General features: G+C 43.7%; 2 protein-coding genes and 1 long non-coding RNA gene across 6 annotated transcripts in view; 2 read left to right on the top strand and 1 right to left on the bottom strand.

Annotated features, from left to right (window-relative positions):
* The first annotated feature begins 1,149 nt into the window (after nt 1–1,149).
* Nucleotides 1,150–31,735, top strand: SCN3B (sodium voltage-gated channel beta subunit 3). The gene is made up of 6 exons (XM_030221325.1): nt 1,150–1,452; nt 13,496–13,659; nt 19,360–19,585; nt 28,317–28,455; nt 30,676–30,782; nt 31,381–31,735. Exons 1-5 carry the CDS (start codon nt 1,398–1,400, stop codon nt 30,737–30,739), a joined length of 648 nt encoding a protein of 215 aa, XP_030077185.1. The 5' UTR covers nt 1,150–1,397; the 3' UTR covers nt 30,740–30,782; nt 31,381–31,735.
* An 8,483-nt stretch (nt 31,736–40,218) lies between these two features.
* LOC115481967 lies at nt 40,219–58,264 on the top strand. The gene is made up of 4 exons (XR_003944016.1): nt 40,219–41,958; nt 55,557–55,561; nt 56,037–56,045; nt 58,254–58,264. It is a non-coding gene; the product is annotated as an uncharacterized LOC115481967 (long non-coding RNA).
* GRAMD1B (GRAM domain containing 1B) overlaps nt 50,401–72,089 on the bottom strand; it is a 348,426-nt gene continuing 326,737 nt past the window's right edge. For all 4 annotated transcript variants that reach the window (XM_030221469.1, XM_030221470.1, XM_030221471.1 and 1 more), the window contains 12 exons: nt 68,923–69,038; nt 66,501–66,657; nt 60,438–60,615; nt 58,651–58,794; nt 58,294–58,412; nt 57,941–58,083; nt 56,393–56,496; nt 54,211–54,414; nt 53,473–53,563; nt 51,880–51,987; nt 51,564–51,681; nt 50,401–50,537 (listed from right to left, as the gene is read on the bottom strand). In XM_030221469.1, coding sequence (XP_030077329.1) covers nt 50,448–50,537; nt 51,564–51,681; nt 51,880–51,987; nt 53,473–53,563; nt 54,211–54,414; nt 56,393–56,496; nt 57,941–58,083; nt 58,294–58,412; nt 58,651–58,794; nt 60,438–60,615; nt 66,501–66,657; nt 68,923–69,038 — 1,572 coding nt within the window. In that variant the 3' untranslated portion in view covers nt 50,401–50,447. The remainder of the gene's footprint in view (nt 50,538–51,563; nt 51,682–51,879; nt 51,988–53,472; nt 53,564–54,210; nt 54,415–56,392; nt 56,497–57,940; nt 58,084–58,293; nt 58,413–58,650; nt 58,795–60,437; nt 60,616–66,500; nt 66,658–68,922; nt 69,039–72,089) is intronic.

The raw sequence follows: 72,089 nt of genomic DNA on the forward strand, positions 1-72,089 counted from the left end.
GAGCTTCCAAGTTTCCCAGTTCCAAGAGAGATGTTAGGCCAATCCTGGATTTCTAATGACCTCATCCTGTTGCATTAGGGGACCTGTGGCATTGAATTCCAATGGGTTGGTAGAGTCAAGGATTATAGTACCATACTGCATTGGGACATAAGTATAAAATTAGGACTGGCCAAAAAGTCTCTCTCCTAGAACTAGGAAACCTGGCAGTTCTATAACAACTTGACTTTCCGTGAGATAAATATGCATTTGCAGGCACCGTCCGGAGAATCATTTATTGCAAATGTATTTCATTCAGAGTCATGTTGGATATACTGAAAAACTTACTAGCTGTGGGGAAAGGAAGGAGGAGGAGGAACCATGGAAATCCTGCACTAATCTAAACAAAAAGGTACCACACTATGATATTTGATCTTACTTTTGGGAAATAAAAAATAAAGTAAATAAATGAACATTAGATGCTCACAAATAAGCTAGGTCCCCCTGTACTGAAAGGCAAGGATGCGCAGTGACTTTTATCAGCAACTTTCTCTCATTCTCTCCCTCTTCCCTCCCCTCACCCTTTGAGGTGACAAAATAGCTTCCTATCGTGAACAGTAGCAAGAGCCAGCCCTGGTTTTACCTGCAGTCCTATTATAGGAGTCTTGTAGTAGTATGGGCGTTTTGCTTGAGAGGAACTGGATCTTCTAACGGGAGAAATCAGGACTGGCTTTATGTCTCGCCTTGGCATGGCGCTGCCTGGCTACCTTATGTTCTATACATAGGCAGCACTGTTGTAATAATCGTCTGGGATTTATTTTGCAAGTTGGCACAAATAGCGGCCCTAGTGGCACAGCCGGTGTGTGTGTGTGTGTGTGGGGGGGGGGGGGGGGGGGGCACTTTTTCTTCTTGTCATGTGTGCTTCCTTTTCTTATTGTGGCTCCCTCTTCTACTCCGATGTCTTTCTTCACCATCCTACAATCAGCCCTTGCCTTCCTCAGTCCCAGAGAGGGGCGCGGAAAATAGATCAGGTACTAGCTGAACAACAGACACAGTCAACAAAACAGCACACGTTCGTTTCTTCAGAGTGATGGCAGCAAAATGTCAACATAGAATGACAGCAATGTAAGCTGGAAGCTGCAGTGGCTATTTTATTTTTGTGGGAAGGCTGCTGTTTTGATTTCGACTCTGATCTTTTTTCTAAGGGATGCCGCTTTAAATAAAAGCTCAGGGCTAGCTGTTCCCACCCCTTACCGAATTAACACCCAAAAAGCTAGAGAGGTGGGGGAAGGGAGATCTTCTTCGCCCTCTGGCTGGCCCGTCTCGAGACTCCCTGAGCAGCAGGCAGGGCTCTGCCGACCGTGTTCCAGGAGAAATCCGGGCTGCTCGCGTGCGTCTTTGCTGAGCCTGGGAGAGGGATAATGGCTGCTTTGAGGAAAATCTCCTATGTAGCTTCACTGGTGCTGCTCCTCATGGGTAGGTGGTGGTACTCTCTTATCCTGGATCTAAGCACTTCCGCACAAAGGGGGCTCAGATCTTTATTATCGTAGCTTTTCTAATGAATTAGAAAGAGGAATCTGCTAGAGATTTATTTTACGCCTGCATAACCCGTGGTTCAGTTTAAGAGATGAGCAACGGTTTTTTCCCGTTGACTTTATTCAGAATCAGCGTACTGATGTTTTGCGATGCGTTTTAAAAGTAGAATTGGATTATTTTAATTATTGCATGTGAGTGTGTTTCCTGATGTTTTTCTTTCGATGAGTATCATAACCACTTGCAGCAGGAGAGAGCAGAACTGGAAACAGCACGATGGAAAAGTGTTCTGTGATTTCCTTATTGATCAGAGGAAATAAAATACCACCATTCCCTATCAGACAAGGAGCTATGTGGCAGTGTAAACATTATCTCCAAATGGAGACGTCCAGCGTGAACAATAAGGCTCCTGCTGCTTGCAGTAAATGCATTGCTTGTACTAAGATAGTTTATATGGCTGTGCATTTCACCAATTTAAAATACATCTGGGGACTGATTTACTAAGGGCCATTAACAGCAAGCATGGATGCTGAATAGGACTTCCAGACTAGCTGTCTGCTCTGTGGGTACACTAGATGGTTTCAGCACTCCCAGTACTGAGCAAACTTCTTCGCCGTGTCCAAGAAGAAGGAGCAATCCCAGATGGATAGAACTGGCTGTTCCAGTCCTGGTTTTGTTCCCTATATGCATGGCGTTGTAGTTCTGATGATCCCTTTGAGATTTCTCTTAAATAATAGGAACTTCAATTCTATGCATGCCATGAGGGAAACCCAGGAGTGGATCAACCCGTTTGATTCATCTGGCAACCTTAGGAACCAACTGGATCAATCAGCCTGTTCAATCCACCTGGGGTGGTTTAGCAACCCTAATGCTAAAAACCCTTTAGGAAATAATTCAGTAATGGACTTTTCACTACCAGTGTTACCTGTTATAAATTTACCCTCTGAGGCAGCTTCTTAGCTGCTATAAATGTATGTGGCCACATTTTAACCAAAATTTTGTCTATGTGCTGATATTTCATAGGGGCCTATGACTCTTTAAAAAAACAGAGGTAAACTAGGCACCTCTTCGGTTTCCCCTCTTAGGCAACCTGTTATAAAACCATCCCTTTAACTGCACAAATAATGACACTAGTATCGGTGGTTCTGGATGGATATGGGAGTATCCGTAGGCCTAACACTGATAGAGGAGAGGGTTGTGCAAAGATTACAAGTTACCCAGTTCCAGGCTGGAGATTTGGGGACAGTTCTGGATTTCTGACCACCCCATCCTGGTGCATTATGGACCTTGAAGCACTGATGTCAATGGACAAAATCAGGCACTACAAATCCCACACTGCATTGGGATGAAAGTTCAAAATGGTGGGGGGAGGCGGGGCTGGAGGTTGGGAGGTGGGGCTAGTGCTGGGCAAGACTTCTACGGTCTGTGCCCTGAAAATGGCAGATACAAATCAAGATAAGGTATACACAAAAAGTAACACATGAGTTTATCTTGTTGGGCAGACTGGATGGACCGTGCAGGTCTTTTTTCTGCCGTCATCTACTATGTTACTATGTTTTACTATGGTCAAAAATCTCCAGCCTAGAACTGGGTAACGTGGCATTTCTGGATGTGAGGAAAGAAAAAAGGGAGCCTGAAGGCTTGCCATTGATGCCTCAAGGAGGGAGGGAAAACTGGGTAGCCTTTCCTGATATTGAGGAAGTGGGTGAGGTTAGGTCTTTCCATGCTCACCAGTTCTTGCACTTTGGGCTGGTGAGCAGGGGGGATCTGCAGACCCTGAGCACGCACCTGCTAAAAAATGTACTCTCCCTTTTCAGCGTGCATTTAAACATGCACTTGCCACTTGATGTACCCGCCTGTCACAAAACAGTACCTGGATGCTTTACAATGTATAAAGAGAAAATACAGGAAAATGTGGAAGGCTTCTTGTTAGCATCATGACTAGGTCACTAATGCCAATTTTGTCCTCTGTGCTAAAAATATTTTTGCATACCCTTCAGTGACATGTAACCAGACACACAGATATACTGAGCAGGCCAGAGCAGAGACACAGCACTCATGTGGTGAACAATTGATCATTGTTATCACATTTAAAAGAAAAACCCCTCAGTAGTCAGCTAGATATTTCTGAAATTTGTAATGCAGTGTAAACCCCGGATTCTATAAAGGGCACCTAAATTTGGGTGCTGATCCCAGGGCTCAAATGATTTAATTATTGGTCTTAACAAGCACTTAATCGGAACTGATTATGATTTGGGTGCTGAGTCTGGCTGGTGCGCTATTCTGTAACAATGGGCACCTAAATTGGATCACACGCACTCAAAAGGGGTGTGGCTACGAGAGAGGCATGGGTGGGTCAGGTGCATTCACAAAAGATGTGTGCAGAAAAGGTGCAGAAATGGGCGATGAAAATGATAAAGGGGATGGGATGACTTCCGTATGAGGAAAGGCTGAAGTGGCTAGGGCTCTTCAGCTTGGAGAGAAGATGGCTGACAGGAGATATGATAGAGGATTATAAAATAATGAGTGGAGTGGAAAGGGGTAGACGTGAAGCATCTGCTTACTCTTTCCAAAAGTACTAGGACTAGGGGGCATTCAATGAAACTGCAAAGTAGTAAATTAAAAAAACTAATTCTTCTTCACTCAACGTGTAAACTCTGGAATTGGTTGCCAGAGAATGTGGTAAAGGCGGTTAGCTTAGTGGGGTTTAAAAAAGGTTTTGACGGCTTCCTAAAGGAAAAGTCCATAGACCATTATTAAAAATGGACTTGGGGGAAACCCACTGCTTATTTCTGGGATTAGCAGCATAAAATGTTTTGAACTTTTTTGGGATCTTGCCAGGTATTTTTGACCTGAATTGGCCGCTGTTGGAAACAGGATACTGGGCTTGATGGACCTTTGATCTGTCCCAGTATGGCAAAACCTATGTACTTATATTACAGAATAGTGGGGAATCTGTGCCTAACTTGCGTGCCAGGATTTACAGCAGGTTTCAGTTGGCAAGTCCACGCACCCACCCAAAGTTGGCTGCCGAATTTAGTGCAGAGTGCTATTCTGTAAAGATGGCTCCTCCCAGAGTGCCCTTTGTAGAATAATGTTGAGTGCCAGTTTTTTATCAGCACCTAATGTTTGGTACCGTTTATAGGATTTCCCCTTAAATTCTCTAAACTCAGCCAGCTGTGATTGCAAGAGGAGAGAAGATTAAGAGGAGAGAGAAGTAGCAGCAGTGGACAGAGACACAGTTTTGCTACAGCTTTCTCTTAGGAGACCCTTGAATGTGATCCAGAGTTCATAGCTGATGGGGGGGGGGGGGTGTACAATCATCTACTATTAGGGTTAATAGTGTTTATTTTGGGTTTGATTTCTCAAAGCAATTTAACTAGGCAGGAGAGGTTCCTGCCTAGTTAAATCACTTGTACGGGGCTATCCACTGATATTCAGCCACACTTGAGGGCCCTTATACTAAGTCATGCTAAAAATGGCCACATTTGGGGGTTTTTTTTGTAGCGGCCAGATGCTAATTTCCCCATTAGCGTGTGGCCATTACTGCCAGGAGCCATTACCACCTATTTAGGAGGCGTTAAGGGCTCCCACACTAATGGCCCTGTTTACTAAGGTGTGTTATCATTTTTAACAGGCCTACAATTAGCACATGCACTAACCGTGTAGGCACCATAGAGATATTGTAGGCACATGCACGATTAACGCGCGCACATGCTTAACGCATGTTAAAGACGCTAACATGCCTATGATGCAGCTTAGTAATCAGGGCCCTAATCTTGCACAAATCGGGTAGCGTGTGATAATGTGCCTGCACTACCCAATTAACACAGGCATGCCTACTCTCCTCCCCCAGACATGCCTCCCGTGGCAAAAAATTAAAAACAGTTTTTTAACACGGGAGTAGCGCGTGCTGTCGGCCAGAGTACTATGGGCCGCCTCAGTGCATCCTGTGGTAGTTCCCTTAAAATACAAGGTAGGCCCGGATTAGGCCTCCCACGACTTAGTAAAAGAGCCCCTTAACCAGTTAGTGATGCTGAGTATCAGCAGTAACTGGTAAAGTCGTAGCCAGCTATTTTGCGGGCAGTCCGGGCATGGAGTCAGCACTTGTTTGGTTTAGTGCTGATATTCAGGACTTAACCAGCTAAGGGACCCGTTTGCGAAGGTGCAGTAGGCTCTATTCGTGTGTAGCACATGCCAAAATAAGACTACCACCAGACTAGCTCACCTCCTGGCAGTAACTTTGGATTTGGCGCACACCCGTACCGCCGGGACACATTTAAAAAAATTTCCTACCATACGTGGTGTTTCCGGCATTATTCGGCAGTTGGCGCACGCCAACCCGTCTCCTCACGTGTAGCTTGTAAGCTCTTATGGCTAGATCTATGGGTGGCACTAAGGGGTTCAGGCCGTAAATAGGTGCACGCAGGTTTCAGTTTTACTGCGGGCCCTTTTCCCAGCCCATTGGGAAAAAAAAAAGCCTTTTTTCCCCAGACACAGTAAAAACTGGCCCGGCACGCACCAAAAATACATGCCTACACTTCCACAGGCCACTTTTTGCTGTGGCTTAGTAAAAGGACCCCTAAGTTAACCAGGCAAATTGAATGGCATAAAACACGGTCCTGTCTTTGCCCTTTTTCACTTAGGCGGTTAAGTACTGAATATTGCACTTGACCAATTAAAAGATAGCCGGCTGCGCAAATACAGATATTCAATGCCGGTGCTGGGATATAGCTTAGCATCGACTATCCTGACATAAGGCCAACGGTGGCCAAAAACACGCTGACTGCCACTAACTGAATATTTCCCCCTTGATTTACGAAGGCTTGATACCACCAGCTATGTGAACACATGGAGGGCCATTTACAATACTACTACTACTATTTAACATTTCTAGAGCGCTACAAAGTGTACGCAGCGCTGTACAAACACAGAAGAAAGACAGTCCCTGCTCAAAGAGCTTACAATCTAATAGATTGTAATAAGAGCTTACAATAAAGCATAACCCAAGGGAAAATGAAGAAGAAAAGCATAGGAAAGAGGGAGGAAAGGAAAACGGAGGCATCAATGTTCATGTCAAACAGGCAGCAAATAAAGAAAAGCAAACAGAACAAAAGCAAGCAAAGATGCTTAAAAAAAAAATCCTAAATGGATAACAAAACAATAAAAGAACTAATTAAAAGCTTGTTGAAATAGCCACATTTTCACAGATATTTTACATTTTTTTTTTTTTTTTTTATAAACCTTCAATTTGAAGGTCTAGTGGCAAAGAATTCTCTAGAGTAATCTCCTGGGCTGGGATCCAGCACTGGTGAAGGAAAGAGTGCATAAGTACATAAGTAATGCCACACTGGGAAAAGACCAAGGGTCCATCGAGCCCAGCATCCTGTCCATGACAGCGGCCAATCCAGGCCAAGGGCACCTGGCAAGCTTCCCAAACGTACAAATATTCTATACATGTTATTCCTGGAATTGTGGATTTTTCCCAAGTCCACTTAGTAGCGGTTTATGGACTTGGCCTTTAGGAAACCGTCTAACCCCTTTTTAAACTCTGCTAAGCTAACCGCCTTCACCACGTTATCCGGCAACGAATTTCAGAGTTTAATTATGCGTTGGGTGAAGAAAGATTTTCTCCAATTTGTTTTAAATTTACTACACTAGTTTCATCGCATGCCCCCTAGTCCTAGTATTTTTGGAAAGCGTGAACAGACGCTTCACATCCACCTGTTCTATTCCACTCATTACACTTCAGAGTTTTAGGAAAGGTATTTGAGAATTTAGGAGAGCTCACTGCCTTCATGACAACAGGCTGGAGGTCAGGGCTTGCCTTGGATTGGGATCCAGCTAATAAACAACCCACAAGAACCCAGGGCAGCTCTATTACTAGTGGCTAAAGCGTTATGGAAAGCAGATCTGCTCGGTGCTACCATTAAATAGGGTTCAAGGGATCTCGGGGGTGAGGTATAGAGGTAGACTAACCATCAGGTAGATTTTGCAGTCACCCAGGGAGGCAGCTCTGTGGGTGCTTGAGCACTCCCAATATTAAGCAAACTCCTTCCCTGTGTCTAGTGAGGGACAATTAGTTTTCAATTTAACACCCACTTATCGATATGAAAAGTTGGCTCCTGTGGTTTCAGGGAGCCTCAAGAACTGCGCAAATCTCAAAGCAAAGCAGTAGATCCTGAGAGTCACACTAAGGAGCCCTTTTACTAAGCTGCGTAGCCGCGTATGTGCGTCCTACGTGCGTCAGTTTTGAACTATCGGCCGGCTACCGTGTGGCCAAGGCAGTAATTTCATTTTGTATGTGCGTCCACTAGGCGTGCTGGAAAATATTTTATTTTCTGGCATGCGGTGCTAACCAGGCAGTAATCGGCATTCTACGCACATAGACCATTACCGCCCGGTTAACGCGTGAGACCTTACCACTAGGTCAGTGGGTGGCGGTAAAGGTCTCAGGCCCAAAATGGACACGCGCCAATTTTCATTTTGCCGCACGTCCATTTTCTGCCAAAGAAAAGGCATTTTCTTTGCAGGAGCGCAGAAAAATGGACCTGCGCACATCGAATACACGCAGCTACACCAGCGCAGGCCATTTTTCAGCGCAGCTTAGTAAAAGGACCCCGAACTGGAAGAGCCATTGGTGAGTACGTTCGTGTACTGCTTTTAAACAGACCTTTCACCAAGATTCACGGCTGTGTGCAAAAGTTTTGATACCTCGGTCAAATTGTATGTTTCAATAAATCTAGGTGAACAGAAGCCAATTCATCTTCTACATGGTACAAAGTTTGTCTTTCTGCAAATTTTAATGAAAATGATTATTTCAGGTTATTAGATACAGATGTTTGTTCACCCTTCCATTTAGTACTTTGTAATCCATCCTTTGGCAAAAATATGCTTACAAACATCCGCTGTAGCTAATAAATCGGACTAGTTACTAAGTTGCAGTAAAGTGTGGAATTTGGATTTAACTCATGGCTTTTTTAGTTGTAGCTCAAGACAAGTTACATTCAAGTACGGCAGCTAGTTTCCTATTCCCAGGGCTCACAATCAGTTTGTAGCTGAGGCATTGGTGGGTTAAGTGACATGCCCAAGATTACAAGCAGTGCCAGTTGAACCCTAGCTTCTCTGGTTCTTAGCCTGCTGCTCTAACCATTAGGCTATTTTACTGCAGCCCAGATTGCTACGTGAGTCGTTAACCTGTGGTCCCTCTGTGCTGCAAGTTTGTGACTTGCATGGTAAACTGAAGCTTACTGTAGCCATGAACATAACATGTTCTTGGCCATGACAACAAAAAGATGGTGCCCAAAGTCAAGCTGGCTGTCTTTTAAAGGGGCAGGTAGTATATGAAGCAACTCGCCCCATCTCCCCCCTCCCCAATGTCCAACAAGAACACCCTGCATCAACACTCTTACTCTGCAATCCCCTCTGCATTTACTGAGGGCTTTCTTGGTAGCTACTGAAGGGGAGGAAAGGCATGATTTCCTGTCACACCTGTTGTGTTAGCAGCTGGGTACAAAATGGCACCCAGGTCCCCCTAGTGGTAGTCTTTCTGTATTATCATGAGGAACCAAGTTGCCAAAGTACAGGAAGCCAGGTGGCCTTGTTTTTGTGGGTGATCCTGTTTATAGAGAGATACAATAATATGATTGCTATATTAGTCCATTTGAAAGGTAATAAATATAAATAAAACAAACTAAAAAAAAAGATAGGTTGATACCTTTTTTATTGGACTAAACATATTTTTTTGCTTAGTTTTTGAAGGCAATACTTCTTCAGCTCATTTCTGATCTGAAGAAAAAGGCAGTGCCTTTGAAAGCTATTAAAAATGTATTGTTAGTCCAATAAAAAAAGGAATCATCTTATTTTTTAAATTTTGTTTTACTATGTTTATGAAGCGGGATTAAAGTTGTACTTAAAATAGAATATTTCATTATGAGGGGTCCATATTTCTTCTTTGAAATTACTAATAGATTGATTTTTGTCCAAGCTTAAACACTTTATTGTAATTCTCATTCTCCAAATCAGAAACGCAATGAAGCCAGATAATATAACCAATTAATATACACTAAACATTGAACATTAAAGCAATTAATAAGTAGAAATAAAAATATAAAAAGAAAAGAAAGAAGTGTTGGAATGTTATGAAAATCAATAAAGCTCTAAATTCCTACTATAGTTGTAAAATAAAGTTTTCTAGTGGTTGCCATGACTTTCGTTTTATGAAGTTTGTTTGTCTTGTCATTTCAGAGGATTATATTCATAAATAAATGAAACGTATGGTATGCCACCAAAATGTGTAATTTAGAACACCAGCATTCTTCCAAGATCCCAAAATAGTTTGTGAAGTGAGAGAAATCAGAATGTCAAATAAACGTAACTTATCCTGTGACAAATCAGGGTTCGAATGAAAATAATCACCATTGTCAAGTGGAGTTTTCCACCAAGTATATCTTGAATGGAAATCCAAACTTCTTTCCAATACTCTTGAATCAGTGGACATCGGTAAAACATATGCACAATAGTTCCCTCAGAATCATTATAGTACTAAAGCTTATCGGCAGTGGAGATGCTAGATCGCCATATTTTTAAAGAGGGTTCAAATAGCTCTATGCATTATATTTATTTATTACATTTGTACCCCGTGCTTTCACACACATAGCAGGTTCAATGCGGCTTACATAGTAAATAGAATTACAAAGTCTTGAAGGAGAATATTACAAATTGTAGTAAACATAGTAATAGTGGGGTTTTAAGGATATGTAAATTCAACATGGAGAGGTAAACAAAGATAGGATGAGCAAAAGGAGAAGAGATTGGGAGGGGTATGGTGTAGGGAGGATGGAGAAGAAAAGATTGGGGGATGAGCATAAGGAGATTGGGAGACATGGTCTAAGGTATGATAATTATGAAGAACAACCATTGAGTCAAACTAGCAGAAGCGGTTGGTTAGTTGACTTCAGGGGCGTAGCCAGACAACAGATTCTGGGTGGGCCTAGGCAAGAAGTGGGTGGGCACTAAATGTTCTTCACCACCACCACCAAAAAAATATCTCAGCTGGCGAGAAAACGCTTCTTTCCACCAGCTACCACTAAATGTATGCTACTGTTGGGTGGGCCTGAACCCTAAGCGGGTGGGCCCTGGCCCACCCAGGCCCACCTGTGGCTACGCCACTGGTTGACTTTAGACCAGATATAAATCCAGTCAACAATTTCTAAATCCTTTGACCGAACAACATTACTCAGAGCCCTGTCTACTAAGCCGCTCTGGCATTTTTAGTGCGCGCTAAACGCTAGAGTTGGCCATACATTCCCATGGGCGAGCTAGCGTTCAGCGCATGCTAATCATTAGCACCCTTAGCGCTGCTTAGTAAACGGGGCCCTCAGTATTTTACTCCATCCTTTTGACAACACCCAGAATGGGTTATAAAATTGCATTCGTAATAATAAAACATAATGCAACACTTAACATAATAAAAGCGTTCAAACATTAGTTTCAACTGACAGAGAGCAATTCAATGCAGCAATTCCTCGACATAAGCTTTAACAATATTCTAAAAACTGCCGAGTTTTCACAGCCTTCCAAAAACCCAATAAATCATCCGTGGATCTATTCCAGAGTTAAATCAAGAAATAAGATTGAGCTCGTAAATGAGTTCTGCATAGGCAATGAGCCATGTTAAGGAGCCTGTACATAAGTAATGCCACACTGGGAAAAGACCAAGGGTCCATCGAGCCCAGCATCCTGTCCACGACAGCAGCCAATCCAGGCCAAGGGCACCTGGCAAGCTTCCCAAACGTACAAACATTCTATACAAGTTATTACTGGAATTGTGGATTTTTCCCAAGTCCATTTAGTAGCGGTTTATGGACTTGTCCTTTAGGAAACTGTCCAACCCCTTTTTAAACTCTGCCAAGCTAACCGCCTTCACCACGTTCTCCGGCAACGAATTCCAGAGTTTAATTATACGTTGGGTGAAGAAACATTTTCTCCGATTTGTTTTAAATTTACTACACTGTAGTTTCATCTCATGCCCCCTAGTCCTAGTATTTTTGGAAAGCGTGAACAGACGCTTCACATCCACCTGTTCCACTCCACTTATTATTTTATATACCTCTATCATGTCTCCCCTCAGTCTAGAAATTGTAAAAGAACTAGCTTTAATAGAATTGGTTAACTGTAGCCATCTATATAATATAATATAAATATAACCTCCAAGCACACCATCTTTAAAATTGATGTGCTTGGAGGTTATATTTTGCTTGTAGATCTCTGAATAGGGAACAAACTTCCCCCTGTTCAATAAGCTGATCAGCTGACCAAACACTTAAGGATTTTTGCCGTATTTGGAATTAAAACCAAATTGACACAGATTGTGGTTGTCATCTGGAGTTTTTCATAGTATAATCAATGTGATGTAAGGCCTTAACACAATCTCTTAGGGCCCCTTTGACCAAGCTGCAGCAAAAGGGGGAGGGGGCCTGCGCTGGCGTCAGCACGTTTTTCATGCACGCCGAGGCCCCCTTTTACTGCAGCAGGTAAAAGGACAGTTTCTCTTTCCTGCTGGAAATGGCCATGCCAGTGCCGTAGCTACTATGGGGCCACGGGGGCCTGGGCCCCCGTAGATTTGGCCCTGGACCCCCCTGCCATGACCCTCTCGACCCCCCCCTTCCCGCCTCCAACCCTCCCCTGCCGCCGTCGCATACCTTTGCTGGCGGGGGACCCCAACCCCTGCCAGCCGATCAGATCATTCAGATCATTCAGCAAACAATGCCGCGTGGCTGAGGAGAGAACTTCAGCTGGTGGGGGTTGGGGTCCCCCACCAGCAAAGGTATGCGGCGGGAGAGGGTTGGTGGCGGGAAGGGGGGTCAAGAGGGTTGTGGCGGCGGCGGGGGTGTGTGTGAAAGTTGGCAGCAGCGGCGGGCGGGGGGGATGAAAGTTGGTGGCGGCAGCGGGCGGGGGGTTGGTGGCGCCGGGAGGGGGCTAAAATGTGCCCCCTCACCTCGGGCTCTGGACCCCCTCCCGTTGAAGTCTGGCTATGCCCCTGGGCCATGCAGCAAGTAAAGCACTTGCCGCGCGGCCATTTCAAGGGAGCCTTTACCGCCACCCATTGAGGGAGGTGGCAGTAAAGGCTCCCACGCGGCACTGCCCAGTTACCACCAGGCACACTCCAGCACTACAAAAATAAATATATATTTGTATTGCTGGATATGACAGTGCGCTAGGGATGGGAAGTACCAGCAGGCTGCTACGGTAGCCCAGCAGTGCTTCCTGTTTAATGAGCGGTAATCCCGCATTGGGCTTACCTCTGCTTAGGGGCCCTCAATAATTTATTTTTGTAAATAGTGTGGGAAAGATTAATTGTGGTCAACAAAGAAATTGGAACAGGAGAAACAATGTCCTGCACAGTCAGTAACCATGAGGGTTTAACAATAGCAACATTGTCTATAGATAGCCAAAAGGATCCAAACCTGGCCAGAGAGACGATAGTGGAAGAGATCTGGGAATCCTGTTCCTCTATTAGCCTTTGATGCTTTTATAGTTTTAAGAGAAATTCTAGGGACTTTGTTCTTCCATATTAAAGAAGAGAGTTTCCTCTCCAAAAACCTGGTCTTTGTCCATCTGAGTACTAGAAGCAGCAGAATCAAAATGAAATTCACTTGCGGTGTAATCATCACCATGGGTTGATTTTTTTTAAATGACGTGTCCCTTCTTGGTTTTCTCTTTCATTTCTTTCACCTGCTAGTTTTGCCACTGTATTATGTTCCACCTTGGGTCCTTGTATATTCCTATTGTCTTTACTTCTTGTCTCTTGTGTTTTCTTTCATTGTGTCTCTTGCTACTTGTTTTTCCACCATCTTTCATGGTATATGTGAATTGTATTCGTGTGCCTTCCTTTTCTAACCTCCTCCACTTCTTCCTGCCCATGCCTGGTGTCTCTTTTTCTCTTTACCTCACTCGGGTCTGCCGGATGCCTGCGTGCCTTCAGCTGGCTTCTGCTTGCCAGTGTGCGTGGAAGTTCCTTCCGAGACCAAGGCGGTACAGGGGTATCACATGAAGCTGCAGTGCATCTCCTGCATGAAGAGAGAGGAGGTTTCTGCAGACACCTCTGTGGAGTGGTACTACAAGCCAGAAGGTGGTGAGGATTCCCTAGTACGTACCTCTGTTTTATTTTTTATTTTTTTTTTTAAGTGATCTAATCCCTTTTCTCCATATCTACATAACAGAAAGATTCTGGTTTGCAAACAAATCTGCCAAGAACTTATGAAGGGTAGAGAAGGAAATGCTGCCAGGAGTCATGAGAGGAGCTCTGCACGCCGGTTGCTCCCAATAGGCAAATCTTCTTTTGTTTATAATTTGGCTTCTAGCTCAGTCAGGCTACCTCATTGCATGCAGGGACTTGTAGTCTTGCTTTTCTTAAGGACTGCAATGGGGGGAGATCAGAACTATAACTCTTTGCAATCAATGGAGTAAACCCAGGACTGGATTAACCCTGTTGGGCAAATCGTGATCCAGCTGGCAACCCTTAATTTACAAATACCGGGAGGTAATATTCAGCCAGCAGCGGTCAGTGATTTTTTTTTTTTTAATGCTGACTGCTTCTGGCTAAATTGTACCTGAATATTTAGTGCCAGCACCTACCTGGCTACCAGCACTGAATATACTATTACTACTACTTATCATTTCTAAAGCGCTACTAGATGTATGCAGCGCTGTACAGTTGAACATGAAGAGTCAGTCCCTGCTCGACAGAGCTTACAATATAATTAATGCAGGCAGTTAGTCTGCCGGGCATTACCTGGGCATCGCTGATATTCAGTGGTGGCACCCAGATAACTAGCCAGTTAATTTAGGACAAGAATAAATAAATCCATTGATTAGAGAAAGAAGGCGTCGGCAGCTTAGTAATTCAGCAGAAGAAAGGTAGGTGAGGAAATGTGGTAAGACGTATTTATTTATTTATTTTATTTAACACATTTATATCCCACATTATCCCACTTAGTTGCAGGCTCAATGTGGCTTACACAATACCGTAGAGGCAGGCTCCGGTTCAATAATACAAATACATAGTACAATATTAAGCATGTAACAAACATCAGTATAAAACATCAAGGAAATAAAGAGGGGGTAGTGATAGAAGTCTAGTACGGTTCATAGTTTGCTGTGTCACAGGAAGTAGGAAGTTAATTTGGATCGGGGGGGGGGGGGGGGGGGGGGGGGGGTAGGCCTTCTTAAACAAGTTGGTTTTCAATAGTTTCCTGAAGTTAAGATGGTTTTGGATAGATCTCACGGTGTTGGGCAAAGTGTTCCACAGTTGTGTACTTATGTAAGAAAAGCTGGATGCATAAATTGATTAAATACTAAGGATGGGCTATTGTTTACAGCAACAACATATCCTATGACATTACATTTTTTTTGTTACATTTGTACCCCACACTTTCCCACTCATGGCAGGCTCAATGTGGCTTACATGGGGCAATGGAGGGTTAAGTGACTTGCCCAGAGTCAATAGGAGCTGCCTGTGCCTGAAGTGGGAATTGAACTCAGTTCCCCAGGACCAAAGTCCGCCACCCTAACCACTAGGCCACTCCTCCACTGTTTGAGATTCTACATGGAATGTTGCTATTCCACTAGCAACATTCCATGTAAAAGTCAGCCCTTGCAGATCACCAATGTGGCCGCGCAGGCTTCTGCTTCTGTGAGTCTGACGTCAGACTCACAGAAACAGAAGCCTGCGCAGCCTTCTACATGGAATGTTGCTAGTGGAATAGCAACATTCCATGTAGAACCTCCAATAGTATCTATTTTATTTTTGTTACATTTGTACCCTGCGCTTTCCCACTCATGGCAGGCTCAATGCGGCTTACATGGGGCAATGGAGGGTTAAGTGACTTGCCCAGAGTCACAAGGAGCTGCCTGTGCTGGGAATCGAACTCAGTTCCTCAGTTCCCCAGGACCAAAGTCCACCACCCTAACCACTAGGCCACTCCTCCACTCCATGTTGTTGGAACCCAAAAACGAGCAGAAAAAAAAACCCCATGAAAATTTGTGGTTTCTTTTGCCAATAATAATGTGCACTCTTTTAGGGGAGTCCACCCTGGTTTGGAGGGAATGCGCCCTTCTTCTGGGCAGGGTGCCTTCTTTCAAAAGAGCATGCAGTCAACGACTTTTTTGTTGAGATGACAAAATTAGTCAACAGAAATGCTCGAAACAACATAAAACCACATGGCAACACGATACAAAACTTTTCTGGCCGTCCATCCCTATTAAATATCATTGTGGCGTAAATATAGAGGAGGTGAGCTTCTTTCCTCTAGAATGAGAAGGTATAGGATAAAGTTGAAAGGGGATAGAGTCAGGAATAATCTAAGGAAATACTTCTTTACAGAAAGGGCGATGGACGCATCAAACGGCCTCTCAGTGGAAATTCAAGAAAGCATGGGACAAGCACTTTAGATCTCTAAGAGAGAGGAAGGGATAGTAGATGGTATGAATAGGCAGACTTGTTGGGCCATATGGTCTTTATCTGCTGTTATTTTCTATGTTTCTCTGAGATACAGAAATTGGGTCTGAGAATCAGATTCACTCTACGTATTGGATTATTCTGGAAACCAGAAGCATCAATAAATGTATGAAGAAAAGCAGGCCCAAATTTGAGAAATGCAAACACACATTTCTTCTCCAAAAATATCTGCTGTATTCTTACCATGACATGACTTGTTTCCATGTATCAAATGCACAATGCTACCCAAAAGCCATGTTTCAATGGTATTGAGCTTTTGTGCTCCAGAAGGAGTGCTTGGGCTGCTCCAGGCTTGGAGTGTGTGCTGTTTGTTTGGTTTTTTTCAATTCCATACCAGGGCCTGATTTTGCATTAGATGAGGCACTTGCTTTCCCAAAGATACTCTTGGTCTTTAAGAAGGTGGGTCAAAAGGAGAGAGAGAGACAGTCAATTGCCGATGGATTAGGCCACTCGTGATTGTAGCATATCTTTGAAAGAGACCCCATCTTCCTCCAAATCATGCACCTTCCAAGGGGCAGGGTTGTCTTGGCAAATGAGAATGACCATCCCAGGCTTCATGTTCTGATCCTTTCTCACTCCCACTGGCTGGAGGACAGCAGTACTTATCCCCTAGATCTGCCCTTCGTATACCAGCTTCAGTCTGACATCCCTCTCACATGATTCATTAGATCTTGTGAGACTGGGGGATCCGGCAGAGTTCAGACTTTAAAGCAAGAGCTGGCAGAAGAGGAAGCTGATGCAAGGAAAAAGCACTGCCCTGTTCTGCTGTTGGCAAGAGGATGGACAAAATCATACATTACAGGTGGAGATGGAGAAGATCACACTGTGAGGAGGAGAGTAAATATGTAGTTGGAAAGAATGGGCACAGAGCTGCCAAGTTACCCATTCCAGGAGGAAGATTTTTTGGGGTGGTCCTGGTTTTAAACTTACATCCTAAAGCAGTGTAGTATTTGTAGTCCATGATTTTATCCATTGAAATCTGTACTGCAGGTCCCATAATGCACCAGGTTGAGGTTGGCAGAAATCCAGGACTGACCAAAAAGTCTCCCTCCTGGAATGAGTAATTTGGCAGCTCTGGAGGCACACAGGTTTCTTCCTAGGTGTGTTCTTTCTTTGTTTCAGTGGGTTCAGTCCCCCAAGTTCATTTTCCTTTCACTCCTCCAGATTTATTCCCCCTCTGCTTCGATGTTCTCTCTTCCTACTTGACAGAAAGACTGCTAGCTCCTTCTCTGTCCCCACCACAACACAGTTTTGTATAGTTCTTGGCACGATCCCCAGTTTTCTCCCCAATAAACCCTTCTAGGCTTCTGTCCCCCCCCCCCCCCCCCACAGCAAAATGTCCTCAGTAACCACGTCTGTTCCACTCTACTCAACCCCAGCTCGTTGTGTTTGGCAATGCACAGCAAAGAGGAGAGAGTTGCTCATTGGGCTATGCCCACCTCCTCTGCCACCATGTCAGACTGTTAATTAAAGCCACGTGGCTGGGCAGTGTTCCACTCTGTTCAAATTAGCAGTGGCACAGCCTTGGACGGTGCAAAGGAGGCGGGGGCACAAGATTTTCCCCCTCTCCATTTTCTCCCCTGCTTGGCCCACAGTGCAGTAGGTGGGGAGAGAATACTAGGGAGAATGTTGCACAGGGCGTGATCGCTCCTGACAAGAGTGTACCTGCAAGGATGGAAAGAACACACTGAGGGTTTTTTCCTGAATGGGGAGGGGAGAGGAGGTGAATCGTGGCAGTTGCATCCTTCTAGTACAGAATTCTGTGCAAATTGTACACTGTGCATTTGTTCCAAATTCTCCCAGGAGTATTAGGAGATGTTAATGTAAAAGGTTTGATAGATGGGTTTCCTCACAGATACCAGAAAAATCATGCTCCTGTTCTTGTTGCATGCTGGGCATGAATATATTTTACAGGATGATAGGCATGGTATGACAGTAGTATGTAAGGAGTGTCTGCAGGTGGGACTCCAGCATATGAGGAGGAATTCTGTATGTGCGTGATTCCATTTAGGTGCCCGGAGGGCATCTGGTAGGAGCCCTATTCTGTAATAGAACTTAAGCACCTGGATTCTGTTATAGAATACAGCCGTAACCACTGTTCCCTCTAAGCTTAGTGGGGGGTCCTCCAACTGCATTGCTACCAGTAGGGGTGGTGCTTCAATATTGTGTTTTCAATCATTAGGGACAGGCAGGTTCCCTGGAGTCCTGCAGAACTTGTCTATCCCTCACTATTGAAAATGTGATAGTGAAACAGCACCCCCCACTGGCAGGACCGTAGATGGAGGACTCCTGCTCAACTTAGAACAGTAAGCATGCCTACAAATTAGGGGCTTACACTTACTCCAGCCAGGAAACTGGTGTACCTGTGAGCACCTAAATTTGACAAGGACGTAGTATTCTCCAAGTTATACGCATTGGTGGGAGTCACGCCTATGGCATACTCTGCCCTTGCCAATATTCAGTGTACAAAATAAGTCATGCATTTATAGGAAAGTGCACAGGCAGCATGCTGGCATATATATATATATATATATATATATATATATATATATAGTAGTGTGCTATATGCTAGTATTTTAAATGTACACACGCATTGGTGTGTTAGTATATTGTGTAACTTATGACAAAACAGCGAAGATGACTCAAAAAGTGGACGACGCTCCAGATAAAAATAACTGTTTATTGGAGGATGAACCAGACTCGACACAGCTGTGTTTCGGCCTATGAGGCCTACATCAGGACTCTATTTTCAAGACAACATATAAAATCAATCAATAACATAGAAAAACCATTAAAAATAACATTTAAAACAAATTGTGCAGCGCTGCGTACGCCTTGTAGCGCTATAGAAATGCTAAATAGTAGTTAGTAGTAAGATTAGATTTTGACACAGTAAAAAATGTTGATTAATGAAAATAGTATTAACACAAAGGAAGGATATCTATAGACAATTTGTTAAATTAAAAACATTTCAAACAAATTATAAGATTAGAATTTGATACAGTAAAGAATGTTGATTAATGAAATTCAAATTATTAAAGAGGAAGGATATCTATAAGCAATTGAAGTTAATAATATCACAAAAGAAATATCTAGACGGTTTGTTACACTAATATTGTTTCAAAGAGACAGTAGTAATTTACAACTCAGAACTATACACAACTTCAAATCTTTATACAACTACATCTTAGAACCATTATCTTTAATAGATTATAATAAATCAAATAATATCCAATTGTGTTTAAAGGATATATGTTATTAGTATAATGTGTGCCTTGTAATATCGCCCAAGTGGTGAAAGAGTTTCTCTTTGAATGTTTCTCTCCTAGATCTATGCGTTCAATGGTGTGCCCCTGGAGTACATCAGCCCCTTTCAGGGTCGCATTCAGTGGAATGGTAGTAAGGACTTGCAAGATATCTCCCTCAACATTTTAAACGTCACCAAAAATGATTCGGGGATCTTCACCTGCAATGTTACCCGCAAGCTGAACTTTGAGGTCTACCACACAATTGTTAGAAGCAGTAAATCCATCCATCTCATCGTCACTGAGGAAGGTAAGAGGGATCTGGAGTTGACAAGGTGTATGAAATCAGGTACAGCCCCAAGCAGCTGGACCAGTGCCTTGTCGAAGTTTTGTGTGTTATTTACAGGATTAGGTTTGGGAGATGGTGTCGTACAGAGTGTACAATCTTTGTAAAATGAGTGCAGTGCAGGGGCGTAGCCAGACCTCATGGTGGAAGGGGGCCAGAGCCCAAGGTAACATAGTAACATAGTAGATGATGGCAGAAAAAGACCTGCACGGTCCATCCAGTCTGCCCAACAAGATAAATTCATATGTGCTACTTTTTATTTGTACCTGTCCTCTTCAGGGCACAGACCGTATAAGTCTGGCCAGCACTATCCCCGCCTCCCAACCACCAGCCCCGCCTCCCACCACCAGCTCTGGCACAGACCGTATAAGTCTGCCCAGCACTATCTCCGCCTCCCAACCACCAGCCCCGCCTCCCACCACCAGCTCTGGCACAGACCGTATAAGTCTGCCCAGCACTATCCCCGCCTCCCAACCACCAGCCCCGCCTCCCACCAATGGCTCTGGCACAGACCGTATAAGTCTGCCCAGCACTATCCCCGCCTCCCACCACCGGTTAAGGGCACATTTTGAGTTCCGCCCTGCTGCCCCCCCCCCACACTGCCTCGCCTCCTCATCGCTCCCTCTCACCTCCTTGCCGCTTCCCCTCACCGCCTTGTCGCTCCCCCCGCAAAAAGAAAGCCTTCTTCAGCGCCGGTCTCTGCCGCAGCCACATTCGCTGCCCTGCTCTTCTTTCTTCTTGCTCCTCCTGTGCATGCTAACACTCTTTTACGTGAAACAGCATGCATGCATCAGCGTGCACAGGAGGAGCAAGAAGAAAGAAGAGCAGGGCAGCAAACGTGGCTGTGCCGGAGACCGGGCGCTGAAGAAAGCTTCGGCTGGCGGGGGTTGGGGACCCAACCCCTGCCAGCCAAACCAGGGGCCCGGATGAAATTTGTGGGGGCCCAGGCCCCTGTGGCCTCTCCACAGCTATGCAGCTGGTGCAGTGTTAGAAAACAGTGCACATGTTTTGCAGAGTGCACTCTATTCATGAGGAAAAAAAAATGAAATTTTGGATTTTTCCCGTTGTTTAAAATGGCACGAAATGCGATTTTCCTGTTCACATTTAATTACATATGCTGCCTATACTGAGGTTGTTATTTAGGTAGTGCTTAGCTTGCTCCTAATCCTACATCTGTATTGGGATAGCTGAGGAAACAAGTTCAGTGATTTCAGCAGCTTTCTACAATCCCTTCTTTTTATTAAATTTAATGGTTGATAGCTCACCCTTTCACCTATCAGGTGCATCGAGGGGCCCTTTTACAAAGTCGTGGGAGTGCCATCACACGGGTAGTGCACGCCCAATCGGCACTACCGCCGGGGTAGCACGTGTGCCCAGCAGTAATTTGGAGTGTGCCAAATCCCACGTGGGTAGCGCATGAGGCCTTACCGCTGGGTCAGTGGGTGGCAGTAAGGACTCGGGTCATAATTAGGCACTTGCTAGTTTTAATATTAGCACAGGCCCATTTCCCAGCCCATTAAAAAATTGCTTTTTTCCTAGCCATGGTAAAAAAAAATGGCTCAGCGCGCACCTAAAAGATGCGCCCACACTACTGCAGGCCACTTTTTACCGTGCCTTTGTAAAAGGACCCCCTCAGTGAGGTACAACAGATTCTGTCATACAATCATAGCGATAAAAAACCCCAACCTAATACTCAATTAAAATCAACATACTGCCTGTGCCAGGGGTGTAGCTACATGGGGGCATGGGCCCCTGTAGATTTGGCCCTGCCCCCCCCCCCCCCACCAACCCCTTCGACCCCCGTTCCCGCCGCCAACCCTCCCCCACAGCCGCCGTCGGGTACATTTGCTTCCGAAGTCCTCTTCTCCAGCGTGGCCGTGTTGCTGATCTGCAAGGCTTCTGTTTTTGTGAGTCTGACGTCCTGCACATTCTGTGAGTCTGACGTGCAGGACGTCAGACTCACAGAAACAAAAGGCTTGCAGATCAGCAACGCGGCCACGCCGGAGAAGAGGACTTCGGAAGCAAATGTACCTGACAGTGACAGCGAGGGAGGGTTGGCGGTGGCAGGAAGAGGGGGGTCAAAAGGATTGGCGCCAGGGAGGTCAAAGGTGGTGGTGGGGGGTCGGCGGCGCCAGGGGGGGCTGAAATGTGCCCCCTCACCTCGGGCTCTGGACCCCTCTCCCGCCGAAGTCTAGCTACGCCCCTGGCCTGTGCCCTATCCCACAGCAGCTTTGTTACCCCCTTAATGCATCAATCCAAGCTAGGAAAAGGCAGGTTTTTAATTTGTGGCAAAATTCTTGGTATTCTATAATGCTTTTGATCTTCCAGGAAGATTAATCCACAAGCAAAATGACCTTTTACAGGGTTTCTCCCTCAAAAACAAATTTCCCAGGGGTATACACAATGTAAAGCTTTGGCTAGGCCGTAAAACTATCCATATTATTAAACACTAGTAAAAAAGGCCCGGCGAAAACTGCCGCTGCCGTGCTACCTGTTCTTACAGCTGAAGTGTTGTTCTTTCCTTCCCGTTGGTTCTTCAATCATCTTGTCAGGAAGTTCCTCTGCGTGCGTCTGACGTCAGACGTAAGGAGTTAAACTTTCTGAGAAGATGTTTGAGGAACCCAACCGAAGGGCAGAACAACACTTCTGCTGTCAGCACAGGTAGTGCACAACAGCGGCGGGGAGGGGGGCTGCGGTTTTCAGCATTCCGATGGGGGGGATCGACAGGTTCGCGGAAAGGGGGTGGGTTTTGAGGGGGCCGTAGCACGGGGGGTGACAGCTGATTCCGAGGCAGTAGGAGGATGTTTCCCTACTTCTCTCCTTGCCTTGGAATCAGCTGTTTTGACGTCAGTGACGTCCGTGCGTGTCTGCCTCGCAGACCACCTGCAGCCACGGTCCCAAGCATAGAACGTTGGAGGTGAGAATTATTATATAGGATCTGAAACAAAATACACAGAATCTTGAAAAGAACATTTTGTTCTCTATGAAGCCAGTGCAAAGATACTAACAAACTATGGGCCCCATTTACTCAGCAGCACCAAGGCCACATTAGCATTTTTAGCACAAGCTAATGATTAGCACGCGCTAAACGCTACGTCACCCATAGGAACGGGCGACTTTAGCATTTAGCTCATGCTAAAAAACGCTAGCGTGGCTTAGTAAACAGGGCTCTATGTTATTCTTCCTGAGGGAGAAATTTGGGAGCGAAGTTTCTGTGCGTGCCTTGCCACTCCCATCACTAAAAGTCTAAGCGAGTCAAGGGTGCTGCTTTATTTAACAGCCCCCAGAATCATAAGCAGGTACCAGCTTGCTATGAGCAGAACGTGAACAGGGAAAGACTGGACCTAAGAAACAAATGGGCAGACAATCTACAAGATCCAAGATAAGCAGCAAAACTGCAGATCGATAGTTATAAAAGGGTCCAAATTTATTGACCACATTAATAATTAAAAGCCCGACGTGGCCATGTTTCGCCTTTTCCAATGGCTGCATCAGGGGCTGTAAAAACTGTAAATAAATACATAAATACGCATGTCAGCATACATTAAAAAAGAACCTCATATTACAAATAAATTGATCGTAAAAAAATAAAATCTGGATGCAGAAACCTTGGGATAGTCTTTGTTTGCGTGAAATCACCATTGTTTATCTCTAAAATATTTTTTAAATACATTGTTTTTGTTTAGTTCTCCAGTACATTTTTTGTTTTGTTTTCTATATGTTTCGAGAGCAATGTCAGAAATAGTGCCCACATTTCAGGAAGAGCGAGCGTGCACAGTCACAAACAGTGCACCCCGTTTCTGACACAGGAAAAAATCCAAAATTTGTTGGTTTTCTCATCGTTTTGCCTTGCAAGAAGTTAACAAAAAGTGAAGAAGTAAGGTCCGAACACAATAAGGTCTCCAAAAGTACTCAGTAAAGGTCCTCTTTATTATAAATTGAAGGTAAATTATCCAATGTCAAAACAGAACTTGCGGTTATTACATGCAAGTATAAAATACAGTATAGCACTTTGTAATGGAATCGATGGGAGACATGTACGTACTATGGGCCCTGCTGCGCTAGAGGCACACTAGCGATTTTACTGCATGGTAGCTGTATAGATGTCTGTAATATTCCTATGCGTTGTAACCAGGTACCTCTCTTGTGCAGCCAAGGATAGAACAATCTCCTCCAGCCACAGGCTCCCGGTACAATGAAGAAATAGATGTCCACCAGTAACTTCAATCTTAAGGATTTTATTCCATGCAGGTTTCTAGTACCCAGTTCCAACAGCAGCATAGCACATACCAGGATTCAATACAGGCTTACAGGCTCCAGTCTGGGCTCTTTATCCAGTGCACAATAAACAGTAATTCAATTCCCAAGACAAACAGTTCTTTCAGTTCATCATCACAGTTCAGTCACCAAGCAGCAGTTTCTACCTTCTATTCTCTTTACCTTCAGGAGAGATCAATATTTTAGGGACTCCTTCTACCCAAGGGTTTTCCCCTGCATCAGCTTCACAGTGAATTCAATACTTTTGGGACTTCCTCTCACCCAAGGAATCTCAGCCTGCTTCAGTACTTTAGGGACCTCCCTGCCCAAGGGTTTTCAGCCTGCAACTGCTTCTCTCCTTCTGCTTCTCTCTCCTGAACTGAACTCCACTGCTGGGACTCCTTCCCACCTGCCTAATCAATCCCTGGCTTCAGCTACCATCACCAATCATTCTCCTTCCATTAGCTTCCTCACACCCAACCCAGCTGAGTTAAGCATTAGACTAATGAGACCAATGATGAGCTCCTGCACACAGGGTTTCCTAACTCTCTTTCCGCCTAGTGGCAGCCACTCTACACAACCTGCCAGTTTACACCCATGTCTTCCCTGATTGCAGCTAGGAGTCCAGTCCGGGTTCTTCATCCCCCCCTCTGGCTTCTTGCCTGCAATGCCTTCTGGGACTTGTATTTCAGACTGAAACTGCCTTAACCCACCTATCCTGGAGGTGACTTTATCACAGCGTGTCTACATGGTTAATGCATGCTAATTTTTAGCACTTGCTTAAAATTATTTGTTACATTTGTATCCCACATTTTCCCACCCTTTGCAGGCTCAATGTGGCTTACATATAACCATTAATGGCGTTAGCCGATTATGGTTTGAACAAATACATAGTATGAATGAATACAAAGTGATATTGTGGTATAATGAGGTATATGTACGGTAGGAAACAGTTGGGGGGAACTTAGAGAGGGAAAGGGGGAAGAAGAGTCAGGTAATGTCCATTGCAGTCTTTGGTTATGTTGTGTCACAAGTGACCAGTATTGCAAGTGACTAGCGCACCTTAGTAAACAGGGCCCTAAATGTATTTTATACATGAATGTAATAACCATAATCCCTGTATAACCCAGTTTATTACATTGTTGTAGTGCATCTGACTCCTGTTGCAGGCACTGACACTGAAACACTACTGTGTTGAGTGATGCTTCTCCAACCACAAGTTCTGTTTTGACGCTGGATTTTTTTTAATCTTCAGTTTATACTGAAGAGGACCTTAATTGAGGATTTTTGGACTCTTTGTCCTTGTGTTTCAAACCTTACTCCTTCATTTGCTGTTTGTACCCATGAGCTCCCTGCTTCAAAAAAAACTGCTGACTAGGGATGTGCATTTATCTGAAATCTTCAAGCACTGCTGGGTGGCCTCTCTCTATGTGGTCCTAATACATCCATTTCCATTACATTTCACCAGTGTTGCCTCTTCATTTGACCAACTGAGACCCGCTGTCTCTGCAGCTCTACAGAGCTCTGCATCCCAGTGGAAACTAGATGTGTGCGTTCCCCCAATTTTTGTTTTATGTAGTTTCTTGTGTTGTTTATAACAATTTTTTGTTTTTGTTTTTTTATTTTAGGTTTTATTTTGCATTTCAGGGTGATGTAAATAGTCGATGCTTTATGGAAAGTGTGTGTACTGTTCATGAACAGTGCACATTATTTTTTTAACCGTATGCACTCTTTGTAAAAAAAAAAAGAAGTGCACACTTTGTAGTACATTCTGTATAGGGTGCCCCCCCCCCCCCCCCATTTAGGTGCCTGGAAATTGCATGCTAACCCCCAGATTCTATAAATGGTGATTAAAACTGCGTGTGCAATTCTGCATGCATAGCCGATTTCCACATACAACTTAATTGTTTAACAAGCTAATCAGCACCAACAATTGGCCAATAACAAGCAATTATCAGTACTAATTGGCACTAATTAGAATTTACATGCGTAACTTTCTAAGAATATTCTGTAATGCATGGATCACAGGAGGGGGCGGGACCATGAGAAGGACATGGGCGGGTGGTGGCTGTTCCTGGAAATTACACGCACTGTTACAGAATATGCTCGATCTGCACCTAAATAAGACGTAGGCATTTATACCAGGTTTTAGTTGACTCAAATGGCTGTGCCTAAATTTTAGACACAGGACAGCCACGAAGATATGTCTTTAGATGGTTTATAGAATACTGCTAAGCGTGGTTTTTTTCAGTGTTATTGTTTTGGCTCCATATATAGAATCTGGCCTTAAGCAGCTACTCAATAGTTTATAGTTACAGTTTATTAAAATTTACTATACCACTCAACCTAACTTGCAGATCTGAGTGGTTTACAAAACTAAAGGTACATGAATTTATTTATTTTTATTTATTTTATAGCATTTGTATCCCACATTATCCCACCTTTTTGCAGGCTCAATGTGGCTTACAATTCATCGTGGATGCTGAACATAGAAAAGAATTTACATTTGGTTTTACAACAGGTATTGGTGCATGGTGGAGAGATACATGGTAATGGAAGTAGAAAAGAATAGACAGACATATGTGTTAGCAGAGGTTTTGTGTGTATGATGGTGGGATACTTGATAGTGTTTAAGTTATGGGCATTAGGTACATGATAGTGAGAGCAAAAGGCATTAAAGAACGTTCCTGGATCTCTTAAAGAATGTAGTGTTACGCGTGTTGTCCATTGTGATATATTTTGTCGAAGAGATAGGTTTTCAGGAGTTTGCGGAAATTGGTCATTTCGTAGACCGTTTTTAGATTTCGTGGTAGTGTGTTCCAGAGCTGTGTGCTTGTATAAGAGAAGGTTGATGCATGCATTGATTTGTATTTCACGCCTTTACAATTGGGAGGGTGAAGGTTGAGGAATGTGCGGGAGGACATTTTTGCATTTCTTGGTGGTAGTTCTATTAGGTCTGACATGTAGGCTGGGGCGTCACCATGGATGATTTTATGGATCAAGGCAGAAAGGAACTACAGTATGAGACAAGAAAGGAATAAATCATTCAAACGTAAGAAAAATGTACAAGCTAAAGAGCAGCAAGTAGGATGGGTCATAGAAGGCAAAAAGGATAATAAGAGGGGAGGAGTGAGAAGGGAGGGAAGGAGGGATGAGGAAGAACAGCTGGGAGCCTGAATTTTGATTCCCCCCTATAGTGGATAAGGGAACGATAAAGGTTTAATTAAAAAGCCAGATTTTTATGGCAGTCTTGAAATTTTTAAAGGACATTTTGGAATGAATGGTTAGAGAAAAAGAATTCCAATGAAAAGGAGTAGCAAAGAAAAAGGCATGATGGCTAGGAAATTCTAGTTGGGCAGCTTTTGGGCTTGGGAAAACAAGGCAATGATCATTAATCGATTGGGGAATGTGGAACAGTCAGTGATGCTAGGTAATCTGGAAGACCATATCTGTTGGCTTTGAATGGGAAAAGGGAAATGGGACTTGATATACCGCCTTTCTGAGGTTTTTGCAACTACATTCAAAGCGGTTTACATATATTCGGGTACTTATTTTTTGCACTGTCAGCATGAGTAACCTAAAGATGATCCATTTCTCAATAAGCAGCCAATGAAATTTCAGAAATAAAAGGGATGCATGATCAAACTTTAAGTGCAGGAGTGATCAGTCTTATAGCAGTGTTTTGTATAGATTTAAGTATTTTTAGATTGGTTTTGCGAGCAGCCAATATAGATTATGTTGTGATAGTCAAGTCTAGTTACCAACAGTGAAAGGACATTCACACATGCCAATTTAGGCACCCACGCTTACGCCTGCTCAAAGGCTTGTATAAATGCAGGCACCTAAACGTGCTAAATGCGTATGGAAATGCAGGTATTCTTTAACCTATATGCACTTATTCTGGGCATTCCCCTTCCACTTCCACTCACCATTTGAGTTTATGCGCTCAGGCTACAGAATAGCGACTAAGAGCAGTTGTACATGCAACTGCAAATTGGTGCCAATTAATTCCAATTACCAATAATTAGGTGTCAAGTCCAATTTAACAGCCAATTATTATACTAATTTGCATGCGCAACTGCCTCTATTCCATAACAACGCACACAAATTTGGGTGCTAAGCATCAATTTGTGCACACTTTTATCGCATCCAGGGGTTTATGGTAGGAAACCCCCCCCCCCCCCCCCCCAGGTTATTTCCTGTCATTTCAGGATAAAAACAACATGAAATGACATGGGAAATGTTTCAAATGAATTCACGCCCCTTGTGGAAATGAGTCAGAGATTAGTTCAGTTCTTTAGTTTTCATCCTAAGAAGAGGGTTTCAGAAAGCTTTGTAGTGAAATTAAAACTTAAGCCTGGCCTATAGTGACTTTTTTTTTTTTCGGGATACATTGTGAAGTTTCTTTGATTCTAATATTATTTTCCTCACTAAACAGCTGAAGATGACTTCACATCAGTTGTGTCTGAAATCATGATGTATATCCTCCTGGTCTTTCTCACACTGTGGTTATTGATAGAAATGATTTATTGCTACCGGAAGATCTCCAAGACAGAGGAAACTACCCAAGAGAGTGCGTAAGTATCTCTAGTAAATGAAAAGTTGACAACCACTGTCACGAAACGCCTAGCACCCACCTGGGGTTAACCCCATAGTCACCTAGAGTGTCTGTCCCCAGCAGTGCTCAGGCCCATCTGCGCCTGGGTACGTGCTCTATACTAGTCAGCCCTCCACCCCACACACTAGGTTCCACTTGCCTCTGGGGTAGTCACCCTGGTGATTTCTAGGACACACTGTGGCTACACTCTCAGGGGTCCCACAGTTCCTGGAAAGCACTTGCAAACCCAAAACACAAAAGCACCTGGATTTTAGTCGGTCCAGGACAACAGAGTCAATAAACTAATAGGTTTATTATTACAGTAAAACAGTGAACGTTTGAAAAACTAGGAGAAAAGGTACAGCAAGCAATAACAGAAAACCAAAACAAGTATCAACATTAAAACTATCTAACACTTGTTACTACTAGGGTAGCACCTGGGGTGTTCCAGGAAATAACTGCTCACAAGTCTTGAACAGGGTCTCAGGACAGAGATGTTTCTCCTCTGTAGCCCCCAAGCTGAGACTAAAGAAAATCTAGTACCTCCTGGCTAGATTTGAACTCCAGGGCCAATCAGAACCCAGGGCACCAACTTTGAAAGTATCTGGCCAATGGTACTGAAAGTTCCCTTTTTTTACATGGCTAAATTGCCGTAATCTTCTATGCAACAGCTTTAAAACTGAAAACAAACGCCATCTGCTGACCGATTAGGCAAAATACAGTTCATAAAATAATACAATTCACAGGCTTAGAAACCCATTGTTTCGTCACAACCACTTCCCCCCCCTCCCCCACCCTCTCTGTTTTCAAATTCTGGAATCCAACTTTGAAAGTCTCTGGCCAATAGTACTGTTAGTTTCCTTTTCTACAGGGCTAAATTGAAAAATTTTCTTCACTCAATGTGTAATTAAACTCTGGAATTCATTGCCAGAGAATGTGGTAAAGGCGGTTAGCTTAGTGGCATTTAAAAAACGTTTGGACGGCTTCCTAAAGGAAAAGTCCATAGACCATTATTAAAATGGACTTGGGGAAAATCCACTGCTTATTTCTGGGATAAGCAGCATAAAATGTTTTGTACTTTTTTGGGATCTTGCCAGGTATTTGTGACCTGGATTGGCCAATGTTGGAAACAGGATGCTGGGCTTGATGGACCTTTGGTCTGTCCCAGTATGGCAATATTTATGTACTTATGAAAAAGAAAGTAATCTGCAGTTCAACTTCTTTAAAACTGAAAACAAATGCCATCTGCTGGCCGATTAGGAGAAATAGACTTCATGAAATAATACAGTTCACAGGCTTAGAAACCCACTGTTTTGTCACAACCACTTTCCCTTCTCTGTCTTGCTCTTAAAATTCTGGAATCTCGTCTCAGAGAATGGAAAAGTGTCACTAGTGGGGCATGAGCCAGAACCCTTCAGCTTTTAACTTAAGATAAAATCTCTTGGGCAGCCTTCAGCAAATCATCTTTTTAACTCAGATTACCCAGCCTGGACTGGAAAGAAATCATCATGGCCATCCGTCTTTAAAAGTGTGCTTGGAGAAGTTGGTGAGGATCTTCAGTTGCACAAGAACAAGATGAGGACTGAATTCTCAACACTGCTACTTCATCTTTCATGATTTGCCCAAAGAAATTTCAGCCCAAGTAGAAAAGCTGGCAGCTTCTCTCCTCCGTTAATATCAGTCTCACACTTATTCTGGATCTTCCACCCTCATTCAGGGGGCCTTTCACAAAGCGTCGGTAAGCCCAATGCGGGCTTACTGCGCGCTAACCCGGAATTACCGCCGGCCCAATGCTGTTGATGATTCTGCCTCAAGCATGTGCCATTTCTGGCATACTGTAAAAAAAATGTATTTTATAACGTGGTGCTAACCCGGTGGTAATCGGGCATCGCCATGTGCTGCCCGGTTACGACTGAGTTACTGAAGGAGCCCTTACCACCACCTCAATGGGTGGCGGCATGTGCTCCCCCCTCCCCCCCTTCCCCCATGGCCACACAGTAAGAGCAATCTTACTACATGGCCATTTTTTTAGGGGTTTTTTACCCACTGCTGTAAAAAGGGTCCTGGCGTGTGGGGAAAAATGACCTCCTTCACTACCACAGGGCCCTTTTTCCCCACAGCTTAGTAAAAAGACCCCTCGGTTCCTGTCCGTTCAGTTTCTAGTAATGGCATTTTTTTCATGCATTTTGCCTTCCTGCAGGACTGACTACCTTGCCATTCCTTCGGAAAACAAGGAGAACTGCACAGTTCCTGTAGAAGAATAACTTCCAGACTGTATCGGAGATGTGGCTTGGCCTACAAATCCTGGTAATGTGCCTTTGGACATGATGTGGGTGGGGGTGGGGGATAGTTATACAGTTAGGGAGATTCTATAAAAGGCATTAAAAAATGGACACCAGAACAGATCAGCACTAAGTGGTATTCTATAAAGGGCACCGACTCCCATGCCCAACTCTGGGTGCATCTTTTTGAAATGCCCCTGCCCCTTTTGGATGGAGCGCTAAGGGATTTAGGCACACAGCATTATAGAATAATGCACAGCAAGATGTGTGTGCAAATCCCAGTCGATGCCAGTTAATGTCAGTAATTGCTTGTTAGCATCCAATTATTCATGGTTAACAGCTCATTACCCATTTAAGTTACCCCCGGAAATGGCTTGTGCAGCGATAATCCGGCAGTAATCAGGTATCGCCGCATGCTGCCCAGTTATCGCCGGAGCCCTTATCGCCACCTCAATGGGTGGCAGTAAGGCTTCCTACCACATGGCCATGTGATAGGAGTTCTCTCACCGCATGGCCATGTGTGCTGGGAGCTTTCTTTTACCCACTGCAGTAAAAAGGGCCCTGATGCGCGGGGAAAAAATGAACCCTGCCACTATATTTAGTGATGTTTCTTTCATTTTCAGGCACTGGAACACCTGGAGGATCAGAAGAATCAAGTCTAACAGTATAGTGACTCTTTCATGAAAAGCAAAGACAAGGGTACATTCTTTTTTCCCATTTGCCTTAAATTCTGTACAGCCTCCTTTTCTGCATCTGGACACCTTGCCCTGCACCTCCATCAGCCAGTTCATTGAAGAAATCTCTCAGACGCATGCTCTGTGGAAGGAGGCGTTGTTGTTCTTCTGCAGCTCTATTTGGCATCACCTAACTGCTTAGTAATGTAATGACAGTTTAATTAATTTATTTTTTAAATCATGTTTGTGAGTGTGCATATTTGCCAGGGCAAATGCCATCTGGGATGTCACACTGCGGGGAAGAAATGAGACTTTCTCGTAGACTATGTCCAGCGGCTTCATGTGGAAATATTATTTAGCCGGTGGCAGGCAGTGCAGTAAGCTGCCACTTCCAGTTCTAATTCTGGATATTCAATGGTGCTCACCAGAAACGGCTCATCATTGAATATCCAGGGAGGGGGTTGGCCAGCTCTAACTTAACCAGCTATGTGAATATCCAGCGCTGGCCACTTAACAGTGGGCAAAGATAGGACCGCTATTTATACAGTCTTATTTGCCCACTAAACTTAGCTGGTCATAACTTGAATATTCATGGATAGCCAACTAAGTTGTGCAACATAGCTGGTTATTGGCTAGCTGCTACTATTCAATGGAGATAACTGGCTATCTCTTCCCGAATATTTGCGCTTAGCCAGCTAAACCCTATTTAACTGACTAGGAGTCATTCCTGGTCGTTTAAATAGTGCTGAATATTGGGCCCTGTTTATTTATTCACTAGTGGAACCATGTCCGTTTCCTCAACAATGAAATAGGCCCTATGAAGACTGTCATGTAAGTTTTTGTTTTTCTCTCTCCCCTCTCCTCCATGTCCAGCGATTCTCCTCTTCCCTGCCCTCCCATCCGTGTCCTGCAATTCTCTCCTCTACTGTCCTCCCATCCCATGAATGTCCATCAATTCTCCTCTGCCCTGCCCTCTCCTCCCTCCCCTCGATTTCCTGCGATTTTCTCCTCCCCTCAATTTGTACCTGAACGTTCTCTGGCTGGCTGGCTGGCTGGCACTGGCTTCCGTTCCGTTCATAACATCCCTCCTGCCGTCAGCTCGCCTCCAGTGTTCCCTTCCCTCTCACTGTTCCGCCCTCTAACGTCATTACAACTTGACGTGAGGGCGGGACAGTGAGGGGGAATGGAACGCTGGCTCACGTCAGGAGATGTTACGAACCCAGGCAGCCAGACATGGAACACTGGAGGTGCAAATTATTATATAGGATATGGCAAGAATGTGAAAGGTTCCCTATTAGGTAGTCTAAATAAAATATGCCAAGGAGCAGTAAGCGAGTAATTCTACAAGGAGCCCACCTAATTGTAGGTTCAAGAAAGCATATAAATGGTAGATTTCAGTGACGTAGCTACAGCCCCCCAAATTGGCTCTGAGGCTCCCGATTTGGCTGGTGGGATCCCCAACTCCTGCCAGCTGAAGTGTTTGTTCCAAGCTAGTCTCGCATTGCCTGTCTTGTTTTCAGTCATGCCCCCGCCAGCCAATGTACCTTCACAGCAGCAGTGGCGCAGGCAGGCCAAAATGTCCTCCCTCCCCTTCCACTTTAGGCTCTGGCCTCCCTCCTGTTGAGGTCTGGCTACGCCCCTGGTAGATTTCTAGTCATTTATATATGTAAGTGGGTACTTATGTATGTAAATGACCTCTTGTTGAATACCAGATCGTGGAAAAAGTACTTAGCTAAAGTGGGAATGGAACACATAGGTACATCTGTATATTATATAGTAAGTATTATAATTTGTTACGTTTATGCATATATCTAGCAGTGGACATTTAGGCTAACTGTAGGGTTGGTATAAGTGGTGGTGCCTAGACTTATACACATTTTCTGCCACTTGCATAGCATTTTTCAAGAAAACATAGTAACATAGTAGATGACGGCAGAAAAAGACCTGCACGGTCCATCCAGTCTGCCCAACAAGACAACTCATGTGTGCTACTTTTGTGTATACCCTACTTTGATTTGTACCTGTGCTCTTCAGGGCACAGACCATATAAGTCTGCCCAGCACTATCCCCGCCTCCCACCACCGGCTCTGGCACAGACTGTATAAGTCTGCCCAGCGCTATCCCTGCCTCCCAACCTCCAGTCCCGCCTCCCACCACTGGCTCTGGCACAGACCATATAAGTCTGCCCCGCACTATCCCCGCCTCCCAACCTCCAGCCCCGCCTCCCACCACCGGCTCTGGCACAGACCGTATAAGTCTGCCCAGCGCTATCCCTGCCTCCCAACCTCCAGTCCCGCCTCCCACCACTGGCTCTGGCACAGACCGTATAAGTCTGCCCCGCACTATCCCCGCCTCCCACTACCGGCTCTGCTATCCAATCTCGGAAAAGTAGGCTGTTGTAGAATTACTCTCTAAATGGCTTATCCATCATTAGCACAATTTTCAAGTAAAATGGTTTGGCTGAAAATTGCTCTAAGGATGCACAGCCTTCCGTTGTAAGCCACATTGAGCCCGACACTGTTGGGGAAACTGTGGGGTACAACAAATGAGATAAATAAATAAATAATCATTTTGCTGCTTAAACTTCAAACACATTTTTCCTTATATCTTACATCTGTCCATTACTCTGGGCAATTCAACAACATTCTTTCTTTTATTTTCTTCACTAATCAACATCATCATTCTCGGTGCTTAAGTAGGGACTTGGGTCCAACCCATCTTTCTTTCCTTTTCATAGTTCAGCTCAGTCCAGTATACGCAACATGGTTCAATGAACAGGGACACTAAGGCCAACCAGCATTACAGTTCAGTCCAGCCATGTGCTCTTGGTGGTACTTGGGGTTTGGTTTATCCTTCCATGTTTCACTTAATTGGGCACGGGATGCTCAGAAAGATCTTCCAGCATAGCAGGGGTGAGTCAGGCCAAACTCAATGAGGCAGACAGGATTTCCTCTGACCAAGGGTCTGCCTGATGAGCACTCCGCCAGACCACTTGTCATTTATGTACCCCTCCATCCACACAAGGAGATAGCGGAACAAGTTGCACAACCTCTCCACCGCCAGCTGTGCCTGGAACCCAGTCTTGGGGTTCGCCATCTCTTTTTAGGCTGTTCTGCGGCCTGGTTTGCTCAGCTCGGGCTTTTCCCAACTGTTGCATCCCCCATACCGGTCCCCCTTTGATGTAGTCTGCGTCCAGTCTGGGTTCAGCTTTCGGCGACTGGGTCACCTCTCCTGGTTCCACCACTCCATCCGAGCCCTCCTGCTTGTCATCCTCTAGAAAAAAAAATCTATTAACTCTAGTAATACCCATTCCATAGGGTATTACACAGTAAACAGGGGTTTAGAGTTTTCTGAGCTTTGTCAATCTGAAGTCATGCTTCAAAAGCTTTGCTGTTATGGTGGCAATTAGAAGAAATGCTATTTACAAAGCAATTTTCAAAGATTTGTGGCTGGAAGTATGCAGAGAAAATGATTATTATGTTACTATTGGTACAACACTTACCAGATACACATAGTGCTGTGAACAGGTATTTCAGAGACTGATTCTGCTGCATGGAACTTAGGAAGTAATTTTATAACTGGGCTGCTCCGTATAAGTACCCTAAGGCTGGGTGATAGGAGTCTAGATTCCATTATAGAACACTAGTGTAACCCGTTATTGTTGTGTCTAATATCTAAAAAAAAAACCAAAAAGAAGCACCGACAGCCTTCAAAATTGAGACACCGTTCCTTTAATTATATGACTTGAAAATCAATCTTCCTTTAATGACCCGATATGGGCCATGTTTTGGCGCACAGCGCCTGCATTAGAGGATTAAATGTGTTACAACGTAATGGATTCAGTGTGCAGCAGCGGAGCTTCCTCACATTTACATTACCAAGTAATCACTCAACGCGTTGGGAACAAAGGCTGTCCCGATTTTGAAGGCTCTTGGTGCTTTTTGTTTTTTTGGACCTTGCTGTGTACTTTGGTTCCTCTCTGTTTGTGTCTAACATCTAGACACCTGCAGTTACACCAGCCATAGAGTTGGCATAAGTTTGAGCACCTGAGTGCTGCAGAGTCACACACAATTTTTTGTATTCTGTAAGTTCCACGCATAAGTGGAAGCCCCACTTGTGCTCCACCGTTGTGTAAATTCCCTTGCAAATACACACTATGTAAGTTAAGTGGATATTTAGAACAGAAATTAGGCAAAACGTTTTACTTTATACAAGGTAACATGCACTGGTCCTCCAACTGCATTGCTGCCAGTAGGTGGTGGTATTTCAATATTGTATTTTCAATCACTAGGGACAGGCAGGTTCCCTGGAGTCCTGCAAAGCATGCCTGTCCCTTACTATTGAAAATGTTATAAAGAAACAGCACCCCCCACTGGCAGGACTGTAGATGGGGGACTCCTGCTTAGCTTAGAGGGAACAATGATAAGTACATAAGTAATGCCATACTGGGAAAAGACCAAGGGTCCATCGAGCCCAGCATCTTGTCCACAACAGCGGCCAATCCAGGCCAAGGGCACCTGGCAAGCTTCCCAAACGTACAAACATTCTATACATGTTATTCCTGGGATTTTGGATTTTTCCAAGTCCGTTTAGTAGCGGTTTATGAACTTGTCCTTTAGGAAACCGTCCAACCCCTTTTTAAACTCTGCTAAGCTAACCGCCTTCACCACATTTTCCGGCAATGAATTCCAGAGTTTAATTACACATTCCAGAGTTTAATTACACGTTGGGTGAAGAAAACTTTTCTCCGATTTGTTTTAAATTTACTACACTGTAGTTTAATCGCATGCCCCCTAGTCCTAGTATTTTTGGAAAGCGTGAACAGACGCTTCACATCCACCTGTTCCACTCCACTCATTATTTTATATACCTCTATCATGTCTCCCCTCAGCCGTCTCTTCTCCAAGCTGAATAGCCCTAGCCTCCTTAGTCTTTGACTCCTCGAACAGTTACTCTCACACAAACACAATGGAAGACCATAGAGAAACTGCTATATCACTACCAATGGAAGGCTGGATGAGTGTTAAATAGACCAATCAAATGAACAGAAAATCATTTGCGTGTAATGCACATGTTCATGTGGGTGCTTTGGTTATTGAATTGCCCTTTCTATTTAGAGAAGCATTTAAATTTGCTAATGAGTCTTGTTTCAAGAAGAAACAGGAATGATCTATATGATTTTCCTGCATTCGGGGCTTGAAGATTAAAATGGGATTGCAGAGGATTTCTGATCTACGGATGTATATTTTTCCTTTAATTTCCTGTAGGTTTCATTTGATTCAAAAGTAAATAAATAAATATAGATAGATATAGATAAGAGGAATGGCTGAGGACTTGTTAGAATGCTCCAAAGCACATATATGTTCGGCAGAAGTCACGGTGTTTACCGGCTGCTTAAGTGCTTAAAAAAAAAAGAAAAACTGCCAGGGATTGAAAAAAGAATATTGAATATATCTGTCCAAATAGGGGGAAGGATTTAGATTGGTGCCACTCATGTAATATATCTAAAAGGTGATATTCAGCTGTTAAACATATAGCAGAGTGTGCAAATAGCAGATAGAAACTTGAATCATCTAATTCTTATGTTTCAGCTTATATATGGATATTCAGCAGTGCTCCCGAAACATCACTGTTGAATATAAATATAATTTGACACAAACTTCATATAGTTGAATATGGACTTCATAGTTTTCAGTGCAATTAAATGGGAGCCAAAATATTGCTTTCAATCTTGGTTTCCTCTCCTCCTTTGCCCCAGCAGCTTCTGAAGCATCATCTCACTGATGGTCATGTGTACAAGGAGAGAGAGAGAGGCCACAAATGTATTTTCTTGGGTCTCAGTTAGAAAAATAGATCTCCTTTTGTCTCCTCCAATAGTGTCTAGCATATTTTAAACACTGAGCACTGCAGTTAGAATTAGACCCTGATAGTGGCAGGCCATGTCCAGGTACCAGTATTGAATAGCTGGGTCTGACTGGACAAGGGTTTGCTGCTGAGATTTACGCAGGACCTGGCTGATATTCAGCTGAGACCTGCATAAAACACTTCCACTCACTCCCGCTCCTGGTGGCACCCAGAAATTAATGGCATGCCCTCTGATATTGAGTGCTGGCATCTGCATTACTAATGGACATAGGACTGCTTTTTGTGTGGTCCTATGTGCCACTTAGCTGTGTGGGCAGCGGCTCTGAATATTGCCAGCACCAGTATAACTGCTGTCTCCTCCTCTATTCTGCCCCCGTAATGCTCCTCTTCTGCCCAGTTTCCAGATGGCTAGTTAGTGCTGATATTCAGTGGCATTGACCAGTTAGGTGTGCTGAATATGGTCAGTTGGCCACTTGAGCACAATTTAAGTGAGCAGGAGCCTCTCCTGCCCATTAAAATTGCTTTGAATATTGACCCATAATCCTAAATGGTGGAAATTATTACTCTAATTCTACTCCATTGTTTTCTTCATGAATTGGCTGCACTCAGCAGTAGAGGCTGGATTTTCTGTTCATTTGATTGGTCCATTTAACACTCATCCAGCCTTCCATTGGTAGTGGTATAGCAGTTTCTCTATGGTCTTCCATTGTGTTTGTGTGCGAGTAACTGTTCGAGGAGTCAAACTCATATCTAAAAGGGGCAGATATCACAACTCATCCCTATGTAGCAATGCTGAAAAAAAACATAAAGTCTGGGTTAGTTCCTTCAATTCATCTTTGCAACAGACCCGTGTTTATAAAACAGGAAACATGTTGGTGGCTCATTGCCAAGGGCTAGAAATCAAATTAGTCAGGTCGAGCTATGTTGAGCATGGTTGCAACTTTTGTAATTATTGTGACCATCTGTGATTTTGTTTGTTTGCTACGTACATGCTTGTGAACATACATGTGCAGAATCATAGCATTGTGAACACTGTTGCAGGAAATGGGGGGGGGGGGGGGGGGGGGCAGAAGAAGCTATGCTGTTTATGGAATGAGAGGGGAATTGTTTTGTTGCTAGGGGGGTGACAGCAGCTGGAGGCACATAGCTCTTCTGAGTCACAAGACCCAGAAATGGGTTTTAGTTTTGTCATCACTCACGTTCTAAGTCCTACAGCTTGGACAGGGTCACCAATTTGACCTTGCTTTGGACAGACATAGTGGCTCTGTATTTTGCATGCTGCATTATCTCTAATGTTTTTAAAATTGTGTGGACTATCCAATCACTTTGACAAATAAATCATTAGGATTTTTCTTTTTTTAAGAACTGGGTATTCTTTTTTTTCTTGATTTAAACTGCTTTTATTATTATCATTTAAAGACCAGTTTCAACAAATGTATTCAGCCTGGTTATCATCTTCTCTGTTGAGCTTTGTGGTAAATTCTTAGGTCTCCTCTTGCACATGCCATTGGGTAGACAGAACTGCTCTGGCAGCCTCATCCTATAGGAATAGCAACTTTAGCTGTCAACACTGCATTCTTTCAGTTCTATGAAGTTATTATACTTTTTTTTTTTGTCTTCTGCCTTTAAATCATGCAAAGAATTTGTTCTGCAGACTTTAAGAGTTGGTCTTGCTCCACTCAGCCATGGGTGACCGTCAACTTGAACATGCCTTGATCCCCCCCCCCCCTTCCAAATTAATGGGGTAAATAAAACTGAACTCTGTCTGGTGTCCTCAGTGTCCTAGTGGGGAGCCTGTAGTTGGTCTGCCATTGGATCTATCTCCTGACAACAGTATTAGTTCAGTATCTGAAGCATAGACCTTGTTTTACTTAAAGATGGTCAAGACCATGTAGTTATTTGAAGAGTAGCCAGAGTTCCACTGAGGAGAATATTACATTCCAGTGAATTTGATAACTGTGCTTATCAATCTGTCCCAATTAGAGAAGCAGCTGTGGAAACATTTCTTCTCCTGCAGTATGTTTATGAGTAGAAAAACCAGCCTTTAATTTACATGCTCAGAGACAACTTGACTTTAGCCCCTCTCACATTTAGGGCTTGGTGGTGGAGTCCAACTCTTCTTCATCTCCTATGAGAAGATGTGAGAACAGCATGGAAGGTGGATTTTACCTGCTCACAATGATGAATGTCTTTACTAGAAACTTCTTGACTCAAATGGCCAAAGTTCCTTTGTGGAACCATATAAAAGAATTTATATAACTTTCCAAATGGCATGCAAGAATTCATGGAGTTTGTTCCTCAGGACAGATTTACCTATGGGTGGTAGTTTTTCTTTGAAATGACCATTCTACTAAAAGGAACAGAAGTTTGTTCTAAGCACTGTAACTTCAAAGAGTAGATAAAAAACAACAAAGCTGTGGAATCAAATGCATTTATTGGAACAATACCCGACGTGGCCACGTTTCGCCCTCAGGCTGCGTCAGGGGTATAAACTATCAAAAGTGTATGTAAATATATCATACACACTAGTAGTTCCAAAAATCTAGTTCCACTTATCTGCTACTTCCAACTAAACTGATAGTTTATACCCCTGACGCAGCCTGAGGGCGAAACGTGGCCACGTCGGGTATTGTTCCAATAAATGCATTTGATTCCACTGCTTTGTTGTTTTTTATCTACTTCAAAGAGTAGTACAATAAATTGAGGGAATGCTAGGGAGGTTTTTTTTTTTTGAACCAAGCATATACCAGAATATGACCCATCAGTATGACCATTTATGAGAACAGTAATTACAACATAAGTTTCCTCTTTTGATTTTTCTCCAGCGTTTGATTGACTTGTGAAAGGAATCCATGTGTGTTTTCATGCTGGTATTTCAAAAAGTTAATAAAACAAGGGCTCCCCATATGGAATTTGGTTAAGTATTTTTATTCAGATTTCCATTGTTCTATCTAATTTTACATTAAGATTTGGCCGTGCAGCCTTTACATCTATTTTCTAGCAGGTAAGATTACCATTTTATCACACTCTGCGCACAGCGCAAAGTTTGTTACAGTTACAGATCAAAACACAGAAAGCCAGACAGCTCAGAGAGAAGACTGTTGTTCCTTCTGCGTGTGCCTGATGTCAAGAATTTAATAACACTACAAAGTATTCCAGCTTCACCCATGATCAACGCAACTTCCTGACCTGCAGGCTTTTAATGACCTTGACCTGACCTGCAGGCTCTGTGAACTTGCAGATGAACTAGCACCTTGTGCAACCTTCATGGGAAATGCTGCTGGGCAGATAGCAGCTGCCCCCATCTTGGAGCCAAAATAAGCTGGTTGCTGTCAAAATGCCTCCCATCTCTTTGACCATTCTAGCTGGATTGTAATCTCAAAAGTGCCATGACCTATCTACAAGGATTGCACAACACTTACAGCAGTTTAGGCACTGCCCTCCTGCCAGCTCCAGATAAAGAACTTTATGCTCTGTGCACGATCCACCAGTGGATATCAAATGTCTGTTACCACTCCATTCCTGATCTGGAAATGTGGATCCAGATTGAAAATAAGACTACCAGCTACCCTGATTCCTGAGCTAAACCTCTTCTGCCTGACACCAGGAAGACATGCTGGCCCTATAGACAATGCCCAAAAAGGGTGAGGTAAGAAAATATGGACAGGAAAGGCCAGTGTGCATATCACTTTGGAAGTGTATGTTTTAAGCTTTTCTCTAAATACTACTTCATAATGTAAGAACCTGCTTTTTTGCATATCACAAAGAAAAGGACAGTACTAGAAGTTCCTGAATCTAGAACTCAGGAATAACCTAGATCTTAGATTTGGAGATGCTTTACAGCCAGATGAAAAAAATACAGTGCACCAAAAGCCAAAATGTTCTATGCGTTTTAGATCAGGATTGAAGAACATACTATAAATAGATAAATATTATTTGGGTCTTATACATTTAGTCCATGATCTAGCAACAGCTCTCCAGTGAAGGATGATTTTAGAGAGACTCGCACTATGAAAATAAACAGTGGTGGCTCAAAGAAAAGGCGAGGGGTTAACAGTCCATTTTTTTACCACTCTGTACATCTAAAAGAATGTGTTACGGCACAAAAAAAAACCTGTGACATGGGTGTTACTTAAACTGTCAAAGAATATCTTGCAGATGAAGGATTGAAAGAATAAATTAAGCCACATCAAACTATTGAAGAGTTCACTCCCTTTCATTCTCTTTTCCAACCCCAGTCTATCTCCAGGTCTTTCTCTGCGTTCTAAAGACATCCACATATCCTAGCCAACCAGTGCCGTCTAAGTGGACTTCATTCAAAGAGGCACATGCACAGGATTTACAGGTATTTTAGAAATATGTACAGGTAGCAAACGCAGTTATCGAGATTCAAAGTTACAAAATAATTGATCATAAGCTTGGCCCCATATTAGCAGAAATGACGCTTATTGTTTTTAGGCGGTTGTCAAAAATTCAGACTTTCGAGGGCACCTCCACTGCATAGCTGCAGCAAACCTCTCAATTTCCTTGCTGTCCCCTCTGCCAAAGTTAGAGGCACTGGTTCCATAGTCTTAGTAGTTGGAGAACAGGATAAAACGATCAACACCCACTAGTCCCTATAGACTGGCATAGTGAAGTACTAATTTGGTATTGGAAGCACTTGTTGACACTGCTGCTTTCTAATGCCAATAATTATTTTCAGCTGTATATAAACTTCAATCAGGACACTCCCATATGGTTTGAAATACTAGGGCTGCATCCCCTAAAGTGCTTACAAACCCTTTCAGCTTTTAAAGTTACAGGTTCTTACATGTTACACGTTACCTACAACCCTTTTTACTATCGCATTTAAAATGTTCACGTGTTCCCCCGTGTGATTAGATATCAAACTACACTTTGGGCTTCCTTAGTGGGAAACAAAAACATTACGTTGCATTTGTAACATATTTCTCTGTCTGTTGAAAAACTATAGTGCAAGAATTTCTGTTACCATGAAGCTTTCATGGTATATTTATGTTACCACTAAAGGTTAAATTCATAATTCCATAATGCACAATTATGGTATATGCATGTGAAAGAGGGGAAAAGAGGTATAGAAGAGAATAGAATTATTAGTGAAGATAATGATTTAAGAAGTTAGACTGGACACACTCCAGCCATGTTTTGGTATGGATACATCCAGTTTACGGGTAATTGTTGGAATGAAGCCCCCCTTGTACACACTAAATACATATTAATGAACCATCTACACAAAGGTGCACAATAAGAGAAGTGTGTACGTTTATCAACATGTTAAAAACAGAAAGAAATAAAATCAGACAAGTGTCATATGCGTGGATGAGCTCATGAAGCTTATGCTGCAAGTTTTGAACAAGAGAAAGCAAGGGACACCTAGGACAAACTTCCAGGGAAGTAGCCGGAGCCAGGATGGTTGCCAAATTTAAGAATGGGGCAGACACAACAGGAATCTTACTGGCAAGAAAAGGTAGATGACCAGAGATCTAGTAGAATCTGTGGCAGCAGAAGAGATCGATACAAAAGGACAAACTAGGTTAACCAAGTACTCTTTTTCAACCTTCAACTCTTTTGTGTTTCTATGCTTATATTTTAACTGTATAACGGTTCAAATCCTTTCCACATGAAAATCACAAGGAAGCAAGAGGGCTTTCGATGAGAAGCTGACAGTCAACCACAGACTGGCCAATTCAGTCTCTCCTGCTCTTTTGTGTTTGGTTGCTAGATTTAATTTTCTTTCGTTTTCATGCTGCTTCACTGGACTCTACTGAAGCAGTGATCACAAAGCCAGATGGCTCAATGGGATCTGGATTTTGATTTAATCAAAACTTCCACCTATCGACCTAGTCAGTGCTCACGTTAAATTATTCTGGATAAAGAACTGTCAAGGAAAGACTCAATAAAGACCTGAGGGTTGATATTCAGTATGGTCTACTACACAGGAGAGGCTCCTGTCTGGTTAAAGCAGGCCAGTGTGACCAGGAGCATTCAGTGGCACTTAACTGGAGAGTGTTGCTGAATGCATGCTCTGAGCATTGCAGCAAGCACTGGTTAGAACTGGAGTGAGCTGTGGATGGATATTCTGTGGTGGCACCTGCGTAGCTTTATGGTTAACTTAGGACAGAGAAAAGGCTGTCCTAAGTTAACTGGGCAGCTATTCAGGGACTGTTGCCTAATATCAAAGGTGCGAAGGCATCTCCCTTTGGCCAACTCAGTCCTGTATATTTGGTGTTGGTAGCTGGGTAGGTGCCAGCATAGGAACTGAATGGGCTTTGTCACATTCGCCATGCTGGGAATCACAACCGCCGCATAGTAAACGGAGTTCTAATATTATGGGGTCCTTTTACAGAGCAGCAGTAAACTCAAAGCAGGCTTAGTGCTCACTCTTTGGGACTACTGCTGGCCTAATGTGGCCGCTGGCGGTAATCCCAACCTCAGCATGTGCCATTTTTTTTTGGGGGGGGGGGGGGGGACGGGATGGCTTATGTGGTGGTAACCTGGTGGTAATCGGGCATTGCTGCACGCCTATTGTTGGTAAGGGCTCCTCGTTGCATGGCCATGCGGTAAGAGTTCTCTTACCGCATGGCCACGTATGCCTGGGGTCTTTTTACCCGCTGTGGTAAAAAGGGTCCTGGTGCGCAGGAAAAACGGCCCCCACTGCCAGTGCAGGGCCCCTTTTCCCACAGCTTGGTAAAAGGGCCCCTATGAGCCCTAAAATTCCTCACCCCTCCCCACCATCACCTTTCCCCTTTTTATGCTTGTTGTCATTGCTCACATCTTTTGCTCATTCTATTTTGACCTGAAGAAGTAAGTGTTAGCTCCAAAGGCTAGAAAAGAAATGAATTATGTTAGTCCAATGAAAAACGCTATCAACTGTCATTTTTTTTGTTTCTTTTCAGTTTTTGTTTACTTTTATTTCTGGGCATCTTAATTATTCAGTTTTGAGAAAAACCTTGTGATAGTGGTAAGGGTCATACTCCCCAGAATTCTATAAAATTGCTAAAATTTGGGTGCACAGCCAATTTTCACGTGCAATTTAATTGAATAACAAGCCAACTAGCACCAATAATTGAGATCTTAAGCAGTTATTGCTGCTATCTGAATTTAATTAAAATTTGTATGTATACATTTAGGTATGGGATACTACATTTTATGTGCAGGTCCAAAAAGGGGGCATTGCCATGGGAGGGTTTCTTTAATTTACACATGCAGCTACAGAATAAAGAGGATTTGTGCCTAATTTAAGCACAGGGATTTACACCAAGATTTCATTGGTGTACATGGTCACACCTAAATGTAGTCATGGTTCCCAGCGCTAAGCGTTATTCTATAAACGGTGCCTAACTTCCTAGATTTTCTGTTTGGACTATACGTAGGGTGTTTTTACCTTTGGGTTTTGGTTGGTGCTTAACGTAAGTGTCATTTATAGAATAGTACTAAGTGATTTTTTTTTTGGCACTTTATACAGAATTTAGTTCATTATGTGTTGGTCCTGGATTTGCCTATGGACTCTGCTAAGTTTGACTAGGTCAGATTGAGGGTGTCAAAGTGACGTCCTAACCAACCTACTCATCCTTATGATAAGCAAAAATTCAATAGAAAATTTAATCCCCCTGTATCCCAGCAGGGGGAAGAAAAACAGAATCTTTGTTGACGTTGGTTTGAATATTATTCCGCTAATATTTAAAAGCACGTACCTTGTTTTAATTTTTATCTACCATGATTGATATAAATGCTACTGATGCCTAATAGGTGAAATATGCACCTATAATTTAGGCGTGAGCAGTAACGCCAGCCACAGAGCTGAGGTAAGTATTCGCACCTCAGTGTTAAGAGATACACATGGTTCTTGTGCATTCTAGAAGTTACATTCATAAGTGCAAACAGGGCCCATGCTCCACCCATATTTATGCCTACCTGTAAAATATGCACTACGTAAGCTATGAACATAGGGCTAGATTCTATATATGGTGCCTAAAAAAATTGGCAAAGAAAAATACCCACGTAAATAGTATTCTATAAGCCACGCCTAAAGTCACCCATAATTTTAGGCATGGCCATTTGCACTAACAATAGCGTGGTACAAATGCCCATGCCTAAATCTGCATGCGGAGCACCATTATTCTATAATTACTCATGTAATTTTTGATGTCCCTATTCCTCCCCAAAATGCCCATGATCCTCCCATTTCTGTGCCCTCTTTTTTTGAACCATGCTTAACTTTATTGCGTTGGTCCAAATTAAATCTAATTAGTGCCAATAATTGCAGGCTATGAACTTTTCCTCCATGAACTTGCCCTAACCTTTTTTAAACCTAGCATATCATGGTTTATAAAAGGTTTGGACAGATTCCTGGAGGAAAAGTCTATAGTCTGCTATTGAGACAGACTTGGGGAAGCCACTGCTTGCCCTGGGATTGGTAGCATGGAATGTTGCTACTATTTGGGTTTCTGCCAGGTACTTGTCACCTGGATTAGCCACTGTTGGAAACAGGATATTGGGCTAGGTAGACCACTGTCTGACCCCATATTCTTATGTTCTTGTTAAAAAGCCAATTATTGGCACTAATTGGCTTGTTATTCAATTAAATTGCATATGCAAATCAAGAATGAGACTAAATTTGTGCGCACAATTTTTGGCAACATTTATAGAATCAGGGAGATAGTGTTTAGGTAGAATTTTGATATTTATGTGAATATGTATAGACCTATGAATGCATATGCCAGTCTTCTAATCATTTACCCTTTTTGATAGGGTAGGGTGGTTGTTATTTATTTATTGCATTTGTATCCCACATTTTCCCACCGTATGGCAGGTTCAATGTGGCTTACATATTGCTAAAAAGGTGGTTATTTTATGTGCTGCTTCTGATTTTTATAGTTTGTGTGTTTTATTGTGATCCGCTTTGGATGAAGGTGGAATAAAAAAAAGTTTAACTCGTTAATCGGTGCGTAAATGGTAGCGCCCATGTTATCAAATCACCCCTAATGATTAGGCAATTTCTAGTTATATCTGCAAGTCTTCCTCAGTGGAAAGGAAATAGTAGCCTTTGTGTCATAAGTCATTATCAATGCTTAATTGTGGCAACATAGAAAAAGAAAGGAGTAGGCATAAACATGATAAATACTTTCAGTTTCTGAAAAGCAACTAGGAAAAAAGGGATAATAGAGGGCACAGCACTAAACTTCTGCAGAAATCTGTGATGGTCTAGAGATTATGCCATGGCTATCTGAGACCAATCCAGAGGCAGCCTTAATGAAATCAATAAAACCACAGGAGGTATTTCTACATCTTCCTAGAGGACGGTAATAGATTAAAGGATATCCTGTGCAAGATCAGGTTGACCCGATGCTACTTAACAATCAAAGACAAAGAAGGTTCTGGAAGCTCCAGGGACCTAATTTAACCTCTGGACCTATGTTTCTTTTGCATAATGGGATTTTATGCACCAAAAAAGTGTAAGTCAACTATAAAGATCAGCCTCTACAGAATGGCAAGGGGAATGTCAAAATTTGGATTTTTTTTTTTAGATCACACTTTTTTTTTTTTTTAGTAGTAGTAGTTCAATGCTTAAATCAACCCTATAGGTAACAATATTGTTAGGAGTATTGCAAGAACAAAATATTAACTCAATATTTTCTTGTCAAAATGCAACACTTTTTGAAACATCGTCTACAGAGTGTTACAGCTGTTTCACTTTGCCTTAAAATGTCATTCAGCTGTAATATGATGACATCAAATACTGTGAAACTCCTGAAGTATGAGTTACAGCTGATGATTCATCTGTTGCTGAACTAATGCCAAATTAAGGGATAACATCACTGGGATGGAAGACTGGAAATATGGTGATATTCTCCTGCTGTAATACTCAATACAAAAGCTAAAGCTGAGAGATTATGACAAGGCAGGAGTCCGTCCTCTTTTCCAAATGTCATTATTGTTCTTACACCAAATATGAACAATGCAGTCTGAGATCTCACAGTCAGTCTGGAACTTTAGGAATAGAGAGGAAAATATGGGCACTGCTTCCTGTAAATTCGTAACCCTTAAAGAATTTTGGTTTTCATACATTCAAAGCAAAAAGCAGAAATCTAAAAAAAAGAAACCAAAACTCCTTTCTTTTAGTCTACTCTTGAAAGGCGCATGTTCTTGGCAGTTTCCCAGTCATCTCCATCTAAGACAGACCATAACCTGCTTTAGGGCTTTTAACATTAACAAATACCAGTGGTTTTCCTTGTAATGCACCAAAGCACAATGTTGAAATAAATGAGACTAAATAACTTACATAAATTCGGAACTGGGCTTAAGTATAAGACTGAAAGGCTGTATTTGAGCTTCTCACCAATTTCTCTTCAATAAATGTAGGCTATTTCTGTTTTGCAGATGAACACTCTGTACATATATGGCAGGTATGAACTGAACTTAATCCCAGAAACATGCAGCACTTAACACCGAGAGGGCAACGCAAGGAAGGGGCACACAGGTGGAGCCTATTGTCCTCTATAGAGCACTAGTGTAACCACACATATGTGTTTAGATACAAACACTTAACCTCAGCCATAAAACTAGTGAAAATGCTCACACCTACATTCCAAAAATACACATGTAACTTACAGTATTTCAAGATATGCACATGAGTCAACCCCATCCATGTGAACACCCATTTGCAAAGCTACATGTTATTGAAGATATGAGTAGTTACAGAATGTGTAGCCAGATTAGTGGCATTTACTTGCATACATGCATATATGCCCATTATTCTGATCATCTACATGCATAATTGATGCTTAAATGTTAGTACTCATAATACAGAATGACCTCCTGCCAAACAACCTACATTAATCTAACCAGTAGATGGAGGACTGACAACCACTGAGCTGTGCAACTTAGAGGCTGCTTCTCAACAACAGTCCCTTTCAGATCAGTCCTGCTTGTAACAAGCTTCCTACTAACCTTTGGGAACCAGTTATATAATCACTACCAACTGCAAACCGACCTCATGGAAACCAGCAGTACAAGTTAAATTGCAACCAAGCAGTGGAAGTTAAGAATGCTTATCAGTGGCTAACAAACAATCCTTGTAAATATAGCAGCATTCATTGCCAACTGACCCCAATATCCGGAAGTCACTGGCATTTGTGAAGAAGCCCCCATCTGAAATCCATCTAACAATGATATGAAACACCCAATGAAAGTAGCAGGGGGTTGAGACAAAAGATGGTGTCCAATGTCATGTCCTTGGTATTGTGAATGATGGAGGCCTGCATTCCCTGTCATAGAAACTTGCCCCCATGGAACAAGTCGCAGAGAACAATTGCAAGGCAATGTCAACAAGACCAGCAAGCCACCATGGCTCCTATTTCTTTTGTACACTCCAAACCTCCTGTTCTTTCTTCCACAACACTCCAATAGTTTTAGTAGCAAAGAAGAAGAATAAAAGGTGACGGAAGACACCCGACACCTTCATAAGTTATCTGGCCTTCTCCTTCTGCTGAATATTAGCTACTGTGTTCTTAAATATGGAACACCCCCAAGAGACGATAACAGCAGCATCAAATCTGATATCTTTCACCTTCCAGCCCTCCAAATTTACATCCCTACTTTTACCTTATTTGCATATTCCTGTGGTCACAATAAGATAAAGTTTGAGAAGGGTGCAGAGGGCAGAGACATATGCGTTATAGACAAACTTAATAGCTTCACAAATTAGGAATACATCATAGGTAAAATACTCTTTTAACATTCAAGTATTTGCATTATTTAAAAATTATTAGGAAAGGAAAACTCTCCCATGCACTACAGATGTGACGGTCAAATGGACTCTTTTCATATGAAACTCATGCTGTCAGGGATCAGTACTAGCAGGATGAAGATTGTTTTACAGCCACTTGCAAGTTTGGAAGGGAAGGGGAGGAAAGGAAGGGGGCATGTCTTAATCATGGAGTAGGAAGCTCTGTTTTCAGTGCACCGTGGGTTCAGGCTCTAGCAAAATAAAGATATAAATATGTCAACATTTATGGTTTTAATTTCTAGAAAATACAGCCTCTCCTATATTGATGAAGTGAAGGACACTTTTCATTATATCTCCAGTTGACTTGAAAACGACTTCTCCTCACCCTTCGTTTCCATGTCTCACCCCCTCACACTGACCAAAGCCTGTTGAGTTTCCACCCTCCTTCATTCTTACCTTGTAGACAACTCTCCTTTTCCCTGCCTCCTACAGCCTCTACTTGACCCTATGCTGACCTCCAGGGCACTGAAATGGATTCCAGAGGCAGATGTATAATCTCACTTTTGGTCCAGATTTGTTTTTTTGTTTAGTTTCTCTTATAAATATAAATATATATATATTTAATTGTTTCTGTGCCGTAACTCTCTTCCACAGTGAGTTCCATATTGTACCCCCAGCTGTGAGAGGGGTCAGACTCCACTACATTAATTAGTGCATCAAACCCCCACCCCCAACTCTAATAGTTCCAGAGTTGAGGACAGGGAGAAGTTCCAGTTGCTGGACTCTCCGAAAACTCCAGCTCTTGGTCACAAGTTACATGCAGGCCCTTGATTCATCAGTTCCTTTGTGTTGCTTGATTTTAGGAAAGCCAACCCAGTCAAAGTTCTTGTTAGGTAGACCACAGTGGTGGTGATGTGATGACTCCTAAAGTGTGCGAATTCACAGGCCTCAGAGGTAGAGGAAACCAACAATGTTTTAAGACCGTCAATGATGTTCCTGTCAATAACAGACCTTTGCTTTTATAAATAAAAAATGCACACAAAAGCTGGTGATGACAACTGTAGCAAGAAAATGCAGTAGAAAAGAAGCCTGACATGGAGGCCCAGCTTACTATGATTATGTTCTTCTAATTAGGAGGTCAGAAGTTCAAGGCTCCGGTCAAGTGCCTCTTTCATGACATGCGGGAGGGTCAGCACTGCCTTTTACTTCAGTTCATAAAGTTCCCTATTTTAAAATCTATATATAATATATATTTATATATTTTATGTATGTATGTATATATATATATATATACACACACATATATATATATATATACATATACATACATAGATATAATTTAATTTATATAATTTCTATACACATATTGCATACTATCCTCTGACAGTTTGTGTCATGCTTTTTGTCAATGGTAATGGCTCCGTTTTTCATCTGGTTTGGACCCATAATCCCGGGATCTAATGCCATTCTGAAGGTTTATTAAAGAGTCCTTCATCTGCAAAGTAAAAGCAAGAGAAGGGGGTTGAGCTTAGTTATACCTGGTACTGGAGCGGGAGAGTGTGAGAAAGAGACAGGCGCTATAAGACATGGACTTTTACGAATAACTATCAGGGCAAAAATGACCAGAAAGTAAACAGAGAAAACCCATCACCCCTCCTTACACCCCAGAGAGAAAGAGGGTTCTGTGGGTCCTGCCCTCTCACCTCACTCTCTTGTGCCAGTTAACAATGGTACAACTCTTTCTTGCACTCTCACCTCACTCTCGTGTCAAAGATGCTATCTTACTTCCCTACCCTCTTACCTCATTCTCTTGTGTCAGTTCACGATGCTATTTCACTTTCCCACCCTCTCACTTCACTCTCTTGTGCCAATTCACAATGGTACCTTTCTTGCGCTCTCACCTCACTCTCTTGTGTCAGTTCACGATGCTATCTCACTTTCCCACCCTCTCACCTCACTCTCAGTTCAAGATGCTATCTCACTTTCCTGCCACCTCCCCTCACTTTCTTGTGTCAGTTCACTAATGACATCTCTTTCTCTCCCATCTTCTCACCTTACTCTTGTACCAGTTCATGATAGTACCTTATTCTCTTGCCCTCTCACCTCACTCTCTTGGGTCAATTCACAATGCTATCTCACTTTCTCACCCTTACCCCTCGCTGTCCTGTGTCAGTTCATTAATGGCATCCCATCCTCTCACTTCACTCTCTTGTGTCAGTCGGTTCACGATGCTATCTCACTTTCACACCTTCTCAATTGGTGTCACTCTAGGCACTATGCTTTGTTACCTACTCTTTGCACCTGACACCCACTCTCTAGGGTTCTTTATTTCCTCATCCCACCATCATTATGCTCAGTGATATTGAGATCCTTCATAATTTTCCTTTCTACCCCACCACTATTTTATGTTCTGCTTCTATCTCTGGCTTCCACTTAAAACTCACTTTTGACCAGCCCAGGCTTCTTTCCTATCCTCACCACTTCACCGTTTAATTTCTAAGTTCTCCATTTCTCTTCTCACCTGGTCTAGCAGCATCACCGAAGATTTGATAATCTCTCTCCATTTCTGTAGCTCGCTGTCATGGTACTTCTGCTGTGATTCTAGCAACTGGGTCCATTCGGCCTGTGACTGCGGCACTCTGCCCAGAGAAAAGAATACGGAAAGATGTTTTCGAGATGACACAAGTCACTCCTCATCCACGAAAGCTCAGTGCAGCCTCTCTCTCCTAATACCTTCAGTCGGATACTATTTCAGTGCCTGCAGCCACTGCCACGCTGGTGTGAGGTGGAGCAGAGCCTGAAGGCAGAGGTTCAGGACAGTAACCTGAAAGTCTTACCTTTCCTGAAGCCGTAGCCCCTGCCAGGCAGTAAGTGTCTGTGTGGTATACTCCAGCATCCAAAGTTTGTAGAAAAGCATCATATTAAGAATCACCAATAGAACAAGGCTGGGGAAAGAAACATCAAAGTGAAAAAGATTTCAAATGGAGATGTCCTTCAATGTCCACCTCTTCCACTGGTTCCCAACAAACAACAAAAAGCTGTCCTCATGGAACATTGTATTCCAGAGCTTACCAAACCTTTTTGGGCCACAACCCCACAGTTATGACAGTAGCAATGCTGGTCACCCCACCAAGATGAATCAGAATCACATGAATGAAAAAGTTGCCAAAAGAACCAGTAAAAGGTGTTTATTGAAAAAGCAACCTTTTTAGAATAAAAGTGTGCTTATATTGTCCTACCATGTAGTCGTATTAAAAAAAGTCCAATATGTTTCGGCAGTGGACTGTCTACATCAGGGGCACATTTGGTCCTTATCATAGAAACATACAACACACCTTAAAACAGAACACACAGAGCATAAAGGTTGCTTACACTGGACTCCTTGAAGCCAGTGTGAGTAGCTTAGAAGCCAGTCAAAACACACTTGTTTCAGGTTGCTCTTTTAATATACTTCTTGTAATTGTCAACCATTGGCTGTTCTTTTGGTGGCTATGCCTCTTCTTTTGCATCAGGATGACATGTCTATGTACTTCCGGGCTAGGTCGCAACCCCAAATGTGGCATGCATGACCTCAACTCACAGTTTGGAAAACTCTGTTTATTTTCCCAGTCCCAAGGGCAGACCTAACAGGAGCGTGACTTTTGGGCATGAGTGTCTGCGTACTGTAGTTTTTGTGCTCATGACTTTCGGGCACTGCTGTATTGGCGCGTTTTGGGCACCCGTATGGGCAGCTTCTTAGGGTCCTTCCCCCCTTCCTCATACTCAATGGGATCTGAGCTGGGGGCTATCCAGGCAGCTACAGGCATGGTGCTGCAGGCAGGGAAGTCTTTGGAGCATAAGGAAGAGCATAACTGCCCCAGGAGGTGCCTGTGAGAGAAGATGGAACAGACAGCATCCTACCTCACAGGCACTACCTGAGGCAGTTATGCTCTCCCTTATACTCTGAGGATCGTTGCTGCAAGGGAAATCATAGTTGCCCCAGGCATCACCTGTGAGGGAGGACACTGCCTATTCCGAGCAGCTATGCTCTTTCTTATGCTCCGAGGACTGCCCAGCCTGCAGCACCGTGCCTCTGCTGGCCTGGATGGCCCCCTGGCTCAGATCCAGGTGACTGCAGGGGTGGACCAGTCACCTCCTGTTTGTATGCCCAGAAGTCCAGTGCCAATGTGTATAGACACCTAAAGTGTGGTGCCTATTCTCTTGCACCCATACGATGGTGCCCAAAAGCCCTGCTTCAGATCTAACAGAAGGACTTGCATGAGAACATCTGCCAGGATCTATGACATTGCCCCTGCTCCAAGCTGAGAGTTTCTTTACACCTTTGGTATTTCCACTGACTTTACAAGATCAAAGACCAAGGTGTTGTGGCTTCAGAATTCTTTGTGCATTCCTCCTTTTACCCTTTCCTTTCCCCAAGTCTAACTACTTACACGCAGCTGATGATCAGCAGGAGTTTGGAGACACTGTGAAGGTGGAAGCCACTCTGCCGCTCCTCTGGAATGTGCCGTGTTTGCGTGGAACCTGGTGGGAAATGTGTATCTTTCTGAGGTTGTTTCTCATTACACATGACCCAAGATGATCTTCTCACCCACTATATGAAGTGATAAATGGGCCACATGGGAGCACTGACTACCTACATCTTTTAGTATGGATACTTACTCACAGCCAATCCAGGTTTAAAATACTTCTATTGGACCCATTAGTATTGTATAAAGAGATGGTGATAATGCCTGGGAACTAAACCATGAACACAATCAAGGTTTGGGCCGCTTTTGGTGTCAAACATTGGCTAATAATGCCATCTGCCTGTTGAACCAAAGGAGTTTAGTCACAGCTAGCTAACCTTTGGACAGGACCCCTGAAAGTGCAAAGAGATTTGTGCAGGTCCCTCGCCTACAGGTCCAGTTTCTCTCTGCATGTGGGCTGCTTTCCCCTCAAGGGGAAAACTCACTGTAGTCCCCTTTCCAGCAAGTCACCATGACAAACTGCACACTATCGTAAGACTCCAGCAAGTCTTCTGACTTATATCTGAGGTTACAGCACACTGGTGTTGACCTCTTTCTGCCCACGCCCCCTCGCTTAATAGATCTGTATTTATGACATGCCCATACTATAGCATGCTTGTCCAGTACCTAACAACAGCATCAGGCTTATTAGGAGAGTTTTACCTGCCACGTGTTTGATTCGGTGAATGACCTCTTCATCAGTGGGGGTGGTTACTGGGGTTAGTGTGTCATCCAGATGAGGGACTCTCAGGTGAGTGTGGGGTCGCTTCCTACGGCGTACTACTGCAGCTTTGATCACCTTCTCTTTGGGTGACTGTCGGTGAAGCTCAGCCAGGTATGCACTCTCAGTTTTGGTCAGCTCACTTTCTGCAGGTTACAAGTAGTAGACAAAACTCATTAAAAAGCTGAGATTCTTCTAAAGAATGGATGGTGCTGGCCATGGGAGTAGTTTGGGGGAAGATAAGGGGGGGGAATGCCCCACCCAAATGCTGCATCCCAGTGCTTGAAAAGAAGGCCACACAGTCCTTGCCTGTCTAAAATATGAAGCCCCTCCCTTTGCAGCTGCCATCATTTTCTTCCCCACTCACTCCCACAGCCCAGCATCTTCCATTCTGAAACTTCCCTTCCTGCAACGGGTGGATTGATAATGGTAGGGGCTCCCGGGCAGTAAGGATCATTGGGCCCCCTCCCCTCCCCGGCCACTGCTCGCTGCCGCACCACTGCACCACTGCCCTACTGCTGCACGCATGCCACTGCCCCCTGCTGCCGCAGTTGCCACCCCCTTCCCACACAATACAGACCCCTGCAAGTGGGTCCTACCTCAAAGGGCCCTCGTGGTCTAGCAGCTTCTTCGGGGGCAGGAAAGAATCCCAATCTTTTCTGCCCGATGCTGCTATTCTGTCTGTGCCTGGTGCAGTGGCCGCCGTGTTTTCAAAATGGCTCCTGAGACTTCCAGTGGTAGTCTCGCGGGTCTCGTCAGTCTTGCAAGACTGCCACAGGAAGTCTCGGCAGCCATTTTTAAAACACAGCAGCTGCTGCACCAGGTTTTGCAGTGCTCGTTACAGTTTTTAGTTTTGTTGTCATTGCCTCACTAAGAGGAAGCCCTGAAAGGGAGATTTCAGAAAGGTGTGGTGTGGAGTGCGAATGGAGAGGAAAAGAGAAGAGAAGAGGGGGAGAGATGCTGGAACTGATGGGAGAAGGGGAAAGTGACAGAGAGTTTGATCATGGACCTGGTGGGGGGAAGTGGAAAGAGCAGGTGAGATGTTGGACGTGGTACGAGGAGGGAGAGAGAGAAATGCTGGACCTGATTAGGGCAAAGGGGAGGGAGAGATGCTGGGCTGGTTGGGGGAGAAAGGTAGGGAAAGGAAGAGGGAGAAGTGCTGGATCTGGCAAGGAGGGAAAGTTGAAGGGGAGAGAGAGATGCTGGACCCAGTAGGGTGCTGAAAGAGGGAGGAAAAATGAGACAGAATGTGGCTGGGGGAAGGAGGGAGACAGAGACAGCACCTGAGGAGAAGTAGGGAGGAGAAAGACTATGAAAGGGTAGATGAGAGTGAGTAAATGGAGAAGAAGAGAGAGAGAGAGAGAGAGAGAGAGAGAGAGAGAGAGAGAGAGAGTATGCCAGGAGGAAGGAGTGAAGAGAGTGAGAGAGAGAGTGGGGAGGAGAGAAGAAAAAGGAAGGTGAGTGAAAGACAAAAGGAGAGGGTTTGGGGAGGGGAAGATGATATAGAGAAGGTGCAATGAAGAGAGAGATGGGTAAAAACAACAGGAGAGGGAGTGTGAGGAAGGGAAAGGGAGCAAGATGAGAGGAAGAAGAGATGAAAGAAGGGTGAGGATGAGAGATGAATGATAAGGAGCAGAAGTGGAGAGAAGGAAAGGTTGATGTGGAATAAAGAAGCAAGGAGGAAAGTTTGGAGGAGAAGATGCAAAAAAAGGTGAACCATGAGGGAATTATGGAGAAAAGGAGAAGGGTGAATGAGTGGGAAGGCCAGGAGAAAGGGGTGTGTGTAACACAGCATGACAGGAGAGAGGAGAATGGAAGAGTATACGTAGGATAAATAAAAGCAGAAGAAAAAAGGGAAAACATAAAAAATGGTATCTATAACATAAGCAGAAGAAAGATGAAATAGTATGGAAAAACCTAAGGAAATGCCAAGAGAATAAAATGAGTAACAGAAAAAAAAAAAACTTAGAAATCAAACTGAACAGGTGGGAAAGGCTGAGGCCTGGGAGGAGAAGGTGAAGTGGAAGTGACAGAATAGATACCAAAACGTGGATAACAGCACTTAGTCAAGCACCCCTCCCCCGGGTTAAATCTGACAGTTGCCATACAATTTACAACACTCACCTAAGTGATGGAAGTAGTCATCCAGTCCACTCCAGAAGTTCTTCTCTATGAAGGTTTTCACCAGCCCCCAGGGCTGTTTTCTGTAACGTAACTCTGTGGAAACCCTACAGCACAAACATTAAAGGCAGGTTGGGAAAAAAACATAAGGCAGGATACATTTTTGAACAAAGACATAGTGTTGTTTTATGCAAAGACAGACATAACCAAGCCCGATGCTCAGAAGTAAACACGGGTGCTAGAGGCCATTAACGCCAGACTAGCACCACGTTTGCTGGCGCAGAATGCACAAAAGGCTCTACCATGGCAAACAACGAGCCAGGGGCATACCCAGACCTCGGGGTCCAGAGCCCAAGGTGGGGGGGGGGGGGGGGGGACACACATTTTAGCCCGCCTCCCCCAGCCACCAACCCCCCCACCACTCTCGGACTCCACCCCCCTCACTGCTGCCGACCCTCCCTCGCCACTTTCAACCCCCCCTACCGCCGCCAGCCTTAGTCTTCTTCAGCACCGGTTTCCGGCGCGTTCACTGATCTGTGTTGAGTCCTGACTGACGTCCTGCATGCACGACGTCAGTCAGGACTCACAGCACAGATCAGTGAATGTGCCGGAGACTGTCACTGAGGAAGACTAAGGCTGGCGGGGGTTGGGGACCCCCGCCAGCAAAGGAACCTGGTGGCGGTGGGGGAGGGTTGGCAGCGGCAGTAGGGTGGGGTCGAAAGCAGTGTGGGGAGGTCGAAAGTAGAGGGGAGCCAGGACTAAATCTGTGGGTGCCAATGCCCTCGTGGCCCCACCTAGCTTTGCCCCTGCAACAAGTGCATGCAGGAACACCGCAATGACATGCAAATGTCATTAAAAACATACAGATGCTCAAAAAACAGCGCGCCTCACCAGAGCACTCCTACCACTTTAAACCCTACACCAGCTTGGAGCTGATGCCTTTAAAAACCATAATATATGCAGATCTCTCCAGGATTTTTTTTTTGTTGTTGTTGTTCCACTCTGTCTCCTGTAATCTGCTGCTGTATCTTTATTTTAAACTAGCCAGTTTTATGCGAAAGGACAAATGAACCCAAGCACGGCTTCTGCCAGCCCATCTCCATCGAGCCGTGCACGGATGGGAAGGGGCCATTCAGTATCACTGCAGGTCTTGTGCACATATGCTAGGCACATTCCCCCCCTTACTTCCCAATGCTCAGCGCTAAAAGCGCACATTACATTTGCAAATTATTAGTGCTGAGCATTGGGGAGTTATTTTTCGGCAGTGTTTTCCAGTGCTGTTTTGTACAGCACTGCAGTTTTGAGCATCTGCCCCTTAATGTGCTGCACTTCCATTCTACAAGCCTCCCTTCTGAACACTCCTCAAAGATTTCTCTCAGATCAGGGGGAATACTTCAAAGCTAAAACTCCCAGTCTGGGAGAACAGGAAAATCAGTTGTTTGTGTATTTCTCTTATTAATAAAAATATTATTAAAACAAAAAAAAAAGCAAGTCTGCCACCTTTTGCAAGAAACAAGAAAGCCCTTCTTCCCCCAGTATGCAAAATAGTACCTGAGTCGACTCTTATTCCTGGCAACGCGGGTGAGCGTGTAACGGTTGACAGTGTAAAAATAATCATGATATGGGACATCATGGGTTAGAACCTCAGCATCTATCACATAGCACTCGCTTTCCTGACTTGCTTTGTACAGGGTCTGAAAAGCAAACAGATCACAGCAGGCCAATAAGTTACAGTGGCATGGTTTCAGGATGGGCAAATCCTCCTGCATGAACCTTCAGCTCTCCCTTCCACTGAGACAAACCTCCAGACCCATTGTATGGAAACTCCCATTTCCCCTCCTTTCCCTTTTAGAGACACCTCAAGCTCTTGTTAACCTCAGAGACAGATTTCTCTCTCTACACACCTGAGTCTCAGTGACAGTAGCCGTTTTTGGAGCTAGTGGATTAGTGAGGGTGATGGTGTAGAGGATGACACGGGTTTGGTTTCCATTGTCTTCTTTCGTCCAGGGGTGAAGGATGACCTCTGACAAACAGGAATTGCATTAAAATCACATCTTGCCATTCCCACCTCTTCCCCACTAAAAGCAGTGCAAATCATATCCCTAAGTCCTGTGTCTATATGCAGAACTGAATTTCAAAGGCTTAGTCCCCAGGTTATGCACAAACTTGACTGCATAAAAAAAGGCATTCTAATGTATTAGATGCATGTGCAAGCTTACAAAATTGTCCCCAGTGTATATTTCACAGTGGCTTCAGCTTACCAGAGAACCGGCGTTGTTCCATGAACTTTCTCTGGAACTGTGAATCCGTGAAAAGAAGATCAAACAATTTATCCACGTTGAAATTGAAAACCTCGTTCATATACTGTCGACCATTCAGGTCTTCATAGAAGGCCTGAACTTCCCCTATAGAACAGAGACAACATGAGGGAAGGGAAAAGGTGAGAAGTGACATGACTAATGTAAAAAGAGAGGGATGGGATATTGTAGGGGGGTGGGGGTGGTTGAATTGGGGAATATAAGTCAGTGTATTACTTATGGGCCCTTTTACAGAAGCTTAGTATGTGTTAATGAACATTAATGTGCGCTAAGTGCCACAAGGTCAACGTGTAATTAAACTCTGGAATTCGTTGCCAGAGAATGTGGTAAAGGCAGTTAGCTTAGCGGAGTTTAAAAAAGGTTTGGACGGCTTCCTAAAGGAAAAGTCCATAGACCGTTATTAAATGGACTTGGGGAAAATCCATTATTTCTGGGATAAGCAGTATAAAATGTTTTGTACATATCTGGGATCTTGCTGGGTATTTGTGACCTGGATTGACCACTGTTGGAAACAGGATGCTGGGCTTGATGGGCCTTTGGTCTTTCCCAGTATGGCAATACTTATGTAGGTATAAAATAGGACACACAGCATTTAGCTCATGCTATGCTAATGCCCATTAGTGCACACTAAGCTTTAGCAAAAGGGCCCCTAAATGGCAGCTTTGAAGAACATCTGTGTAAAAAGATAAGAACAAAACTATAGCAGTGACTCTCATTACGACCTCATTGACATGCCGTGATGTCAGATCCAACTGAATGCACTCAAAGTAACATTTTTATATATTTATTTATTATTTATATCATTTATACCCCACAGTTTCCCACCGCTGGCAGGCTCAATGTGGCTTACAACATTTAGTAAACAAACAGTAAAGTACAATAAATTGAAAGTGATATGGGTGGCGTAAAGGTACAGGGTTACGAGAAAGCAGTTAAGTTCACAAGGTCTTTATAGCAGTTGGAGTCCAGGAATCATGGAGGCAGGACGGGATCTGTAGGGTAAGCTTGCCCAAATAAGTAGGTCTTGAGAGACTTCCTGAAAGTCAGATGATCTTGAACCGTTTATACAGATTTAGGCAATGCATTCCACAAATGAGTGCTGATATAGGAAAAGGTGGAAGCGTATGTGACACGATGCTGTTTTCCAATACAGTTGGCATCACTCTGCCAACTAGTGCATATGGGATGCAGAAATTCAAAGGAACCATATGCAATAAAAAGCATGCCGTTATTGGCGACTGCCACTGCTGCATAATGTAAGCCACACTAAGCCTGCAAACAGGTGGGAAAATGTGGGATACAAATGCAACAAATAAATAAAATAAATAAATAAATAAATATATGTGCATATATGTAACGTACAGTACTCTATAAAATACATGGGTTACTGTACACCCAGCTCATGTGAACACCCACCTGCAAAGTATGCGCTATCGAAGACATGCACATATTTACAAAATAGTGCGAAGTCAAATTATTTTTATTTACATGAGTGTTGATATATGTGTGTATGAACAACTAGAATATAGGCCTATTAGGCAGCTCCTTATGACTTACATGGCTAAAGGTATCTCCTTAAGTGCCATGCATTTTTTTAAAAGTATTTATGCAGTCAGTGCTTTTAAATATCAACCCATTTATTTCTTGGTTGTTTTGACTGATCAATTTCTGCTTTGTAAAATGTTCTGGGCAGGGTGCCTTATAAAAATCAGAAGTCTAGAGCCACTCACCTTCATCATGAGTCGCTGAGGAATCACTCAGTTCTGTAGGGATGTCTTCATTGTCATTGAAATCCAGAGAGGGAGAGCTGACTGGGGGAATGAGCTCAATTTTCTCTCCAATGCTTGTGATGACCAGCTCTTTTGTCAGTGGGCTGTCCAATTCATCCTCTGGGAGAATCCCATCAAACTGGAGTTGAGAAAATGTCCAAAGTTAATCACAAGCTTCACGCAAGGCAGTGACAGCTGGGTTGGACTCTCCTGCATACTTATGGAGGCTAATTTTATAGAGTAACAGGGTTCCTGGTTGAAGCAGCCTAGTAGAGGCCTACTTAAACACTATTTTATAAAGACCTACCTGCGCCTCAATGTCTTTACAAAGTTCTAGCGTAAATGGCAGAAACTGCATCAACTTTATAGGCACGGACAGTTACACCTACTTTCAAGCAGGTGTAAACATTCGTGCCTACAATATTCAAGTGTGTAGAATATTTTATAATCTGCCTGCACACTAGTAAACCCTTGCCCAGGCTTTGTCCAAATTCTGCCCCTTGAAAGGCCTACTGGTAAAGTAGACACCAACACACAATTGCAGTGTTTTATAAGAGGCCACATACATGCAAAAATGACTTCATAAATTTACCCACATGAAGTGTTTAAGACCAATCTGGTCTCACAAATAGCGTCAGTGACCAGACTGATAGAACAGAAAGGGACGATGGAATAAGAGAGTCAAGGAGAAGGTGGAGTGGAGCAGAGGAGAGTCAGCAATCACTCTTCAAAGGGTTTAGGGATATGGGGGTCACTGTTCCTCTAAGCTGAGTGGGACTTCTCCAAATATATTGCTGACAGTGGGGGGTGGTGCTTCAATATTGTGTTTTCAATCACTAGGGGCAGGCAGTCTGGAGTACTCCAAAGCTTGCCTATCCCTCACTACTGAAAATATCATAGTGAAACAGCACCCCCACTGGCAGGACTGTAGGTGGAGAACACCCGCTCAGCTTAGAAGGAACATTGATGGGGATAGGCATATAAATTTCACTATTTAAAAATGACTAAACTTAAGAGCCTATTTTTGCTAGGCACTTAAATGTAAGAGCCTGAAAGATGAATGGCTACATAGGCAGAGTTACAGCACTGATTTTCAGCACTAAACACCTAACTCAGGTGCATAAAACTAGGCAGATGCAGACACCTCTGTTTTAGGTTCCTAAATGTATGTACATTTTTAGCTGAAAACATATCCCCAGTATTCAGCAGGAGCGGGCAGCGCTTTGATTGCCTGCTGCCGGCGTTCAACCCAGGTATTCAATGCTGGGCCTTCTCTGGCGACCGGCATTGAATATTCGGGTTTTCAATGCAGGCTGGTGCATGACTGGTTAAGTTAATATTCAGATTTAACTGGCAATTGCTTACAGGCAAAGATAGGCCTGCTTTTTATGCAAACTTATTTGACCGCTAAGCCTGGCCAGTTAAGTTCTAAATATAGGGACTTAACCGGTAATGCCCTCAATGCCCCCAACATCGCTGGCTTTGTTTTCAGCACTAACCGTGCATTTTTAGTAGCAATAACTTGTTAAATGCCACTTGAAAATGACCGGTTATCCGCCAAGATGTGAGTTAACCGATTGGTGGCCTTTTCCGGTCAGTTAACTTGCACTGAATATCAGGCCCATAGATGTCTAAATTTGGCTGAAAATCCACCTAACTTTAGGAACTGAAAATATTCTGAAAATTGACTCCTTAGCTTCTGAGAGGTCTAGCATATATATATATATCACACAGAGACAGGAATGATCATGGAGGGTTATTTTGGGTAACCAACGATAGAAAGTAAAAAGGCAAACTGAAGATCAGACAGCACAGCTCCTCCTGTAATTTAACCCCTCATTCTATAACTCCTAAAGTCAATTGCACACGTTAAATAATGCCAGCACTTTTGCAGCTTACGCACTTAAGTACTAGGCGCTTTGCTGTAACTTATGTTTAGAAGCCTTAGGGCCAAATTCTATAAATAGAACCTAAAAATCGGCACCGAAAAACTACGAGCTTATCATGATTCTATAAACTATGTTTAAAGTTAGGCTTGGTTATTAGAATTTGCTCACGTGCCATTCTTGTGACTAAAATTTAGGTTCACCCATTTAGGCCACCTAAAACTAGACCTAAATACCTGCGCTTAACTTAGGCACGGATTGGGTGTATTCCATAATAGTGCGCATAGTTTTTTTGAAATGCCCACAACCCGTCTATTCTATGCCCATGGCCATGCCCCCTTTAATTCTATTTAAAACCAAATAGTACCGCTAATTGCTTGTTAAGTACCAATTATCGGCATTGATTGGCTTGTTAATCAATTAAGTTGTGTGTGCAATTTGGCAGTGCAGCCAAATTTACACGCACAACTTAAGGCGTTAGTTATAGAATCTGAGTGTTAGCACATAGGGCCGGATTCTGGAAATGGTGCTGCAAAATAGGTGCCGGGAAAAATCAGCGCTCAGCGCTATTCTATAAAAGGTGCTCTGGGATGAAGACTTATGCCAGCTACAACCTGGTGTAAATCCTGGTGCGGAATTTGGATGTGGATCCCCAGAATTTCTATAACATTGCATGCATCTTTTGAGAACACCCTTGACATGCCTAACCCCCCCCCCCCATAGCCACGCCCCCTTTGGGTTGCACGCTGTAGGATTTGGGCGCCCAGGATTATTTATGTATTTCTTTCTTTCTTGATATACTGCAACATATCCATCCACGGCATCCATACGATGTACAACAATTAAAACAATAAGTTTAAAAAAAAAAATAGGGGGCGGAGTCAAGATGGCGGCCTAGCTGGAGCGTGTGAGAGGAGCTATTGAGGACTGGAGCCTCTGAATTGCAAATCTTATTCTTTTCTTCCAAACTAAACATCAATGCCTCATACTGAGAGGAAAGGAGTGGTAAAGGCCGTGCTGCCGCCGGCAAGAACCTCTTCTCCTGTCCAACAAACGCTTCATCACTACGCTACTAGCTCCCTGACTAATATCGGATTGGTGAATCCCGCTGTGACGGCAGTTGGAGGAGCGGCAGCGTCACCTGGGAATGAGACATCATTATCACCACCGAGCTCCGACTTACCACCCTGTCCTGCGACCCTTCGAAGCGAGGTGCAACGACTATCAGAGCCGGAAGTCAGTAGCGGTATAGCATTGAGCGGCAGCCCCTTGCTTCAAGACGCAGAAGATATCAACATGGAAGCTGAGACTCCCAGGGAGGTAACATTACAATCTATTTGGTCAGCTTTACAAAACTTGACATTTACCATTACAAAAACTGCACAAGAAACAACTTTGTTGGTAAATAAAGTAGACTCTTTAACCTTGGCCCTCGAGGAAGTTAAGCAAGATATGACGACATTCGTAACACAAATACAGCTTGATTATCAAACACTGAAAACTACTACGGAATTGCTGATTAAAGATAAGACAATGATTTCTCGCAAAATAGAACAGATTGAAAATTTCAACAGGCGCTTGAATCTTAGGATTTTGAATTTTCCATTGGCTAGGGGGATATCAGCACTTGATTTATTTAAAAAATACTTGACAAATTCTTCTGTATCCACAAGCTGCGATCCCACCTGTCAATAAAATACATTATCTTCCTTTATTAAAAAAAAAACGGATAACAGAATACCTCAAAATTTGAATCAAATCCCTGAGTTGGATATATCAAACATTTCAGATTTACTTGAAGACTCTATCAGAAATTAAAGAACGTTGAACTCTACTTATTTCCTTTGTCTTTGAACAAGACTTAAATGCCTTAATGAAATTGTTCTTTAAAAATTCTTTAAAAACTTTTTGCGGACAAAAGATCTGGATTTTTCCGGATGTAACAAAGACTACTCAAGAAAGATGTAAAAAGAGTTTTTGGCCTTCAGAGAGGAGGTCAAGGCAATGGGAGCCTCATTTTTACTGGCGTACCCGTGCAAGTGTTGTGTGAAATATCAGGGTAATAAATATATGTTTTTTGATCCATCTTAATTACGGACTTTTATAGAAGCTAAGAAGATCATCGAATAGACTGTATATTAATAAAACTGATGGAGAAACTGTGAAATAATCGGGTGATAGGCCAGGCCGTTTGCTAGAAGTATAATCTTTAGGTTTCTTTTTCTTTTGTATAATCTCCTCTTATGAACTCACGCCCCCACAATCTTCTGGTTGTGGTCTAAGAAGGCTTGTAATTTTTCTTTTTCTGAGTTTTCTTCACTTTAGAGTAAAGTATTACCTGCTATTTTTCTGTTTATAAGTGATTCTTATAAATGTAAATGTTTAAAATCAATAAATATAAAAAAGAAAAACCCAATAAAGTGCAGAGAAGGGAACAGGCAGGTAGGGAAAGGGGGCAGGGGAGAAGGCAGCTGATCACCTAAGCCCCGATGATCAGAAGCAAACGCAGGTGCTACAGGCTGTTAGTGCCATACTAGTGGCTGCGTTTGCTACCGCCCCATGATCAGAGTCCCCGAGCACGTGAAACAACGCGCTCGGGGTTCTAAACGCAACTAGCATGCAAATGCATGCAAAACAGTGCAAATAGCATGCAGATGCATGTTAAACCTATTCATCCCCAATGATCACTGACCAGCGCGCCAAAGATTGGCTCGATGGCCACAGTAAACCCTACGCCAGCTCAGAGCTGGCATTAGGGTTTGCAGACCATTGGGGAAGAATGGTGAACCCCGTCCAGCATGCATTTGCATGCTAGCTGGCCTCCATTCTCCCCAATGCAGCAACACCCCCCCCCCCCCAGGAACTGACGACTCCCCCAGCGACAGGGGGGTGAAGGTCCGGCGGACCTCCGGTCCCCCTGACACCCCCCCGACACACGTTCAGGAAGGGCTGGAGATTGGTGGGTCGACATCCCCCCCTAACCCCTCCCAGCATTTCTAACAAGTCACTGGTGGCCCAGTGAGCAACCGACGACCCCCCCGACCCCCCTCCAACACAGGTTCAGGGAGGGCTGGAGATCCGGTGGGTCTCCAGCCCCCCCTAATCCCCCCCAGCATTAGCAGGAAGTCCCTGGTGGTCCAGTGGGCCGCTGTCAATCCCCCCCTACCGAAGCCCCATCCAGCACATCCCAGGATACACTGGGCAGGGCTGGGCGCTGCCATTTTGCAGGCGTTGTCGAAGGAAGAGCAGGGAGGCCACCTCCCTCCTCCAACTCAAGGTAGAGGGGGGGTGGGGGGATTGACAGCGGCCCACTGGACCACCAGGGACTTCTTGCTAATGCTGGGGGGGGGGTGTTAGACCACCAGGGACTTGTTAGAAATGCTGGGGGGGGGGGGGGGCGTAGTGGGGACTGGAGACCCACTGGATCTCCAGCCCTTCCTGAACCTATGTTGGGGGGGGTTGTTGGGGGGACCGGAGGTCTGCCGGACCTCCAGCCCATTTTGCCTTGCTCGGGGCAGGGGTAGTTGGGGCTTGGTGGTCCTATGGACCTCCAGCCCCTCTTTGACAGGTCTGGGCTTTTGACAGCCCAGACCTGTCAAATAAGTGCGGGAGGATTCTGCCTGAGCTCAGGCCGGGCACAATCCTCCCGCACTTCTTCCCTATGATCAGAGAGAATTGTGTGCTTAAATTAGCATGTCATTATCTCTGATCATAGGTCCAATAACACCCCACGCTGTTCCAGCGCTATTTTTAGAGCGCTGTTTGGAACAGCGCGGGACTTCTGATCATCTGCTAGCTAGAGAGGGCACAATAAAGGTTCTTGTAGAAGAAAAAGAGACTTAGGCAAAGGTTTGGGTTAGAGGGGAAGATTAGGAACTGAGACAAAGAAAAGAGGGTTGATCAGCTACAGAAGGGAGGCTGAAGGACTCAGGGAAAAGGTGAGTTTTAAGTAGATAGTGGGGGGTTGTTTCATACCTGAGATAGGGGGGAAGGGAGTTCCAGAGATGTGGATCTAAATAACCGAAAGCTGTTTCAGGAGAGCTGGTGAGGTGAAAAGAAGCTAAGGAGGGGAGAGTTAACAAACTTCAGTGAGCAAGGAGATAAAACTAATGTTTAGCAGTGACAAGGAGTCACCTACCGAGATGGGTGCTTCGCTGCTCCCCGTGGATGCCAGTGTACTATTGGTGAGAGATTTTTCATGCATCCGAGGGCTGGCATCAAGCTTTACCTCCATGCTGTTCTTAGATGAATTGTCATTCACCTCTGCTTCCTCCACAGGAATCTCTTCACAGTACCTGCATTCAGGGAAGGAACATAAATCAGTAAGTACATCTTGAACATGTGTAATTTAAGAGCAAATACACACTGATCAATACATACCACCTGGCTCTACCTATGGAACAGCCAACTGAGCATTTATAAATAATAGACAGGATATAAGATAGTCAACATATATTAACTATCCCTGATAAAAAAATGTTAAAAGGCTGTGCAAGTCTGGTGTAGCAACACTGACAGAGGCAGGTGGCACCTCACAGAAGAACCAATTTACTGAAGCATGAGCTTTTGAGGTCCAGAGTCCTCTTTGTCATATGCATGAAATGAAGTTCAGGACAAGACTATCCCCCCAATATTCAAAAATAAATGGCACTTAACCAGCTATCCGGTGATATTCCGGAGGGGGAGAGATCGTGCGATATAGGCAGTTATCCCTGAATATTCAGCGCATAGCTGGCTATTATAAGCAGCCACATTGGGTCACATAAATAGCTAGAATATCTTTGGCTATCTACGACTATTAACTTAGCCAGTAATGTTTAAACTGCCCAAAAATAAACTGGTTGTTCAGTGCTGGTCACCCAGAAACGGCCCGGCATTGAATATCCAAGCTGACCGCTGACAGCAGGAGTTAGCTGGGATCCCTTCCAAGGTCTGAATTGGTCTCTCTCTATATATATATATATAGGAAAATGCATGGGGGAGGGAGAGGGATACAGAGACTGATTATTGTAAAATGCAGGGAAGGGTGTGGAAATGGAGAGATAATGGCTGCACAGTTCAGTTAACTGACAACTGTGAAGGGTGAAAGAGAACAATGACAGGATGATCTCAGAGTAGTTAAGCCCATTCACACCTGTAGTGAGCCATGAATCCATTGTCTCTATTCAGGCCTAGGGTAGCCTTTTTTGATAAGTCCCAAATGGTTTCACACAGAAATGTCCTTTTGAAGTTCCTTGGTAGGAGTACTGGCAACCTTAATGTCAGACAGAGCAGTGGTCTCTGACCTTTTTTATGTAAAGGGCCAGAAAGTGGACACAAGAAAGCTCCGGGAGGGGGGGGGGGGCAACAAAAGATTTTAGGCTTACAAATGCAATTTTAAATACTAATTTTGATTCTACAAAGATACATTTTTTAAAAGAAATCACTTTATTTTGGCTTAACAGTTACAAAAACCATACATGAGACCCTGTTTCTGTGTTACTATTAATCCTTCCCATCCCACGTGAGCCGAAAGAAAAGAAATTATTTTTATTCTTAATAGTCCTTTAGAAATAAAAGGAAATGAATTATCAGGAGACTCTTAGAAATGTAATATATAGCATTTTGGGTGGGAAAATCTAATATAATAGTCACAGACAAGAAAGCTAAGTGAATTATGTGGATAAACCTTTCAAACTGGGGCTGAGCTGGAGCAGAGTTGCACTGTCGGGAGGTTTTGTCGCTACTGCAGGTACAGAAGAGGTCCCGCAAAGCTCCTCTGGGTTGCGTACGCCTGGGTGGTCACACTGACGCACGTGCGCACACACGCACGCACAGGGAGAGGCAAGTCGACCAGAATTTGTCTGTGTGCATGCGTGTCAATGTGACCACGCAGGAACATGCGACCCAGTGGAGCTTCAATAGATATGATGGTTGCAAAATTGGACTGCAGGAACCGCATGTGGCCTGGAGGCCACATTTGGAGACCAGTAAGATAGTGTGTCTTAGGGGCTGATGCTCAAAGGTTCACAGTAGAGCAGTGGCCTCTAACACACAAATCTAGAGCAGAAAAATTGATGCGGCATGCTCATAATAATAAGCACTGACAGGAAAATTGACATAAATTAAAAAACAAAACAAAAGCATGCTATGGCAATATACCCCTTACCCCAACCCAATCCCTCTTCTTGCCTGCCCCTGCCTCCGTAAAATAATCCCCGATTCTAGTGACACCAACCGTGACCCAACCTGACCCCCCCTTACCCCAGCCTTAAAGAAAATGGTGCGATGGTCCCCCTTCCAGTCACAAGCACCGGTGGTCCTGTGGCCTCCCAGTCACCTTGGCCTATGGTCTAGTGGAGGCCCAACCTATCCCTCCAGACCTCTGTACCTTGTAGAAAGCAGGAGCGATATCTACTCGCTCCTGCTTCTCTGGGCACCATCTTGAAAATGGCATCCCCTCAACCTGCACAGTGTATCCTAGGGGCCTATCTGCCATATAAATGTTTTAAGTGCCTAGCAATACACCTATGAAATCACTGTGCCATACCCTAGGTTCCATCAGCATGACTGTTGCTTACCCCATAGTGTTGAAGTCATCATCAGGAGGTACATAGTCCTCATCATCACTGGTCAGGCCCAGTTCATTCCCATAACACTGATGGACAAAGTGCCAAAGCTCCTTTGGACATAGGGGCTAAAGGAAGAGAACGGAAAGACAGTCCATGAGGCAAGAATGCACTTACCTTATGCATAATGGAGGGACTGACCGAAGGTGTGCTGTGATTAGGGTTACCATATGGCTCCAGAAAAAGGAGGACACATTGATCCAGTTCGGGTTTTGCTTCCATTGAAAGCACTGAAAGTAAAACCCAGACTGGCTCAATCTGTCCTCCTTTTTCTGGAGCCATATGGTAACCCTAGCTGTGATAGGGATGGAGGTATCAGGCCAAATCAATGACAGTCTGCGAGTGCTTTTAAGGAGTTAAATTATCAAGGTGGGCTACAGTTAAGACAGGTTATTTACCATTAGCTTGTGCTATCTTAGCACAGATCCAATTTTATGCAATGAGACCTGGGTACTAACAACTGGGGTTAACAGTAAAATAACACATTTTAATGGTAGCCCATGTTGATTACTTCCTCTCTAAGTCAGTCATGTGGTCAGTCTCTCCATAGTCTAACTTCTGCCCCTGGTATTGTTCATTTCTTTATGCTTCTTGTTTTCTTTCCTATTCCCTTTTGAAATAATTTTTCCTTGGACATATTTAAGTGTAAATGCCATGATTTTGTGCATCAGCCAAACATTACAAAGACAAAGGCATCCTTGTACATTGGTTGATATTTCTACTGTCCCCTTTCTTAGAAGCTGTTAGAACAGCAAACCCATGACACAACAAAAAAGATATAGTAGAATTGGAAAAGGTACAGCGAAGGGCGACGAAAATGATAGTGGGGATGGGACGACTTTCCTATGAAGAGAGGCTGAGAAGGCTAGGGCTTTTCAGCTTGGAGAAGAGACGGCTGAGGGGAGATATGATAGAAGTGTATAAAATAATGAGTGGAATGGATCGGGTGGATGTGAAGCGACTGTTCACGCTATCCAAAAATACTAGGACTAGAGGGCATGAGTTGAAGCTACAGTGTGGTAAATTTAAAATGAATCGGAGAAAATTTTTCTTCACCCAACGTGTAATTAGACTCTGGAATTCGTTGCCGGAGAACGTGGTACGGGCGGTTAGCTTGACGGAGTTTAAAAAGGGGTTAGATAGATTCCTAAAGGACAAGTCCATAGACCGCTATTAAATGGACTTGGAAAAATTCCGCATTTTTAGGTATAACTTGTCTGAAATGTTTTTACGTTTGGGGAGCGTGCCAGGTGCCCTTGACCTGGATTGGCCACTGTCGGTGACAGGATGCTGGGCTAGATGGACCTTTGGTCTTTCCCAGTATGGCACTACTTATGTACTTATGTAACACTGAGCCAAAAGCCACTCCCTTTTTCAGCGATTACCACTGCCCGATGGAGTTTCAAACTTATTTATTTATTTGGTCAAATTTATGAATCACCTTTATCAACAGACCCAAGGCAATTTACAGACACAGAGTAGAAATACACATACTATAACCCACAGTAATGACTTAAAAGTCAAAATTAAACAAATATAAGGCAGGTATAAATTATCAGTTTAAACTGAAATTTTCAGTTTTAAAAAACCAGACATGGAAATGATAAAGGACCTCTCTTCTTGAAGAACAGCTGCAAAAAGTAGGAATGCAGATCACATAGTTAAAGCAGGATAAACTAATATGTGAAAGGGTGCTTTCTTGGGATGCTAAGGGTGCCATCTTAGAAAGTCTCTTTTACATGTGGAAAAGGGGCTTTTCTAAAATCACACAGATGTATACGCACGTATAAGTATGTGCATCAACACTAATACAGATTCCTATACACACGCCGTTTGTAGGTCTTCCCAGGGCCAAGTTACAACACATGTCCACAAGTGTAAATTTGTGCATGTGCATTAGCATGTGTTCTGCGAGCTGCTTTATAGGTGCCAACACTGCCTTTACAAAATAAGCACGTGAAGGCCAATTCTAAAAATACCTGCTTGCATTTATGTGACATATGCGCCTAAGCACTATTCTACACTTATTAAGTGGCATAGTGCATAATTGCAAGGCAGCATATATGGGCAGAATATGGAAGTGTCTCCCATTTAAGTGCAAAACTTACAGAATACTGTAAGTTACATGTGCCCTTGCTGCACGTACGTGCCCTCAGTTATGCCAGCTCCATGGCTGGTGTAACTGCGGATACACAGCTTTTATGCATGCCTATGCCAACTTACAGAATGGGCATTTCCAGTGCTGCATCAGCCCATCTAAAAGGAAGCATGCGCTGACAGAACTGCCCCCAAACTTCTTCCTAAAATCTGAGTGGTCAACATTCAATGGGGTTTAAATGAGGAGAGGATCTTGCCTGCCTAAACCCCACTCGTTGGGCTGTACCCAGATATTCAGCGGCACTTAACCGCCAGTGTTGTTGAATATCCCCTCTGACCGCTGCAGCACTATGCGATTAGTGCTGAGGCAGTATGTGGATGGAGTCGGAGAGAAACCAGCCGTTATGTGGACACTGGTCATGTATAGTGCTGGTGATTGCATAGATAATGGGCAGACAGCAGTGTTCCCTCTAAGATGTGCCCTTGTGTGTGCGCACGGCTCAGAAAGGGAATGCACATGCCTAGTAACTGCGTGCACAAAATTTTTGCTAGCTTTCTTTACTGTGAACATAGGCTATACCGCAAAAAACCTGTGCACAAAATATTGTTCATGCACACATGGGCCAGCAAAAATGAGAGAGAACATTGGCAGACAGAACCACATAGAAGGCATCCTATCTTTGCCTGTCTAGCCATGTGGGTGCTGACAGTGAATATCAGCCAGCAGCCACTTAACTTTCAGGTTGGCGGCTGACCCTTGGCAGTTAGCGGCTTTAAAACCACTGACCACTGCAGGCTGAATATGGGCTTCTTAGCCATTCTTGACTCAGACCCACAAAGGTCCCTGTAAAGAATCATTCTATATTTCCACCTCAGTAAAAAATTACCGATTTGGAAATACAGAGCGATTCTCAAAGCGAATCAAATGCAAATGAGTTGCTCGCAAAAGTCTGTTCTGCCCGTGCTCAGAGTCAGCTGAGCATGTGAAGAACAGCCAGTCACTAAGCTGCGTGTATGAAAGT

Source organism: Microcaecilia unicolor, chromosome 12 (genome assembly GCF_901765095.1).
Source record: "Microcaecilia unicolor chromosome 12, aMicUni1.1, whole genome shotgun sequence".
In the NCBI taxonomy this organism is placed as follows: Eukaryota; Metazoa; Chordata; class Amphibia; order Gymnophiona; family Siphonopidae; genus Microcaecilia; species Microcaecilia unicolor.

Excerpts from the sequence above, each read along its gene's own strand:
- SCN3B (XM_030221325.1), top strand. The coding sequence starts at position 1,398 with ATGGCTGCTTTGAGGAAAATCTCCTATGTAGCTTCACTGGTGCTGCTC. Across the intron at positions 13,660-19,359 it reads AAGGTGGTGAGGATTCCCTA|ATCTATGCGTTCAATGGTGT; the intron begins GTACGTACCTCT and ends TTTCTCTCCTAG. Across the intron at positions 19,586-28,316 it reads TCTCATCGTCACTGAGGAAG|CTGAAGATGACTTCACATCA; the intron begins GTAAGAGGGATC and ends CTCACTAAACAG.